General features: G+C 45.3%; 1 protein-coding gene across 2 annotated transcripts; it reads left to right on the plus strand.

Moving 5' to 3' along the window:
• The first annotated feature begins 27,220 nt into the window (after positions 1 to 27,220).
• Positions 27,221 to 54,955, plus strand: LOC120842519. Of its 2 annotated transcripts, none has more exons than XM_040213651.1 (5): positions 27,221 to 27,243; positions 46,457 to 46,525; positions 50,174 to 50,292; positions 50,384 to 50,494; positions 54,920 to 54,955. In XM_040213651.1, the coding sequence occupies exons 2-5, from the start codon at positions 46,474 to 46,476 to the stop codon at positions 54,953 to 54,955; spliced, it is 318 nt and encodes a 105-aa protein (XP_040069585.1). In that variant the 5' UTR covers positions 27,221 to 27,243; positions 46,457 to 46,473. The 2 variants fall into 2 exon arrangements, with proteins under 2 accessions (XP_040069585.1, XP_040069584.1); XM_040213650.1 differs by lacking the exon at positions 27,221 to 27,243 and adding an exon at positions 31,901 to 31,938.
• Positions 54,956 to 72,089: the final 17,134 nt, after the last annotated feature.

The raw sequence follows: 72,089 nt of genomic DNA on the forward strand, positions 1-72,089 counted from the left end.
TCAATAAGGTTCCTTGTCGCGTACGCTTTGCGCAGCGCGGCGGGACGCCGTACCTGGCGGATCTTCGCGATCGCCACCGCCGTCTTCTCAGAACGTCTCTCCGAGGTTTTGCGGAGCGGCGACTTCGTGACCAGCCGGTACACGAGCCAGAGGTGCCCCGCCACCTACGCGCCGCACGTTCCGGTGAGGACGGGCTTTTGCACGCGCGTCCCAAATGTTCGCCTCGCAGACGGTAGCGTCTCGGAGGGCCCTCGTGACATCGGCGCGAAGTTTCCTTAATTTTTAAAGTAGTAGCATTCTTTAGCTACTTCACCCGATTTTCTCGAAACGGCATCTGGCCTCAAATGCACCTTGCATATGCTATTCGTAGATATCACCTGCGAAGATGGGGATTGGAGGATCGCGAAAATGCTTCCTTCACAGCTGTTTTTCAAATAATAGCCTATCGACTCCGCGACGCAAGATTTAACAGGACCTGCTAAGAGGAAAAACGCGTTGTGTATGTAAAGGAAGCACAAGATAAAATCAACTTAGCGGCACAATCGAACGCCGGTCTCGTAGCGACAGGCTCGACCAGCGTTTGGATCGCGAGGCTGGGCAAGCGCCTTCCTTTTGATTATCTTCTTCGTCTTTATGTTCAAACTTTCGAAATGCCTAAGGAGACGACGGATGAATCGTAAGAAGCACTAAGCTGCTTTATTCTTTCAAACTCGACAAGTTGTAACAGGGCAGCCATAAACAAAGACTCACGGTCGCCGCTCCGGCATGGCCGCCATTACCGGCACCGATGTTTGTTTACCCCAAGCTAGGGTGTACCAGATGGGGCGAGTGGGGCCACCGGAGTGATATTTAGGTACCTATGCGCGTCTCCCTGTCCAATAGCTCGGACCGGGAGACGCGCATTCACGCGGTACGGAACAAAGAATAAAAAAAAAAAAAACGGTCGGGAGAAAATGATTTTATGTCTCTTTTCTTCTCAACGCCGAAGAAAAAAAACAAATCTTCAAACACAGGTAGGGGACTGGTGCGCGCTGAAAAAGTCCTGCTCCTAGTATCGATCCAGGGACTTTTTAATTTCCAGTGAAGTGCTCTAACAAGCGAGCGAACCAGAACTTTTTTTTTTCTTTGTTGCATGAGCTAACCAGGAGTTAGACGTCAATAGAACAAACGAGATCTATCAGCTGCCACCAGTTTAATACGAGTAAGGGTGAACCGCCAGCATTTAAAGTTTACATTGTTAATGCAATTAATTTACAGTTGCAGGCTGTCCACCTCGCCTGGAACTTGTCAATATTGCATTAACACGTCACCTGATACATGGCATCAGCTGACACCATGACGTGACATTGTCGTGTCAAGTCTCGTTTCGCAGTGATGTCACGCGGCTTAATGACGTCAGGTGACACCGTGTGTCAAGTGATGTCAAGACGCCACGTGACACTATGACCTCACGTGCCATTCAAGTGTCACGTGACAATACGTCCTTACGTGACATTACTTCGTCACGTGCCATTTTTACGGAACGTAGAAACAAGCATAAGACGGCTGGGCTGGTAATGGAAACAATAAAAACAAAGCGTTTTCGCTAATTCTGCCTGAAAGCTTCTCGGGCGATAAGTGAAATTAGGTGAAGCCACACGTTTTAAACTCTAGAGTGCGATGTTGGAAATGTTATTCAGTGACCACAAGGCGATGTTGATTTGTGTTCAATAACATTGCAGAAGACGTTTAGGCGGCCCCACCAACGACTGGGAGCGGTTCATGCATACATGTGCAGTTTCGTCGTTACCTGGATCTCAAACCAGAATCACGATATTTGTTTTTAATTTTTTTTTATAATCATCTGTACAATGCCATTTTATTATCATTAAATACGGCGCTGCAGACGTTCATGGTATGAGCGTCTCGCCTTTCTGCGGCACCTCGGCTCTCATGAGTTCAAATAAATAAATATCGAAATCAGTATCAAACTTGGGTGCGCGATTTTAAAGTATCCTTCAATTAGCGCAAGGCAGTACTAGTTTGTGTCCAATAAGATTGTTTAACCGGTTCACAAAATGCTCTGTACCTTGCACACTTTCCATTGTTCCAGAACGCAATGGAATTTTCGTCCGCTGTGTTTTACTCGGTTTAATACGAAACGGCTCTGCGAACTTTACGGTACGCGCTCGCACTTTTGCCGTTCATTCAGTCCATCCATTATGCTTACAAGTTATGCTTATCCTATGCTTACAAGTTATTCTTATGCTATGCTTAAAAGCGTTTTGCTTACAATCATGAGCTATGCTTAAAAGCGATAGTAGGTGGAACCACCACACAGACTATATTACCAAAAAAGCATTTACGAAACTGGGATACTTAAGGCGATTTCTTAGAGACCGTCTATCTTTAAAAGACTTCTCACGTTTAAAACGTACGTACAGCCCCTCCTTGAGTACGCGTCAATAGTCTGGGACCCTTAGACTGCAACAGCCAAAGCTAAACTGGAGCGTATTCAGCGAAAGGCAGCACGATTTGTGTACAGTGCGAATAGCTGGTCGATGTCACCAAACGCCATAATGGCAGCTGTCAATCTTAAAAGCCTCAGTCTGAGACGTAAACAGGAACGACTTAAATTTCTTTTCCTACAAGTAAATAACCAGTTAAAAATAAATAAAAGCGGCTACATTTCATTTTTTTCAACCGCGCCTTACAACACGTTCTTACTCGTTTTAATTGAATCAACATTCCAGATATAACGATGTTTTCGCGCAATCATACTTTCCTAGTACAATTCGTGAATGGAACTGCCTCGGCCAAGAATTTGTAGGCAGTAATCCTCTGGCGACCTTCCTATCACAACTTAAAAAAAGAGACTAAGAATAAAAGATTACCATCATATTTATCTCCCCGAGCTGACAATAAACAAATAAGGTTTTTGAAGTGTTGTGTGTTGATGACGTTCGAATTCTTACTTTCTGTCTTTTCTCTTTTTATACATCGATAGGCGATCACATCACCAAGGGCTCAGATAAATATTGCGTTTATACTTATTTATTTTTCCTTTTTGTTAGTATGATGAAAATGCAAATTTTTCAACTTCTGAACGGCGTTTCGAAATGTTTTCTATGAGTGTATCACAGTGACTTGTGCTAACCAGCTTGCTGATCGGGACATAGTTGGCAGCGTGTCTATATACTGTTATCTACTTTTGGTGCATTTTATTGTACCACAGTGTCCACCCTGCTAAAACCTGAATGAGGTTGGAGTATTGAATAAATAAATAAATAAATAAATCATTCTATACTCCGAAATGACACTTTAGCAGCTTCAACTGGCATTGTAATGTTTTCACATTTTTATGTATTCATTGTAAAAGTTTGAGATAGCATACTTGCTCTGCCTTAACCATAATACATTTGGTGAAGAGTGGCTCTGTCAGAGTTCCCACACGCATCCGGGTTAATGCACCAGGGAACGGCAAACAAGCTCGCACAAGAACGGGAAACATAAGGAAAGGCATGTCCTTTAAATGACTCTTCAGTTAACCTTGCCAGATCCTTGATAGTTGACCTTGATGAAGTCACTCAAAAAGCATGTGGAACCCCCCCCCCCCCCCTCCCTTCCATTTCTTGAAGGAATGTGCTTTTACTGACAGTGACATTTAAATACACCCAGCGCCGCATTATACTTTGTCTTCTGCTGCCCCTTTTTTGTTTCGGTCTCCGCGTTTATGCTTGGAAGATTCCCAGCCATCTGGCCAGCACAACCTCTCTTAGAATTCTCAACGCAGCGAAAGAATTATTTCCTAAAACTCTGACGCCCTCGCCGAGGGAGTGGAGAATATTAAATAAATACTTTCAAATCAAAAGCCTATCAAGCTTGTTACGGAGTTCTAGAAGTGGTCCCTCCGCTCGGGTGCCCCTAAGAATAAAGTCTCACCACTGTGCATGCGTCGAATTCTAACTGCTTTTTGGGATAGTGCGGTCCCTAAGGCCACTTTAACATGGCGTCGCCCTGCATCGCTTTCTTAAGAATAAATCCGTCATGATCGCTGCACTAATAAGCAGGTTCATCTGCAATGAACGGTGCAACAGGCTTTCGGCTTGCCTTCCCTCGCTAAAATCACAAAATATGAGTGATCATCTCGCCTGTCTTTTAGATCGTCTCCTCATTCCGCCCACTTTAAATTCTGAAGAGACGCGGTAATTGTTGACATAGAATTGTTTCGCCCATCCCACTGGCTGTCTTGACGAGACTTCGCACACGGACGAAGACACAGAAAAGAAATGCGTAAAGAACGGTCTAGAGTCATTCAATGTTCCCAGAGTATTGAAACTCTCAAGCTTCGCTTCAGAGCCAAGTAAGGGCGCAGTGGTCGCGATCCCCATTATGGCGCTGCCCTATGAGGTCGAAGTGGAGCACGTACAGTGAAGCATTCCCACTCGTGTGAGCTCTTCAATCCACGTTCCTGGCCTGTGGCAACACAGGTTTGTTTTTATTAAAGTTGTTTATTTCGTTCCGAGTAGTGCGTGACTTGTTCCTCGTTGTCTCATATTTCCCTCTCGCCTCGAAACACATCGAAGTCCAGTGTTGTGCTTTAGCCTCTGAGGCGTAGAGTTCAAAACGCAGCACCTGCGCAATAGGAGCGGGCAAACGAGCTGGCATTCTTTTTCGACGAACCACATTAGCGGCTGTTTGAGGTAAAAAATATCTAGAGAAAATCAACGCCCCTTCCGTTTGGTCCTAACTCATCGGTGCCTAGAGCACGCGTTCGTGCCCACCGTAGCTATGGTAACGCGGAAATCGTTCTATATACGTTTTTGTTGTTCGGGGCCAATCCACAAAATGACTGACTGATAACTTCCGTCACAGGCTAAAAACCAGCCAATGAGAACTGGCTTCTGCGGGATCGACTTCAGGTAAGCGGATTGAATGGAATTCGATACTCTGGGGACAATCAGTGGCTCCCCCAGCATGGTCTATACTCTTTTCACCCTTAAGCTGAGACCACAGTCAAAGTTACAAGAGCGAGCTGGCTCGCGCTCCCGGCTTTGAAACGTGCATTTCTAGCACGAGCTCTCGACCTGCAGAAGGACTGTTCAAATCAACGACCCCGAGCTCTTGTGCTTGTGCTTGCGGCATTGGCTGCAAGCTCAGCTTAAGGATGAACGAAGACGTTTTCTGTTTCCTGTTGTTCTCTGTTATGTGCGTTCCGTATCTGGTATGCTGGACAAAAAAATAATGAAAACACATTTCAACCTGGAATATGCGAGAATGTATAAGTGAAGCAAAACAGGAATGTGCGACAATCATGCATTTTTCGTAAAGACTTTCCACCGGTGTGGAGAGATCCAAACTATGTTTTACCCTATACCAGAAGTGAGGACATTCAAGATGGCTGCGCCCTTGAGGAAAAGGTTGTAGCAATTCTTTTAAATGGTCACTTGGAAAAAACTTGACTCGAGCCACGTGCTCGAAAACAGCACGTCTGAATGTCTGTTCATTGTACAACGGGTTCTGTACAAAAAGCGAGCTACAAGAGAGAGGGAGAAAAGGCTCTCGTGAAAAGGATAAAGACGAAATCGAATTGATTTGGTCTTTTATTAATACATTTATTGATTGCTCATCAACGGGTAAATGTGTTTTTAAATTACAAATTATATCTCTGACGCAAGCACAAGTGTTTGTCAAAAGCAAATATAGGTTTATATTTTTCAATTTATTTACTTCGTGTGTTAACCGAATATGCGCTGCAAGCGAGAAAAGCAGGGATGTCATGCTGGGCCGACAGCGCGAGTGTCGCTGAGCTCGTGTCCCCCTATGAATTAGCTGCCCCCAGCGTAGGAGCGAATTCTCTAAAATTACCTATTCTTAAATTTTGTGCTGTTAATTTGCCAACACCTTCTGGTGTTGGCAAATGTGGACGTTTGCTACAACTGCGGTTCCCACAAGCTTCAATATTTTTTCGAACTATCCAAAAGTTCAAAGAATGATCTCCCATCTTCCCATTCCAGTAATAGTTGGGTTAAAAACTTTTCTCTAATATTGAAATGTATGCCGAACAATTATGGAGTGGCTGATGTAGTTTCGTTATCTGCTACAGTTCGGAGCTTTCATCCTTTGGGATTGCGCGCGAGCGACCGACTTTGCCGGAGGGCCCCTATAAATGTGATTTTAAAAGGAATCGCGATGAGATTGCAACTGGAGATAAAAACTCAGCACTTATACAAGGCTACCAGAGAGAATTCTCAAATCAACACATGCAAAATCAGCCTAGAAATTGACAAGTGCTGATTGTTGGGCAAGTTAGTATCGTACGTTAGAAAACATGAGTGCGCTTTGAACACGGGCGCTCTGTGGTGTCTGTCCTTCCTATCTCCCCGTCTTCAAAGCGCAATCATGTTTTCTAGAAATGAATCTGCTAGGCTCCCTCTATAGTGGTCGTTTTGTCTTCCGCTTTGTCACTCATTTAGATTGTTTAGTGTATAGTGTACGAGTATTCCTTTTGTATATTTCTCCCTTGCCACTCTAGCTAAACTAGAGTAAAATAATTTAAAAATAAAATACACCAATTTCAATAGAGATCAAATTTCGATAACTGGTTTAACAGTCTGATTAGCAGTGTGGTGTACTGCGCTAACAACTGTGCAGCTGGGGACGTTTTTATGTTTTATTTTGTATTATAAGGTTTTTTTTGCATTGCTCAGCAAGACTACAATAACAGGCCCGTGCACAATCTTTTAGAACCTTTTGTGTTAGTGTGTTACGAAGCGGTGCTCCTACACTGTTAGCAAAAATAACACGCCCAGACGTGTAAACCGTTGTCCCATAGCGGACACGTCGAAACGTGTTCGTTTTACACGAGGCCATCTGTGTTTTTCGTCTACACATGAGGTGCTGTGTAAACTTGACACGCTACACCGTGTCTGCCTTCCGCAAAACCGTTTCGAGCGTGTTCCTTAGGAAACATGGCGGCCAGCGACCGAGCACAGGCGAGAGACGAGCCCAGCGAGCCGCGCGCCTTTCAGCCGAATTGAAAGCACACAGGGCGCGTTAGTTCTCGTTCGATGTCTTTTATACACAGTAAAGTCTCCAAGCGGCGGACGTAGCTACTTGCAAAGGTACGTACCTGCGTTGTCGGCGGTCGGCGGCGTCGGTAGCTTCAACAAGCCGCTAAACAAAAAAAAAAAAAAAAACAAAAAAAAAAGAAAAAAAACGAATGCCGAACTTACATGGATAAATAACTTGAGCAAACTATTTAAAATCGGGCGGTAACTTGCGCCACCTATCGAGATTTCTAGCAGCCTGTTTAAAAAAAAAGACGTCTGTTAACATTGCGAACGACCACGACTACACAGCAACCCTACATACAACGCAGGCAACACAGCACGCAGCTAGCTACACAGCACCGACATGGACACAAACACAACAACCGACACTACGCCCGACACTTCCTACTCGATATCCATTTCTCCACGCGGCGCATATAAGCTTGACATGTGCGGGTGAGCTCTTTGGTCGCTGACCATTACAGAATTATAGAAGAATACACAAAACACGGCGCAATGGACAGCCGTGTGTTAGAACTGTTTGCATTTAAAAAGTATGGAGGCAAAATCTATAATGTTAGTCCGTTGCAATAAATAACGATATGTTAACAATAAATCTTAACCCGGTCATGAAAAAGTTCAAATTTTTGTTATTTTCTTGCTTGACCAGTGTTATGAGCAGTCCGACTAGCTTGAATCAGATAGGAAAACAAATTATTGGGATTTTGTCATTACGTATGCAATAATAAATGAAAATGATCCTTGCGCAAAGCATTTTTTATATATTTTTGTGAAGGACATCCGGACATCTGCCCAACACTTCACTTCCGCTAGTTGCAGCAGTTGCAGTACGGGAGCAGATGCCTTCACTTTTGGGGCGTTTTGATGCAGTTTGTTGTCGTATGTCGTGTCGGTGTCGAGAAGAGCGGTGTTATTTGTGAACACTGGTGTGGGGCCCTGATGCGTCTTTTTTTTATACTGCCACCACCCCGAACTTTGAAGATACACCGGCCCGTAGCAGTGCATTATGCTGAATCGCGAGTTCCATCTCTGTTGACGTCGCTTTCCTGGTACCACTCGTGGATACTGCAAGCGTTTAAACAGTGTGCACCGTCTCGCCTACATCCCCGGTGACGTACTCGACCTGTTGAAACTTATTACTTCCGTCATTTTAGAGTACGCAAGGCAGTTATCTCGTTGGTCTGGTTCCGGTTATAAAAGCAAGGCAAAACGCTCGTAGTTCCCGCCCTCAGTACACGTTGGACATCTTCCACACTTTGACACCGGATAACTGAATGAACGAGGATTTACATTCACTTTCGAGGTTACTCTCGCCGCTTCCTCACCGTTGAGCAGCAGGATGAGCTGGCGACAAGCCGCGGATGAAAGGCTTGAGCATCAACAGCCCAAGCGCACTCGGTGCCGATGCGGGCGACGCGGGTTTCTGTCAACCGGGAGGCCAGCACAAACCGTGACCGTTCCAGCTCTTCGTCATGACACGGTGTTGCAGAGAGCAGGGTAAAATACAGCTACACGGATCACCGAAGCAAACGACTGCTATCTTAAATCGTGGCTTGTGATTGCGCCTTTGTAGTAGATCATCTTATTCGTTTTGCTGGAGAGACGCAAACGACGGGCATAACAAAATCGCTTGCATATTCCGCATATCTCACAAAAGCATTTACCCTGTCACCTTGCGAAAAGCGCGAAACACGGAGTCCGCACCGTCCTAAGCTCCCCGTTTTTTACCTGCTTCAGAGCAGTCTGTACCTGCTAGTAGTTATTCCTACTGAAACTGAAACAGGGCAGTTCCAGAGAGAGAGAGACAAAGTTGGGAAAGCTTGCTCGCTCTCCAATTTCTCAACTCTCAAGTGATTGTACCATAATAAATGCACCAACGCGTCTTCCAAAATAAAGAAAGAGCACTACGTTCACAACATAAAAAATGGTCTCAGTACATGCATCTGTGGGCAGGTAGGAAACCTTGCCCTAATTTATTCACGCCGCATGATTTGCGCAACAAACTCGTTGCAGGACCGAATCATCTACTCGAGCGGTGTGCGTCGCTATGCAAACGAAGTCCAACACGAAGCATAAAAAACGGCAGATTTAAGACAACAATCCGGAGTACATTATTCAGTTAAAACAACGTAATTTTGTTGAAAACGCCCGCTGCTTCTTACTCACGGTATGTGTCGGGATACTTCCACAGTTTGAAACGGAACGAAGGAAGATTTACTTTTAAAAACGCTCGCTGCGTCCTCCCGGACCAGCTGGACCGGATCAGCTGACGACGACGGTACTGTACCCGTTGAACCTCCGCCACGCAACAAACAATTTGCGCTCCGTGTTAAAAGCGTGGTTCAAACAGACCCGGAATACAAAGCACCGCACCACACACGACGAATGTTTCAGCTCTTTTTCGCATCGCCGGCTTGCACCAAACAGAACGAGACCGCCGAAGTCAACGCCGCGCTGTCGTGAACCTTGGCTTGTGGTTGCGAACTCGTGGACCCCGTGACTTCCTTCGCTTTCAAAGCACACACGGCGATTACGAATGCTACTTTCCGTCTTCCAGGAACATCACAGGGGCACTTCTCCGGTCACGTCTTCACTATGTGCTCGCAAACTCCGAAGCTCTATGCGAAGCTTCTCGCGTCCCGTCAAACCAAAGCAGTAGCGGCGCCATGCGTACTTGCCAGATTTTCTCCGGTCAAACAAAAACAACGAAAGCCAACCGGCGCTTGCTTCCAGCGTACATCGGCGTTGCGCTTGCGCCGTGGCCAGATCGCTTGCAGTTGAAGGTTGAAGCAAAAACGAAACCAACTGCAATGTCACGTGTTCACATCGAGGACACGCTCTTTATATCCATTTTAACTGTTTCATTTCATTTCATTTCATTTATTTACTCTCAAGGCCGAAGCATTACAGAGAGGAGTGGTGAAGCAAAAAAAAAATAATAATACAACATGAACATAAACACAGCAGGGAGATTACAAAAAATGGTTGCAAATGGCGCTTTTGAAACGGTCGCTGTCGGTGATTGAAGCGATGGAGGCGGGGAGGTGGTTCCAGTCTGTGCAGGTTTTGGGAATGAACGAGTGGAAGTGCAAATTGGTGCGGCTGCTTGGGACGCCAACCTTGAACTGATGGTCGCTGCGGGAAGAAATGTACGATGGTGGCAGAAAGAGAGAGTCACTGAGTAGAGAATTGAAATGATAAACCTTGTGAAAGAGACAAAGACGAGATAGTTTACGACGCAATGAAAGATCGGGTAAGTTAAGATTAGATTTCATGGAAGTGACACTGGCAGTTCGAAAGTAATTTGAGAAGATGAAACGCGCGGAACGGTTTTGAATGGCTTCTATTCGAAGAATAATGGAGTTAATATGAGAGTCCCAGATTGATGATGCATATTCAAGCTTTGACCTCACTAAAGTTTTATAAAGTATGAGTTTCAAGTTAGTTGGGGCTAAAGAAAAATTACGCCGTAGATAACCAAGTGCGCGATTAGCATTACTAGTGATGTAGTTGACGTGATCTTGCCATGAAAGGTTAGCAGAAATGATAATGCCAAGATATTTGAAGGACGAAACTTGCGTTAGGCGAACACGGTTAAGTAAGTAGTCACATGGTAGGATGTAATTTGAATGACGTGCAATTCTCATTGACTTACATTTAGCAGGGTTAAGTTTCATTAGCCAGGTGTCACACCAAAATGAAATGTTATCGAGGTCAGACTGAAGAGCATGATGATCAGCAGGTTCCAGAATTTTGCGATAAACAACACAGTCGTCAGCAAAAAGTTTTATAGATGAAGAAATGCAGCTAGGTAAGTCGTTAATATAAATAAGAAAAAGCAAGGGCCCTAGCACTGACCCCTGCGGGACACCGGACGTTACAGGACAGTGAGGGGAGTTATGGTCATTGGCGGTTACATATTGCGTGCGATTAGACAAGAAGCATTCTATCCATTTAAAAATATTAGGGTCCATGTTAAGTTTACTTAATTTATACAGGAGCAGACTATGACAGACACTATCGAATGCTTTAGAGAAGTCGATGAAAATGCAGTCAACAGTGATTAAGTGATCTGCAGCAGAGAATAAGTCGTTTGTAAAGGCGAGGGAACGAATAATTAGACCCATGACTTTATTCGTGGTGTCTAAGAAACTGTTATCAGGACTTCTTAACTAAATACAAACATGGGCGACATGAGGGAAGCCGCATTGCCATCGACCAGAAGATGGCGGCGAGTACGGTAAGGGCGGGTTTCGCCACGAGCGTTTCTACGCAGTAAGGTTGCAACGCCTATTGGCTGAGAGAAAAAAGCAAACACAAGCAAAACAACACAAACCGGAAGTGACGTAAGTTTTTGTTTTGTTTGTTGTTTAATTTTATTTTTTGTGCGCGTACGTATATTTTTGTTTTGTTTTTACTTTTGGTTCCTCCCAGAGGCTTCCTCCAAGTGTTTGTTGGGCGCTTTTCGGAGCGGTCGTGTCGGTTCCAGCGGTCTTTCTAGTTTTATACGTTGGCGTGTTACGTGCCGCGGTATTGCTAAGTGGAGTTGGTTGTGATATTCAATGCTTGGGAACGAGCGTCGGCAGTGAAGTGAAGTCCACAGTGTCCACAGCGCACTCATGCAAGCTAGCGGGCCCCGTCTCGCCACATCGATGCCCGTGGGTGCTTGTTCGGAACGTATAAGGTGAGTGGAATTTACCTACTGGTGCCGGCGTTCGATCGTCGATTCGGCACCGCTGTGGTGGAATTTGATAGAGCTTGGCTACCTCACGTAGCGCCGGAGACAAAGAAGAAGATAAAAGAGATAATCAACGGGAGTGGCATGTGACTCCCGGGTGCCTCCTGCGCCGCATTTGCATTCAGTAATCGCACTTAAAGAAGGACCAAGCGCGTTGGGAATGTCGGCTTTTGACGAGCTCGTGCAGTCACAGAAGCGTTCTGTCGAAAGACAGGATTTACAAACAGATCAGGCTTCGCGAATGGCCCTCCCGGCGCGTCGAATTTGTGGCGGGTAATAATGTTATTGTTCATCCTGGTGGGCCTGCGATAGTGTTTTCTGCACAAATACTGTATTCTGCCTTGTGGTACATTCACACCTGCAGCAGAACTGCTACGCGATTCTGCTACAGGTTAATCGCGAAGAGTTGTGCTCTTCCATAATGTGCATGTTAAAGTGACAACAAATAAGTGCCTCTCTGTTCTACTTCTCCTTTGGTATTCAGCTGGTTGTATTTTCTACTACATTTTGTTCACAAAGCCACTGCGAGACCGGCATTATCGATGTATAGTATCCAAAATAATGCTTGAGCATGAGACGAGGTAACAAAAATACTTCTATATGTGCCTGCTTTTTGTGTTTTTGTAAGACAGGGTAACAGAAATACTTCTTTATGTGCCTGCTTTTTATGTTTTTGCAATTCACCGGCTAGGCCACTCATCTCATGGTCATTGTTTTGTTGGGTGTAAATTTTCCACCCCAGGTGTCCGATGCGTGCGGCTGATGGCTTCTACCTACGTGCATCAAACAGCGGGCCTGCACCTTCACCGAGACAGCAGTCAAACAGTTCTGGGTAACTGCAGCGACTGGGTCACCGATGCCGTTCCACCTCCTGTACTGCACTCAGCGTGGGTCAAAGGGCCAGCGCATGCCTTTTATGGGTTGTCGCCAGCCATAGTGAGTATGGCTTGGAGTTACGTCATGCAAGTGAAATGCTTGTCACCTGAGGGACGTCAGTTGGGGGGGGGGGGGGGGTGAGGGTTGGCCATTGGTGGGGCTATGTCCGGTGGTTTGCGATCACGGACTGCCAAACACCATTGAACTGTTCCTGGATGAACTAGCCGCTCTTGAGGAAGAACAGGGTGCTTTGGGAAGAGATATGGTGTCCGCTTTTTCACTAGCTCCAGCTGTCGCCACAGACATTTTGTCGAAAGGAGCAACATAGACGGCGCTGAATGGCCGCAAGGGGCCTCGCTTCTGACCGAGGGGTTCAAGATAGTCCCGTTTCAACAGAGGTACCTCTTGGGGTATTGTACAACACAGGAAATAAAGGGCCCGAAAGTTTTCTACCTCGACGAGGTGTGGGTTATGGCAGGACCAACTTTCTCAAAGGTTCGAGTAGACACAAATGCGGCTTTGTTCCGTGGACACCTTCATGTGTGGTGGCACGAGGCAGTCATTGCTTAACATTGCTTAAAGATCAACGACTGGACTGGTCAGGGGTGGCGTGCCTCAGAGTGGGACAGTAGACGGCTGTTATATACCAACTTTAGACTTCATTCTTCCCTTAACTGACAGGGCTCTGTAGGCTACATGCTCGGTGAGCCAGCCGATTGTCAGTCTTGCATCACTTATCATGCCCCTTTCTCATACAGATGTGCAGATCGGACATGAGGCAATAAAAGCTTGGCCCACCAACCACATGGCTCATTCCGCCCTGTCAGCGTAGGGGTGAACGGAGCGTAGGTGCGGCAGGGTTGGTGGAGTCTGCTGAGTGCTTCTGGCGTAGCAGCTCGGCAGTGGTGAGTTACTAGAGCACAAAATGCAATACCGCACTTTACTCTGAATGCTGCGAGCCATCGGAGCCAATCCAGTGCCGAAGGTGTGTCACGTGGCCTGTCCGTTGGGCGCAACGGCACGTGGAGCACAGTGTCATCTGGCAGCGACAAAGAGTTGGTTTGGCTCCGGTGGCTCGTATCGTCAGCTGCGGTACAACACAAGGTGAAACGGAGTAGAATGTGATGGCATGTCGCATCACAGAAGGTGAGCAAAGTAAACAGATAAAAGTTTGATTTTTAGAGTGCCTATTTTAGGTTTTTGTTGCCTCTTTCGGTGTCCTTAAGAGCCCAAAGGCCTGCCTATCTCGACATTTGTGGTCCCTATCCTGGGCCCGCCACCAAGTTCACACCCATCCAAAACAGCGTGAAACTGGCAAACAATATTCTAACCCTAAAATTAACTTGGGCTGTTTTTACAGAAGGAGCACGCTTCAGAGAAAGCGTCGTGCGGGCATCCTTTTGTTCCGCAAGGCGTGCCTAGCCTTCAAATTTCTTGCGTTTGCTCTGATCAAGCTTTTGCTCAAACAGTTTTTTTTCCAGTGTATCGTTCAACAAAAAGTTACAGCTGTTTTGTACTGAGCTGGTTACAGGAACTAATGCCATCTGTAGATATCTCTTACAGCCGAGCTGTTTGAAGTCATGAAAAAATATAAACTACACGTTGCAGCGACTCACAATCACATTCCTGCCCGTCATGCCGTACAGCGGAGCGCTAATTTCAGTTTGAGGTCTGCACTCGGTAAGTTAGTTTGAGACCGGTTCTTCATGCTGCACTCTGGGAGATGAGTCGCATAATGCCAGTGCGTTTGAAACGAGCTTGCTATAAGGCCCGTTACTCATAGGATAAGTTTCTCATATAGTTTTTGGGCAGCTGATGTGTTATTCCCCTCTCCACAGCGACACGCATTGCTGGGTTAGGGTACGACTTGAAACCGACGAGCAGCTCCGACAACTCTAAGGTGTTTAAAGCAGCAGGAGCAGTTCAGGGACACAATATTTCCCCGTGACCTCCCTTGCAGTAGTGGTGATGGTGCGTTCAGTAGCGGCTCCCTCAGCTCCGAACGGAGTAACTCGAGTTGGAGTTCTCGGTGCACCTACTGAATGTCAAAACAAGCGCAGCTCTTCAGCCGCTGAGCACGATTGCTTTATTTGACGGCTGTATTGCAGACGTCTTGATAAGGTTGTTAAAGGAAAAGCGAATGTCTGTTGTGGGAGCCACTGGTTTCCCTCCCCCAAGGGGACGTAAGCTGCGGACGTGCAGACATTCCTTCTGGAGTCGTCTGGCTTTAAGCCTGCTCGTTCCGAATCTTGTCAGGGAGAGTATGCCACCCTGCTGGCCTACTCTCGCACTCCTCCGCACGTCTCCCATTTTCGGGGGACCTGCGAGATCGTGTGGGACGGTCTTCTGAATTGATGACCGTCTAGCGATTAGTCCTGGAGTGTGCTACGGGCGACGGGTCAAGTGCGAAGAGATCCTATGAGTGCTGTGCAATTTAGAACACCTTTAAAAAATCCTAAAGAAAGCTGCTTTTTTTGTGTGTGGATGTCATGTCTGTTGGAGTTTTCACTGGCCACTGTTGTTAAACTTCCAGAACTCTATGTGCCAAGAAATTGAGAGAGAGGAGGGGATGAGAGTGCAGGGATGTCAAAACGCAGAGCTCTGTTTGGAACGATTAGTGGGTAGACCTAAAGCTAACTGCCTTTGTCTGTACTGCACATGCAGAACGTCGGTGTCCAGCGTTTCGCATTTGCATTCGAATGCGTTTGACGAGTGCAGTGGAGATAAAGGCAGCCTTTGTTTCTGCTGCGCTCGTCGAACACGTTCGACTGCAGAACGCCGGTGTCCAGTGTTTGGCTTTTGCATTCAGACGTCCTTGACGAGTGCAGTGGAGACAAAGGCACCTGGCTTTAGGTGTACCCACCAATCATTCTAACCAGAGCTCTGGTGTCCTGACGTCCCCGCGTGCTCTCTTCCACTCTTCTCCCTCATTTTCTTGGCACATGCATCATGGGCAGATTTTAAGGTTGGGGGGACTAGGGCCCCTAAGGTTAACTCTTTTCAGTGAAAAATCTACATACGCCACCTTTGTTAGAAAGAAATAATTAGTCGCTTCCATCCATACTCGAGAACCGAACTAAACGCAATAGACTATACTTCCATAAATTCCTGCATTCAACACAGTGGGCATTGCACTCTGGGAACTAGTTAGCCAGGGAGGAGAGTGGCATGGTTTCGGTTTCGATCGACACGTCGACAAGAGAATATACACGGAGTGTGGACTATAAACGGCCGTTATTTCATGTTTTCTGGTCCCGAGAACGCCATTTGTGGTCTTTAAACTAACCTAAGTGGCCAGACCTCGAAGCTTTAGCACAAGCCTGAGACGTATAAATGCTTGTTGCATTTTTGTACTTGCGCCTTTTTGTTAGCGTTTCGAGTTATCTGGAGGAGCCAGTGCTGGGAATCTCGACGCTGCGAAGCTCGGGGATCTTGCTTGTGTATGAATCAACAAGCTGTAGCAACCAATAAGTATGCATACATCGAGCTCGCGCCTTTATATTAGTGTTGTTGATCAGGAAGTTTTTTTTTTGTTTTTCGTGCGTCCATCGATGAAATATAACTTTTTGACATTACTGTCTTTCTTAATACGCCTGAATATGTGAAGTAAAACTCGGACGCGGCATTGAAAAGCTCCATTCTAACACACTTCTCATCTCTTATCTGTACTGCCTTGCAGCACTGCACGAAGTGAAGTCCCCACCCGCTTGCCTTCCACTAATATTCAACATCGCATATGCGCATAAAGTTATCCTGCAATAATATAGGTACATTTACACATACAAAAAGGAAAGCATAAGTCGAGCACTTGTGTGAACAACGTCGCACCGTTCGCCAGAAGTGCACCGGACGGGCATGAACCCTGTGGTGCACCGAACGAACGAAATTATTCAAGCGCATTTGACGGTTGCTAATGGCCATAATATTTGTTATGTGTTTGCTTTCTTCCTGACTGAGTATGCCGAGATCATTTCAGACACACTGTTCAGGCACAGATCTTGGGCGTCAGTAAAAGCTCGTCCAAGACGGCTTAGTGAGGAGTAGGGGACGCTTGTTAGGGCCCCCGTCGTAGCTAGCCGATTTCAGCGTTTGCGAAAACTTAATCTTCCATCAGCATAAAATTTGAGTGTGAGATATGTGATGACATGAGGAAGACATCATAGTAACATTTGTGCAGTAGTGAGGTTGAATTTATTGTGTTTCCTTAAAAGTTAATGCGTCAACGATGGGCTCAACTTTGATACTTCTGTGAGGATGCGGCTTGCTTTTCGCCCAATGAAGTAACAAGAGGCGTACGTTTGGCAAACAAAATATGTGTAGGGCTCAAGGTGACCAAATTTCAGTTGTAGTTCACTGGTACTGGACGGGATTACTGACACTGAGCTCAAAGATGCACTCGTGGGGCGAGGTGACTAAGCCACGTCTTACTACGTTTGCATACGCACGCATTATATCCGGTGTTTCTGGAACCAAGGAAAGTGCCCCGGTCTTCGTTTTGTATCGGTCGAGAATGAGTGTATTGTACATTCGTAAAAAAAATTCAGATAATCGAAAACACAAGCAGCGTATTCGGTTGCGGCGTGATAGCACGAGATGAAGCTGCTCAGTCGAAACGGAAACTGAGTGGCCAACTAGTTCCCAGAGTGCACTGCGTGGTATTTCGCCGCGATGGGCCGCGTCGGTTTTGGAAGAAGTCTATTGCAACGCCGCCATTTATCCCACAGCAGCCACTAAGGAAACTACACGGCTACACTTAGTGGTTCCGTCGAGTCACAGAAGAGCCACCGGCGCTAAAGTTCCTGTATAGGCTCCCTACGGGAGCCAGAGTTGAGTGTTCATCCCCGTACGCCGTCTTTCCTGCACGGCATATGGAGCCTGCTCCCCATCTGACGGAATTCGGCGAATGGCAGCACAGCGCACTCAAAAGCAGGGGAACGTATGCCAGGGTGCGTGCAACGTGTACTTTCGTGCACGGCATTTGAGGCTGCTCCTCACATGATCGGATCTCGGTGAGCAGTGGTGCGGCGGTACGTAGAAAACAGTCATGCAACTATGGCTCCTGTAAAGAGCCTATACAGGAACTCTGCATGGCGCCATCTCGCAGGGCCATTTTGCAGTAGCTAAATAAAACAACCTGCATGTTTTAATTCGTCGCAAAAGGGTGCCGCTGTTATCATATTTAGTTTGGTCTCGGTGGACGCCAGCGGTCCAGGTTCCAAGAGTGAGTTTTCTAACTGAGCGTTTTAGTAACGCTGGTGTTTAGTGACATAACAAATATTAGGTTAACAAAACAGATTTGGGCAACATTTTGCCCATGATATCGTCTCCCTTCCCCCCAGGCTGACCCATAAATTTGCCCCTGCTCTTCATTGCTCTGCATCTTCGGGTCAGATATTGGTTCCTGTTGACCTGATGGACTCCTTTGTTCTCTGCATTCATTATAGGTTACCGTCGTGAATCATAGACCAAGACTGCACTCTTAGACCCACTCCTTTTTGGTGGATCGGGTCTTGCCATCTTCCCCTTTCGTGGCTTCCTGTCGTAATTAAATAAATTGTCATATTTTTTTCTGATGGTGGTGCATACCTCTTGCCACACTTGACAAAAATAGTGTGGTGAATCCATGCCACGGATTACTGTGAAACATGCGAGAAGGTAATTATTTAGAAGATTCAAGCTCCGAAAAGTTTGATGGAAAGACGATAGATATACCCCGTTTAATATTTCTGACCACTATAAGCATGCTATCCCTGAAGTATTTCTGCCAATCATTGCATCGGCTATCAGCAAGGGTGTTCTTCTGTTTGCATTTAATTACTGAAACAAAGGTTATAGACATTACCAAGTGTATTTCGGCACAACTAAATGTTCAAACTTTAGGCTATTTTGTTGCCATGATTTTAAGTTTCTGCTAAGGTGAAAATGTGTTTCTTACATTAATTAAAACAAGAAAACGAAAAAAAAAAAAAACTGATTTTATTTGTCCTCGAAGTTTTTACAGAAGAACCATCGCTATCGCCATCACTATTTTGATTTTTCCAAGATGGCCGTTTTTTTTCGTGAACGTTCTGCTTCTGCGACTTCGGCGATTTACGCGACTCACGAACAGCACTGCCTAATTGGTACGTTAATTTTGGTGGCTATTTATCGTGTAATATCGTGGGTATCTTGTGTTTGTACAGAAAGTAGTATTTCAGGTTCAGATTGTTCTTTGTACAGCGTTAGCTCGGTGGGTCGTCTCCTCTGAACTGCTTGCCTTTTGTCCACGTTTGTTTCCCTCCCAAACCCATCACACTTTCTGGTTAATTTTCCTGTTTTCAATACCTGCTATTTTGCTAGCAAATATCCAGAAACGTAGATACTATGCAGCTCTACCTGCATTATTCTTTTTATGTTGCGCAATTGCAAGAACCGCTTTTGTTTTGAAATATATTATTTAACTTACGGCGTTCTATAATACTGTTAGGCAGCCCAGTTATGTTCGCAAAGAACACGTGGCTAAGCGGTGGCGGATAGCACTTGTGTTGATGAAATGTTTTGCTTCCGCATATCCGGAAAGCACCGGGCAGCTGTCAGCTATCTAGTGACGAGCCGAAGCAAGACGGCAATGTTGGTGGTACAAAACTGAATAGTACCCTCTGTTAAATATTTATTTTGCTTGTCTGCTAGGCAGTGCCACCTGTGCCTGGACAATACCTTGAAAGATAGTGCAAATACGGAGACAAAGCTATACAGTGGTTATACTCTGCATCTGCACTCTGAATAACGTGATGTTTCGGTAACCACGCACGCTTTGTTACAGAGAAGTTTGTTTCGCTACCTGCTAGGCATCACTGAGGTGCTTTAGCTGTGTGCCTTTATTTTACGCTAACAGAATGTGCTGCATGTACAACAAGCAGTTGCAGAGGAGCGCCGTTTAGTGAATCCATTCAATCGTCGTAAGCAAATCTGAAAGACGCTAAAGGCTACCACACGATTCAGTGAGGCTTGTTGACCTCTGCTTTGAGCACCCGCTCTTTGTTAGGCCGTAAACCAGGCAGAACGTAAAATTATTATTATGAAAACAGCAGAGTTGCAACATGCACGGAAACTTGTCTATCATACTCTGAACGTGCTGGCCGCCCAAGCGACTGACTTGCTGACTGACCGGCTCGGCTTTGTCATTGGCGGAACAAGCAAATGCTAGAGCATGCAGCCAAATTCGGTGAATTGTGTATTTTTAAAAAACAATTTGCTAAAAGGTTGTTTGTCGCCATTTTCTCTTAACTGAGTGTCTTCTTGAAAGGATTCAAGAAAAGGGGGGTTTCAAAACCGGTGCTTGGGAAAACAGATGCCTCTGCTCAGGCAGTACACGCCAATGTTCTCAGATCTATCGGTTGACAAACTGCACCGAAGAGCAGCGTTAAAAAAAATGAGACGTTTACAATTCTCTGTAATGCGAACGCAGCACTTGACGAGGAGGGGAGGGTTTACCTCTCCTTTCCCTCCAATTTGGCAGAAAATGTTAGCTAAATTTCCTGCCCAATTTAGCGGGTTAAGTTTCCCTGCTAAATTTGGCGGGGAAATTGACGTCAGGTGACCCAACATAAATTTAGCGGGGAAAATGACGTCGAATGACTAACACCCATGAACAAATTCAGTTTCTCCACTAGACTTAGCGGGAAAATTGACGTCACGTGACCTCAACACCAATTCAATTTCCCGCTAAATTTAGCGAGGTAGTTACATAGACGGCGACACCGCTAAATGCGGAAACAGGTGCCCAAGAGCTATAAGAACCACACTAAAATCACTTTCCACTGCAGGTAATGTGCATCGAACATTCCACCGGATCTGTCCATAGGGCGGGCTGATAGTGTGGCAGGCGCCACTGAGCGGACGCACCGCAAAAAGGCGTTTGGCGTTTTCAGAAGCTTGTTAACTGACCTAGATGTGAGTATGTGTGTACATGTATTGCTGCTACCATTGCCCAGCAGGACCAGATATTGTTGAAGATTTGTGTTTGCTGAAACTTTTGTTACAGTGTTCACACTTTGGTCAATGCAAGCACATCTTTTTTTCACTAATATTGACTAACAGCATTGCAGCAATCAATCCAGTTGACAACAAAATGTTATAAGCAATAAAGAAATTAAAACCAGGCTGTTCTGTGAGTGCAGATTTTATATCTTGTTTTATTGTTAAGGGCGGCACTGATTTGTTTGCCCCCTTATCCAAGCATGCATTTCCTCTCCGAGAAATCATGATCTCCCATTGTGCTGGAAGAGTAACACAAGTAAAGGACGCTGGTGACATGTATAGGGTAGACAGTCATTGCCCTGTTTCCTTACTGTATGCTCGTTTGAAAGTGTCTAGATAGTTATACACAGACATGGGTCTTTTTACTCCAGTTAAAAAGCGGCACTATTCAATGCAATTTTTTTTTTAAGGTTGCTCAGGAAAAACTATTTTATGTGAATTTGAATACACAGCACCATTTGTTTTTGACGGAAGCAAGTTCATATAATTTATTTTGATTTATAACATGCTTTTGATAAGATCAACCACAAATTGGTTTCGTAAGAACCTTTATTGCATGGTGTAGCATTGCCACTTATAAAAGTCGCTCACGAGGTGAGGACGTTCGGAGAAACCTTAGTTCCCTGCCTCCAGCATGAGCCGCCTACCTTCGGCGATGCATAGAGGCCGGACATTTGTAAGACACTCCCAGCCATTCACATTCAGTTAACGACAATATCTCGCATATCGCCCGAATCGTGTACGGGGGTTCAGTAGACCATCACAAGTTTTTGTACCAACTTGGAGTGTGCCTCGAGGACCAAATGTAAGACGAGAATGGCAGGGAGGAGCTTCCTACATTTGGCAATGCTTTGGCATCTTGCAAGCCTCAACAATCCACACAGAGCGAAAGCATGAGAAAAGGCGACAAGTGCTCGCTGAAGGTTGGGCATTAAGAGATGCCCTGCATTTCTCATCTTGTCAGCGACTATTAGCACCGCAATGTTCTGGTGATATCCTTTTTTATTTGCGACATCACGGGCAGTTTGATACTTCAGCCCCATGTTCCAGGTAAGAAAAAGAAAAGCATTTCATGCAAGGCTTGTCAAAATATTAGGTGGCAGAAAATATCTGCCATCTACTCTCAGTCTTTATTAAGAATCCTATGTTCATGTTCTGCGGCCGCATTGAAAAGCACTGCAGAAGAGCCCACATACTCACCTGAACTTGCCACACCAAATACATGCACAATAAGTTCTGTCTGCTATGGTCATCTAATGTCAATAGATGCACATTCCAATGCAGCAACTGAAGCTAGCTACAGCCACACTGTCTTCCAAATGCAGTCTGCTACTAATGCAACAGTAGCTTGGGCTGCAAGCTAGGCTTCCAAACAAGCTGCAGGTCACCCCTCGCTTTGGCGAGGGGGTGACCACGTGGTCAGCTGCTGCAGTTTCCCAAAAAGTTTTCATACCTTCAGTAAATCAAGTAATAATCGAAAGTTGAAAACTATCTGCTATAAGACAGTGACATATAACGAAGCCTTAGCAAATAGTTTCAGCATTGAGGAAATATATTTTTCAGCACATTGGTGGTGCAAATTCTCTATATTGATGAAGTAGAGTGCAGCACAATAGGGCAAGCACTTTGGTACAGTGATTGCATCACGGTGATGGTGAACCCCCGTCTTATCCGAGCTAGTAGAGCAGACCCCTGCCAATGGCTTCATGCCATCCCTTCAATTTATTTCTAAAATTCTAGATCTTTTCACCCTCCGTTGCATAGGGGCTGCCATCTTGGAATCACATGACGCAGCCGCCATAAAGTGGCTTCAAATTGTCGCTCTTCTCTCCCCTCCGCTTCTAGACGAAGGCATATTGTTTTTTTTTTTTGTTTTTTTTGCCGCATTTTATTGCAATTTTTTGTTCTGCTTCAAGAAGTGTCGTCCGACACTTATTTTTACTACCTAACTGCATGCCATATTATGCGCACAACTTGCGCACCTTATTTTATAACAGGTTACAACTATTTGCACTATTGGCATACCGGTGGTCCGAAGAGAGAGCAGGGAAAAAAAGCAGACGATATGCTAGGTTTTTTTCTTCTTGCTTTGCGGCAATGTGATAGAATTGTTCAAATGCTTGCCGACTTTAGGCATACTTTAATTCAATGCCGGCTGTTGGTAATGTTTGCACAAAAAGAAAGCTTAAAAGAAGAAAAGAATTATATGGCAAGTTATGAAGTTTACTACTTTGTATTTCTGAAAGGACAGTATATAATTCTCAATTTGATCAAACCAGTCTCATGTAGCTCTAAGTGGTGGATACATGCTCTACGATCGCATCAGGCAGCTAACTATACTGTGGCTCAGTGAACCTTGGCAAAAGGCGAAAACTTTTTCACGGTTAAGTCCTGCCAAGCAAAGTACCGGCATCCAGCTATTGTCACCACACCACCACCAGCTGGTAGGGCACACTAGTTTTTAGCTCCACACCAGGGTGTAAGATAGGCAGGTGGGGAAACTGCCCATAGAAGCCTACCACAGCGCCGTGACTGGATTGTGCACTCGTCTGCTTGCGGGTACCCCCGATTTGCGACAGATGGCGCTGCGGTGAGAGGAAAAAAATTCGGAATCAGATTTGCATGGAACTTTATGGGAAAGTGCGCAAAATAAACCGAAAGCACGACAGTCCTCTACTGAAAATCCACGAGAAACCATCTCCGTCAGTTTAGCCGTTCGCCCACCTGGAGTGAGAGTTCGCGGTGCTCCACATAGATGGTGCCATAAAAAAAGAGAAAACTGAGGGGTACACAATCCAATCGCTCATTTGGCTCTCGTTTCCCCACGTGTCTATCTTACACCCTGCTCCACACTGTGATAAAGGAGAGTGAAATGAGATGTGTTCTATCTAGAGCACTGCGCAGGCCTACTGTAAACCTTGGTCAAGGTTGAGCTGCTCTACCAAGAGCGATGTGCTATCTGTTTTACTTTCACACATTCTGGCAGGCAGATTGGACAAATGTTATTCAATATGCCTCCCAGCCTTCTAATTGAGTGCAGCCTACGTAAGAAACTCGTTTTCAAAAAATGCTGCCACAACATGGCAGTCGAGCAGCCCGCTAAAGCTGCGATCTTGTTCAAACAAGTGTAAAAGTGGTCTTTGTATGCTGACTAAGCGCACTTTGTTGTCAGGACGAACAGAATGGGTTGCCAGGAGGCCCGGGACTGGCAATCGAGCAGCCCGCTAAAGCTGCAATCTTGTTCAAACAAGTGTAAAAGTGGTCTTTGTATGCTGACTAAGCGCACTTTGTTGTCAGGACAAACAGAACGCGTTGCCAGGAGGCCCGGGACTGGCCTCAAAAAGTAGGCCCACACAGTGCTCTAATGTGCACCACCATGGGACCAAACCCACGCGAGGCTCGGCAGCTCTGCTGGCATTCAGTCTCTGGCAATGGACTTGCGCTTGTCCACGGCCGGTGCTCAGTCTATACAGTACATATCCAGAAAGAGGAGATTGTAATTGAACTTGGCAGCTTACAGAATTGGGTTGTTTCTATTCCTTTCTTTTACCCTCGGAGCCAGGGGCATTACACAGCGCAATTGTAAATGCAACAATAGGAAACAAACATGTTAAACAATGGTGTGAACAAGTTATACAATAGTGGTCAAAATGCAAGACCAAAATATATGAAACTTAAACGACACATTGTAGGAAATCGCATACTGCCGCCGATACGCCAGATCCCACGTGGTCCATCAAACAACCAGAGTCCAGCCTGGTTGTTTAAAGGAGCGGGAATTCCGCTCCCTTTTATTTGTTCCTAAATCACAAAGCTCAAAAACATTCAATCTAAGCTGCAAAGGCGGATGTCTGCTGACATCCCCCTTTCTAAACATCTCGCAATCATTTTGCCTGACCCAAGTAGTACTTAAACCCACTCGGGCCGATGCAACCTTAGATTTATTGTTCACTTCTGTGCCATAATATTTAAAAAAGGTCACGTGTCTTGACAAGATCAGTGACCACGTGGTTGTCCTGATTAACTTCAGTATATCTATAAGAAATGCTCCCTTACAGTCCAAGGAAATTCACGACTTCTCTAAGGCAAACATTGATGGTATAAACAGTGTTTTAGAAACTTTTATTGGCAAATTTAACTGCGATTTCTTTTCTAAGTCAGTAGAAGAGAATTTGCAAAGGATAAAAAATAAGTTTAAAGACATACTTGCTACATTTGTTCCAAAAATTACTATACCTGATGCACCAGGAAAGCCGTCGTTCACGAAATCCCTGGAAAAAATGCTGAACACTAAAAGACGTCTCTTCAAAAAGGCACAATCTCGGGATACTGACGAATTATGGTCTCAGTACGATACTCAGGAAAAGCTGCGCAAACGTGAAACCAAGGTTGCAAAATCCAACTTTTACGGCAATGGTCTAAAAAAACTTGATGCAAAAAAATCCCAAGAAATTTTGGAAAATAATTAGCCCACCTAAAGACACAATTCCTAATTGTTTCTTAGACCAGCATGGAAATGTAATGTTACCAACGGAGTGTGCAAACAAATTTAATGAGTACTTTGGAGATGTTTTTACCGAAGAGACTTACCCGCTGCCCCAGTGTGATTTTGCACACAACCATTCTTTATAATCTAAGATTATAATTGATCCGGATGGTATTAACAGTATAATACAAAACCTGCCCCTCCAGTCTTCTCCTGGTGCCGACGGCATCAGTTCCAAGCTACTAAAACTTACACAGCCATATGCCGGGTTTCTTCTTGGACAGCTTTATCAACAATCCTTAGACCAGAGCATTATACCGCATGACTGGAAACATGCAATCGTCACTCCAGTTTACAAATCTGGTAGTAAATCGTTGTTTTGTAATTATCGACCGATATCTCTCACCAGTGTCCCTTGCAAGATTCTTGAGCATGTTTTGTACACTCATATAATGAACTTTGTTGTAGGCAATGATTTCATTTGCCCTGTCAGTTATGGGGTGAATGAAGCCTAAAGTTGGTATATAACAGCCGTCTACTGTCCCACTCTCAGGCACGCCACCCCTGACCAGTCCAGTCGTTGATCTTTAAGCAAGGTTCAGCAATGACTGCCTCGTGCCACCACACATGAAGGTGTCCACGGAACAAAGCCGCATTTGTGTCTACTCGCACCTTTGAGAAAATAGGTCCTGTCATAACCCACACCTCGTCGAGGTGGAAAACTTTCGGGCCCTTTATTTCCTGTGTTGTACAATACCCCAAGAGGTACCTCTGTTGAAACGGGACTATCTTGACCCCCTCGGTCACAGGCGAGGCCCCTTGCGGCCATTCAGCGCCGTCTATGTTGCTCCTTTCGACAAAATATCTGTGGCGACAGCTGGAGCTAGTGAAAAAGCGAACACCATAGCTCTTCCCAAAGCACCCTGTTCTTCCACAAGAGCGGCTAGTTCATCCAGGAACAGTGCAATGGTGCTTGGCGGTCTGTGATCGCAAACCACCGGACATAGCCCCACCAACGGCCCCCCCTCACCCTCCCCCCCACTGACGTCACTCAGGTGACAAGGATTTCACTTGCATGACGTAACTCCAAGCCATACTCACTATGGCTGGCGACAACCCATAAAAGGCATGCGCTGGCTCTTTGACCCACGCTTAGTGCAGTGCAGGAGGTGGAACGGCACCGGTGACCCAGTCGCTGCAGTTACCCAGAACTGTTTGACTGCTGTCTCGGCGAAGGTGCAGGCCCGCTGATGCACGTCGGTAGAAGCCATCAGCCGCACGCATCGGACACCTGGGGTGGAAAATTTACACCCAACAAAACAATAACCATGAGATGAGTGGCCTAGCCGGTGAATTGCAAAAACATAAAAAGCAGGCACATAAAGAAGTATTTCTGTTACCTTGTCTTGCAAAAACACAAAAAGCAGGCACATATAGAAGTATTTCTGTTACCTCGTCTCATGCTCAAGCATTATTTTGGATAGTCTACATCAATAATGCCTGTCTCGCAGTGGCTTTGTGAACAAAATGTAGTAGGAAATACAACCAGTTGAATACCAAAGGAGAAGTAGAACAGAGAGGCACTTATTTGTTGTCACTTTAACATGCACATTATGGAAGAGCACAACTCTTCGCGATTAACCTGTAGCAGAATCGCGTAGCAGTTCTGCTGCAGGTGTGAATGTACGACGAGGCAGAATACAGTATTTGTGCAGAAAACACCATCGCAGGCCCACCAGGATGAACAATAACATTATTACCCGCCACAAATTCGACGCGCCGGGAGGGTCATTCGCGAAGCCCGATCTGTCTGTAAATCCCGTTTTTCGACAGAACGCTTTTGTGACTGCACGAGCTCGTCAAAAGCCGACATTCCCAACGCGCTTGGTCCTTCTTTAAGTGCGATTACTGAATGCAAATGCGGCGCAGGAGGCACTCGGGAGCCACATGCCACTCCCGTTGATTATCTCTATTATCTTCTTCTTTGTCCCCGACGATACGTGAGGTAGCCAAGCGCTATCAAATTCCACCACAGCGGTGCCGAATCGACGATCGAACGCCGCCACCAGTAGGTAAGTTCCACTCACCTTTTACGTTCCGAACAAGCGTCCCACGGACATCGATGTGGCGAGACGGGGCCCGCTAGCTTGCATGAATGCGCTGTGGACACTGTGGCCTTCACTTCACTGCCGACGCTCGTTCCCAAGCATTGAATATCACAACCAACTCCACTTAGCAATACCGCGGCACATAACACGCCAACGTATAAAACTAGAAAGACCGCTGGAACCGACGCGACCGCTCCGAAAAGCGCCCAACAAACACTTGGAGGAAGCCCGGGAAGCCTCTGGGAGGAACCAAAAGTAAAAACAAAACAAAAATATACGTACGCGCACAAAAAATAAAATTAACAAACAAACAAAACAAAAACTTACGTCACTTCCGGTTTGTGTTGTTTTGCTTGTTTTTGCTTTTTCTGTCAGCCAATAGGCGTTGCAACCTTACTGCGGCGAAACGCTCGTGTTTCGCCAACGTCCTGCGACATGGCGCAATTGCTTTTGGTGCATATCTGTCTCCGAGATATGTTTCTTTCCGCGGCATTTGTCTCGACGGTCCTTTCTAAGTGCGTCCCCGAGCATTCCGGTGCTTCGATAGCCGGCAATGCCCCGGTCGTCGCCGGGGGCGATGCGTGTTATTGAGGTCGGCTACACGGTTATGCGTGTATGACCGAACCAAAACACGTTTTTTACAACCTCGCATGATTTCTGAAAGAATTATCCGTTACTCATCGCGTAAATTTATGGTAATTTGTGTAAATAGCGTGTTTTTCACCCCAAATATTCGCCAAATACACGGGACTTGCTAACAGTGTAGGAAAGTTTCTTTCTACTGATGCCGTTTACTCACCTGACTAAAGATATCACCTATAGCCCAGGAATTCTTAATCAACACTTACATTTTTCCAGGAGTTATCTGAGAGTAAAACAAGACAAAAAAGCACGCCTCGTTCCTGTCTCTTCTTTTAAAAAGTTAGACGTATCTAAATCGGATCTGAAAAAAGAAAAGCTTCTTTCTTTTTACTTCTTTTTTTTTGCGCGAATACTGTTTAAGTGACAATAAAGATTTCATATTGGAATTTGATTTCATAGCGGTAACCTAATCTTTTATATATTTCTAAAAAGAGAAAATAGTTCTACAGAGAGATCGCGCAAGTGGACATAGGCCGTGAATGTTGGGATTGATAGCCCCTCAAAAAAATTATGTTTTATTTTCGAAACCCAAAAAGTCGGGGGAGTTATATTTTCGAGCTAAACGTAGTTCATTATTCAAAACAGATCCCTCGCGTGCATGTGTTTATTCAGCTCTCAAAAATGAAAATTTGATGTTCGGGAGACTAGATATTGCCCCGGCCGTGATACCTTGGAACAGATTGCGAAGTCCGCCTCCGGTAAACTTTAATGTGAATGATATTTACACCTGTATTTCAATTCACATTGTCCCATTGCAGCCAACGCTACTATCCGATGTGGCAATCAGCACCCTGAAGCGCATCACTATAACATCTCTAGTCTCTGCGTTTAAAAAAGAAGCTCAGTCTCACGGCGAATTTTTTATGCGTAATTGTTTTTGCCGGTAAAAGCGCAAAGACGACCATCGCCGCGACGATACACTTCTGGTGCTACTTAATAGGCTTGGGCGTATCAGAGCGTTGAGCGTTGTTTGACGTAATAAGGAACAGAGAATAACTTTAATGCCAGTGGACGCCTAGCTATAGGTGTCATGCTTTTGCTGATCGTCAACTTAAAAAAACGAATTAAATAAACGTTCTTGTTTGTGTCCGATAGTGTATTTTCTTTATTTAGTCTCATGTCACCCTCTTCCTACACGTAATGGTTACTTCACTCCTCCTTTAAATCTCCGAGTACCAATACAATTTTTTCTAAAATTTATTTTAGAAAGACATTTACGCCATAGAGTAATATTTTAATCCTGACCACGCGTGTTTTAAGCACAGACATGACAGAATGACAAACAATGTACGCTCGCACGAGAACGAAAATGAAAAGAAAACAATGCCCTTGCCATGACCGTTCGGTGAATCTTGCCTCACGGCTGCAACAAAATGCGAAATACAATGCGGCGCTCCGTTTTTTGACGTGTTTGTCGACGTAATTCTTGACGTGTATCTTGACGTGCGAACGCCAGCAACAATGCGTTCTTCCAAGAATGGAATGCGCAATGTCATAGGAGCGACGGAGCGAATTCTGAAAACCTCAAACAAAGTACATGTAGTATTTATTTTGTAATTTCTACGCGATAGCTGTTGGACAGATCTTTTTTTGAAATTTTGATGATGATAATGATCGAGGGTTTTGTGGCGCAAAAACCAACTTAGGCCAAAGTGCGCAGCACTACGTAGTATAATATATTATTTCAGTATGTCCTGACCTGGCAGATATGTGTGGTAATAGATCCGGTGTAAATGGCCAGTGCTAGCAATAAAACTAAGCACACGATCAATTCAGACGAGAGGGTTGTTTTCCAGTAAAAGAATAGGGTAAACGAGTATACGAGATAAGAACGGCAGGAAAATAATACCGTCGTTTTTACTCAAGACCAGAGCAAGCCCCTAATTTCTGTAGGATGGACACAAATCGTCCGCAGTCTGCACAGCGTGCTGGTTGTTCCCACCAGAGGAGGCGTTGGTGGGCGATATGCGAACAGCCTATGCGAAGACAACATATTAAGACCTTGTGGAACCATCTCCCGAATGTGGTACTCTCCCAGAATTTAGAAAAGGGCTTCGGGAAGTGAACATTACTATAAAATACTCTGTCCCATTTTCTCAGCCATCCTTTCGAAAATTGAAGGCCTCAAGACTCGTTTGATGTCCTGGTAAGCTATCGAGCAGCTAATAGACCGATTTCACCAGGCGTTCGGCGCAAGCGTGTCGCCGCCATACCTTTCGTTCACAGGAGGCAAACGGCAGTACACGAGAGTGCTCATGCTGTCTTGTGCTCCACACGCGGAGAGCTCCAGCGAAATTCTCCCACGTGCAGAAAGACTAAAGTTCCCTCGATGCATAGCGGCAGCGGTGGCGTAGATAAACTGGCTTGTGAGATAGGTCTATTGCTGAAGATTCCTGGAGGATAAGACGAGCCTTGTTGCCTAATATACTCACGTGGCCTGGAACCCAACAAAATGCAATGTGGCGTCCGTTCTCCAATGTTCTATTATTCTTGACACGCACAAGCGCTATGAGCGTATTTTTGGTGTCTTTCAGGGAGATAATTGCAGTATTATACTCTGCAAGACTACAAATATATTCTACCTTTTCTTTCTCTTCAGTCTAATGCAATCCTCTGCTAACGATACTGTATACAACTCTCCAGTAATGATACTGGCAATTAAATTAATGCGTTCACTATGGAACATTTTTGGGATAGTATGACGCGTCAATGGCAACACGCTGCTGGATTGGCGTTTGAAAAGGCGGAAAAAACTTGGATGTATTATGGAAAAATATATTGGACGATGAAGGTTAGCTAAAACCAATAGAAACTTTCTCGGAGTCCATGAAACATCCGGTAAATTATAGATGCTTAGCACCCCTAATATAAAACTGGAAATTATCAGCATGCTTCACCTTTAGTTTTTTCAAATTCTTGAACGATGACCATAGGAGTGTCAGTGTACTAACTACATTTCGTAAGATATCTGTCGCAACAGACTGATTTTCTCTTCCAGCGAACAAAACAGTGAACTGGCTGAAGTAGTGTCAATTCTTACAAATTTGGTGCCTTTACGCATAAGGTCAAGTGTTTCGATGAGGTTTTGGTTGATTTTACCCGATTTCAAGTTTTATCAATATCAGTTCGCTTTGTTTTGGGTTCCTCGTCGTTTGGTTTTTGCGTCCTTCCTTTTCTAGAGTTCCGGGTTTCGCCAGAAAAGTGTACGTTTTCAGTGATCCTTGAGACACCTTTCTCTTTAGTTGTTTTGGAGGCACTGCCGGTGTAAACTGTGTTGAGAAATGTTTATCTTTTTTGTGCGTTGTATAATAGAGGTCACTGCTTCTCAGTTCTGTTGTAAAGGTTGCTTTGCTGTACTGCTTTTGGCTCCAGATTCCACATTTCCGTCTCTCTCGCCTTCTCTCGTCTCTAGCGATTTGTGTAGGAGTTGATGCCTATATAACCCCTTTCGTTGTCAAATAAATTTCAGCTGTGTTGAAGACCTTGTGTTTGTCCGTCCCATCTCGTCCCAGGCTCGGGGTTTTTGGTCAAATAATTAAATCATAAGCTTGTTTGAGCTCACACATCTTAAAGAGCGCATTATATGGCTCCGAGTTAGTACCCTACATTGGAATAGAGCTACTTCATGTGCGAAATTTAAACTGCTAGAAATATGCACTATAATTATTAGAGCTGAATTCTCCGTGGAAACGCTGAACGAGAACATTGGAAACATCTTTGACAGACCCCAAGGCAAGTTTTATACAGGAATGGTAAAACATTGGTAGTTGCCTGTGATGTTTGCATAGGCAATCCCAAGCCTCTTTAACCGTACGAAAAAATTACTTACAAAGGAAAGATATCAAATCCAAAATGTCTTCTTTGCCAGCTTTCTTCTCTAGGGATCTTGCGCTTTGCGCTTCTTAAAGTTAATCTTGGTGTTCACAGTTGTCTACCACCGGGAAGCTTTCCAGCCTCGATTTTTCTTCTTAGTGGTGGTTGAACAGCCTTCGTGCCACCAGGGCTCGCGTTTCTTTGGTAAGTTACCAGAAGTATGGGGGATAGACTGCACGGCGGCATTAATTATCTGGTGAGTATCACACGTCGTAGCCTCCTCAGGGGACATGATGGCAGATAGTGAAGCCCTGAATGTAGCAACTTGGCTAAAACGTTCCCAGACCCCTTTGTCTAGTTTCGAAGTATGCATACGTTTCTGAACTTAGGGGAGGTCAACAAATCTTTCTAAGATATCTGGGAAGTTGTCACACTCAAATGGATTATCTGGAACCTTCTAATAAAAACAAAGAAGCCATGATGGTGATGAAATGTAAATATTAATGCAGGTGAAAGAGCTGTGTGCAGCACTAAGACATTTCGGGGATTCGTTATTTAATGAAAAATTTCAAAAAAGTAGCGATCGCTCAATAACCCCTCTACGGGAATCAATTCGTGCATTGTCCCACATGGTGTAATCAGCACTAGATTTACCTAATTTTAATAGTAGCTGTCAAAGTTGAGTTAAAATGTTCTGTATGTCATGCACGTGTTTGGGAATGTGTGCTGGGAGACGCAAAAAAAAAAAAAAAAGAAAATCATATTGAGACGGTCAGTATGAATTTTTGTGTAGCCACAGCCTCGAAAGGAATGTCAAGAGGGACTCCGGTACACCCCAGTCCAACCTGCACTACAATTACAACACCGCCAGGTGAACGTAAAGATGGGCGTCCCGTGCGGGGCCGCCCATCTATAATTGCTTGATAGTATAATTGCTTCGGTGTGACTCCTTTTTAGAGGGGGATTAGGTATTTTGGTTTGCTTGGGACTTCAGTGGCTCTGGTGCGCCACCCACCATTCCGCTCCACAAAGGAAGAGGTAACACCTCATAACAAAAAAGCCTTTACTAACAATTCTACTCTACCAGCGCTTGCCCAAACACGATGCCCAAGTGTGGTTCTAAATAAGGAAATTCATACCCACCCAAGTTTGGTCCTGGCCCCAAAGGAAGGTACAAATTGAAAGAAGTGAATAGGAGGAAATTGAAAGACAACAAGGGATATCAGAAGAAAAGCGACTGACTGGATCATCCTGGTCGGGCCTTACCAGAACACCAGTCCGCAAGAAGCGGAGGCCAAGGTGGTGTACTGCGTTGCCGGTTGGGGGGGGGGGGGGGGGGGGGGACGAAGGGTTCAAAGCTTCCTTTTGCCCAGCACAACCATCATGAAGTCATTTTCCCTGTCATGGGCAGGCCACGCAGAGCCAGACAAGGGTGGGTGAACATACAGTCGCTGAATGTTCCCCGAGTACCGAAGCTCCCAAGCTTCACTTCTGGCGCTTGTCCTTGTCCTACCTGTGTCTTTCGTCGGCCTCTTTTAGTTCGCGCCTTTTAACATTTGATATTTGTTTCAGAACCGAGTCTCGACGCAGCCTTCGCGCTCCAACCCATCGCCAATTAGGCGCTGCCATGTGCGGTCGAAGCGTACAGCGTAGCCGTTCGTTCTCGTGCGATCTTTTCAATCGACTTTCCTCGAGTGTAGCGAGACTTTATTTTCTTTCTTTTATTAAGTTATTTCCTTCAAGTCTTGCGCGTGTTGCTCCTTGCTGTCTCGTCTCGTCTCTCTCGTTCTCTCTCTTTATCTCTCCCCTTAAAACACATCGAAGTCAAATCTTAGGCTTAGCGCCTGACGCGTAGAATTTGAAACACAGCACCAGTGCAACCGCAGCGAGCAAACGAGCCGGCAATCTTCTTTGGCAGACCAGGTTAACGGCTACATGTTATAAAGCAGAAAAACCAGAGGAAATCAATGCACCTTCCGTTCGGTTCTAACTCATCGATGCTCAGAGTTCACACTCGTGCTTACCTGTGGTAACACGAAATGTTTACATACGCTTTTTGTTATTTTGGGCAAATCCTCATAATCCCCGACTGATAACTTCCCCCACGGGCTAAACCAGCTAGTCAGAGCTGGATTCTGCAGAATTGACTTCCTGTAAGCGGACTGAATGCAACTGGGTACTCTGGGAACATTCAGTGACTATAGGTGAACCCACGATGCTCGGGGTCCGTAGTGACGACACTCACCAAACACTCACTAAAAAAGGTGCCCCCTGCTGGTTATGATTTTATTTACTTTAATCACGTTGACAAGTTACTGAGAAATTGAACTGTACAAGTACATATCTACAATATTTTTTCTATATTTACATAATTTTGAAGTTGCAAAAAACAGACTATCTTTGACACTTGCGTTTGGAGACAACTTACGAAGTTCTCTTAAAGAGTAACTGCAAAAAAAAAAATATTGTTTTCTTTAACAGCCTACTTGGCTGTTAGACTGGTGGCCGCTGAGAAAACCTGTTTTCTCTACTGATGTCTAACCCCTGGTTAGATCAGTTGGTAGAACGCTCCACTGGATGTGGAGAGGTCCCGGGTTCGAGACCCGGACCAGGCAGGCTTTTTTTGGACGCACACCAGTCACCTAGCTGTGTTTAAAGATTTGTGTTTGTTCTTTGTCCCTCTTGTTCCCCTTCTCCTGGGATTATTTTCGTCATTCTTGTCTAGCTCGTTTGCACCTTTGCATTTAATTGCATTATAAGCACAAAGTAATGGTTCCCGATAAGCGGATTTGGTCTGTTCGTGACTCGAACTTCAATCCAAACGCATTCATTTATCTCAAGGTCAAAACACCGAAAGTACGATAATGATTTCCCTACAGCCGTAAGTACGCCTCCCCCGAGGGTGGAGAGGGACCTGTCGACTCCCGATCACGTCTAAAAACCTGGTAATCGGAACTAAAGTACTCAGAACTAGATATAGAACTGGGTAGCCAAGTTTCAGTGATACATAAAATGTCAAAATTCGAGGCCAAAACCGATGTAAAAAAGATATCAGACTTCGTCCGCAAACCACGCACATTCTCATACTAAATTCGTGTGCTATTCATTGTCTTATGGCGCGTTATCTCAAGTCTCGGAAGATGCAGAATCTACGAGCGGACCTCCAAAAGGCCCAAACAAGCACTCCTCGGGCCACACGCAAGCCTCGTTGATAAGACTAAAGTTATTAACGGTAGTGCCTATATGAAACGAAGCATGCATGTCATATTTGCTATGAAGCTTCTTCCAAGTGAAAGAGCCCAGCTCCAAATTGTAAGACACAAGTATATTGCACTGATTGCAAAGTAAATTTACCTATATCAGGACGATAGCTGTAATTTTATCAAAGCCATGCCGCTTCTATCGAACAATCTTTTAGGATCCAAGAATAGGCCTAATGCATATACCTCGCTTACTTTATTCTTATATTTTACTTACTGTCGAACATACAATTTGCCAATTGTTAAGCAGGAATTTTCATAAACTTCGGCTCTCAAGGCTTCTAAGAATACAAAGAAAAACGACAAAAGAAAAACATTGATCTATGACGGTTGTGAGAGGGCGAGCTCCGCCCACAGGAGAAGGATGCACTTCACTTTTCTCGATGAATGTGCACAATAAAAAGTGCAACAAAGCTTTGGAACATGCAGTTTTTGTGTGCTTGTTTCCGTCACCACTATATAAATCTTGTGAAAAACCTTAAGGCTCATAATCAGTCTAAAACATCTGGCACCTGCAGACCCCAGAGCTTCGAAGATAATATTTTATTGGTAAGTTACTGTGCACTCTATTTCGTTCAAATTTTATGAACTAACCTGGATAGGAAAATGCTTGATTTATCGTTATTTATGCAGTGAAGGTCGGTATACACAGAACGTGTTACAAAAGTCATTGCAGGTTGTGTATGTGTGTGTGTGTGTTTTTGTTTGGTAGCATGTGATTTTAATTTATGCTCTGTTATTATTTTTTTATATGATGATGGGCACGTACTGTGTTTCTTGGTTCTTCTCACAAAACTGTTCGAACGCTAACGCCGAACGCCGTAACGCCTGCGATCGGCGTTGGTATTTGTACAGTTAGTAAAGTACACCGCAGTAAAGACAAGCCGAGCTAGCTTTGCGTCTAGCCGCAAGCGGGTGCGACAGTGAAGGTTAGGATATGTACATGGCACGGTGGTAGAATGTCGAGCTCACAATCGTAAGGTCCTGGTGCGATTCCTGCTAAAGCGCGTTTAAAATTTTGATACTTCTTTCAATTTACCACTTTTTTGTACAGTTTGTCCTTTGAGTAGGATCTTAAACACTTCGTAAATTTTTTCGTGGCTTTCCGTCACACTTTCCTTGAGGATACAAGCCATGGACATAAGAATAAGGCGGCGCGACATACCGGCTCAAGTCAGCCTAGAGAGAAAAATCCAAGTGAAGCCGAAATTAAAGGTTGCGGTCGGCGAACGCCCCCAAGGATTACCAAAACACAACCAAATGAGCTTTGGGCTCCAAGTCAGCTCTCTTTTTTGCCTTATTCGTCCAACAGCACCTTTAGGTTTTGGCGGAGCCGTATATGTAGAGAGTTTGGTCAATGGGAGGCGCGGGCAGAGCCAGGGCGTGCGGCAGACTCGGAAAGAGGGCTTGGCATGCTCTTTTGACCAACCAGAAGCCGAAAAGAATACCCTAGCGGTGGTAGCGAGAAACAGTGCGTAAGAGTGAAGTGCAGTAACTTTTCGAGGTTAAAAATAGGGTGCACGCGTTGTTTTGATCATGATCATGCAGAAAGATATAAGAAACGAATACGGCGCTCAACTCTGTTTTCCGCGGACAGAGTGCGACCGCTCAGACGGCAGATTCCGGGCCCTCGGCTCTTGGCGTACGGATTATGTAGATTGTTCCGCTAGTCGCACTCTTCCACCATCATTTTAGATGAGCGCGATTGAAACGTACGTGTACCATATTTTCAGTCACCAAGAGTTACTTTAATGCAGTTATCAGGTTTGTTTCTCGCGACCACCGCCAGGGTTTTATTTCTGGCTTCTCGTTGGTCACATTCGAATTTCTGAAGACGCCCTGGAACCCGCCCAGCCCGCTTTCGGCCAATGGCGCCTCCTGATTTGTCTCCTATACTTCCCAACGAATGGCCAAACTCGCTACATATACGGCTCTGGGTTTTGGTCCTCGTTGAAGGAGTGTTCCTTCATGCTAAACGTCTCCCCCGGCCAACGTTACTAGAACACTCAGTTGGGAAACTCGTCGTCGAAATCCGGGCCGCCGGCGTCCACCGAGACCGAGCTCAATAGGACAAGAGCGCCACTCTTTATCATTTATCTTTACTATGGTCACTTTAAGATTTTAGAAAGCATCTTTTGCGTAAAAACAAACGGAAATGACTCTTTTTGTATGAATTGTTTTAGAGTTCAGTTCAAAATGAAGGGCGCGTGATATTTTTATAATTTTTAGTTCGCAAGGTTTTGCGGAACAATTAATATTGTTTTTATACAACCATGCCTCAGCGGTCCTTTCAGGTAGCGCGTCCCGACCTAAATGCATTTTAACTTCGGTAGAAATTCGCGGCGCGTCCGCTGGGGAGACAGGGTTGACACCCCTGTAACCTCTTCCACTGTATCTGTTTCGGCGTCAAAATGGCCGATTAAAGCCAAAATAGAAGTAACGTCCACTTCTTCGAGTTGCCGCTGCGGGAGAAATGGCACCAGTACCGAGCCATTAGCTCGGTTCTGGTGGACCGATTGGGGCCACTTTTTCAGAGCAGTCCCTATGGCAGTTTCCCAACTGAGTGGTTCTAGTAACGTACCCCCGGCTTAACCGCTGGTGGCGTTATGTCGCCTACAGAAGCTTCGTACCTCCATAGCCCCAGCACATCCGCCAAGAGCTAACATTTATTTATATATATATATATATATATGGGTGGTTTCATCTCAAATCGTGCAGGCAAAAAAGGTCGAATTTTTAATTTCGATGAAAAAAATATATGTTATGGCGCCGTTTCTAAAACCGCAGTCGACACAAACCGCAAGTTCGTCGGATTTTTTGTTCTCGACTTATGAATTTTTAAAGAGGCCGCGGCGAAAAGCAGTGTTTTTCACACCCGTCGTGGGTCGGATGTTTCGCTTGATCTACCGCCATGGATTTTCAGTCCACATTATATTATCTTTTTTGAAGCACTCTGTGGACATATCTAAAAGGCTCCAATACCATGAAAAAATTTTAGGCCTTTTGCTTTTTTCCTGAAAAAATGTAAAATACGCCTCCTCGGTCAATTGTTGACGAACTTTGACAATTAATTACTGGCGATCTACTTGGGTTACACCGATATTTTTTATGTCCACGGAGAGCCTAAAACACGCTCTTTATATTTATTATAAAATGCCTTGGCTGTATAAAATATCCTTTGCGGTACGTTTACGTTAATATTATGCAAAAACCAAAAAGTACCATTTTTGAAATTGATTTTCTCAAAAAACCCATTTTTTATTTTTTTTATTTTTTGTTCAAATGTAGATATGATAGTTGTCTACACGAAAATCAAGCCTAGAAAGTGTATATTTTGTTTGTATGCTCTACATTTAAGCATCAATATCGTACAAAAACGTGTTTTTACGGCTCGCAGTGGACTTGCGAATTGCGCGTCTTCACAAGCTTGGAAATAGATTTTTTTCTTTTTTTCAACGTTCCCACATAAAAATGAAATACAGTATTTCCACCCTGATATATTTATTGATTATTTAAATTTTATTGTAGGCGGCAAGCTACATCGGAGGAGTTCCAAAAAGAGAAAGCAACACTTTTTAACACACCAGCAGGTGTCGTAAATTTTTAACGTGCAGGAGTCGGCAGACGTCTTATTGATTCGGGGCCCTCATTGGCCTGCATGAACGTCCCGCCCTTTCGGAGCCAGCAGATGACCACAACCTTTCGCGCTCGTTGTGTTAGATGAGATGGCCCTTGACAGTAAAGCGAGCAGAGCACCCTGTGTCACCAAAAGTGAAATGGTACCATTGTGTCGTAAACGCGGCGAACAGTGACAGCCACCCAGGAGGAGTCTGTCAGAGTATTGCACAAGGGAAAGCAAAGGAATCGTTGCCTGAAAGGATGAGGACACCACGGCCTTACAATGTCGACGGTCAACAACTGTTCTGCCAGCCAAAACAACGCCGCGTGCGCGCTAAAACCGGCGGCGCGGGACAGAAATCGCGCAGACGCACACACGAAGATGGGCCGGTTTCGTTAGGGATGTAAGGAAATTTGAAACCAGCCATCCGTGCACGCGTGAAACGATACCGCATGTTTGCCCTAGCTTCGAGCGCCCTATCCTTACCTTGAAACGGCCGTGCTCTCTCTCTCTCCGGGGAGATCCGATAGCACCGAAGGGTTATCTATTAAACTTGAGGAAGAAAACGAGAAGGGAGTGTTTAAGTTTAATTATCCCCACTAACCCGCTCGTTCTGTCCTTATAAAGGGTTATCTCTTTTGGAAACAGCAAAGCCCGGAGACTGACATTAAAACGAGCGTGTTGGTAAGTATACTTGCGTTTGTATTCTGCTTGGAGACTAGTTGGGTCGAAGTCAGCCTCCTTGTCAACTATAACCGTTTGTGAAGAGTGGGCTTCTCCCGAGATGAAACGTTAGCGCCGGCTGACGTGTTCTTTTGAAAAAAGGGAAGGGGAAAGAGAAAGTTTGAGTAACTGCAGAAACTACCTCGAAAGCTCCTCTCCCGATACGAAGCTTGAAGCATAGTCTCGGTTACCTTCTCGCGCATCGCCTGCTCGAATCTATTCTTCACTTTCTTTCGTACAGCCATTGTTCCGCACAGCCGTCGTGGATGTGCGTAATAGAGGGAGGAACAGATTCGAGCATCATCTGGACGCCGTCATCATGCCAGACTTCTATGTCGTGGGACCGACTCATGTGTGTTTCTTCGCCCCGCTGAACTTTGTTTCTCGAATGCGGTTTTTTCTGAACGTTTTTTTTTTTCAATGTTTTCTTACTAACTGTTTGTTAGCACTGTTCAGTTGTTAGGTTTATTTCGTTATGGCATAGCGGCCTGGCGGTGATGTAGAGAGCGTGTTCGCACGCATTTGGTTGCGTCCCGTTTAGGGAATGCGCGGGGGAGTTGGTTTTTGTTCTTGCCATGTGCGGCTGAGTTTTCCCGTCTTTATTAAATTATTATTATTTTTTTTTTGTTTTACCTTTACGTGCCGTCGACTTCTTTTTCTGGCTCTCCACCAGGCGTGGACCTATCGCCTTGCCACCGCTCGAACCTAAATACTTTATTTATTTTTTTTAACGCAATTTTCGTTAAGATCGGAGTTGGGCAATTTAATTCCTATTTATTTATTTTTATTTCCTACCCCTCTCCATGACACACTCTCTGTGTGTTTCGGACCGTTTCTGTGTCACCACTTTTGTGTATTACGGAAGTGAAAGGACATTCCCTGGTGACCTGTGCGATGTGCGGTGAACAAGCCCCAGTGTTTGGTTTCGTAAAGAATTGTGTATAATATATCGACGATGTGGTGACTTTCTTTGTCTTAATAATATGACAGCTAATAGCTAGTCGTACTAGTTTACTTTGAAAGGTTTATAAATCGAAACAATACAACGTCTGAGCCTTTTGGTTATTGAAAGTCTACTAGGCCTGCTGATTTGGTTAGATATGTATCTCATGGTTCCCGCTCTTATCCAAACATACATAAATATTCAATACCACAAAATCCGTTTATAATTGATTACAAAATGCAGAAGAAAATTCAAGAAAACTTTTTCACAATTCATAGAGACGCATGGGTCGCTATGTCTGACTTAGGTCTTGCAAAACAAAGACGTCTTTTTCCCGTTATTGAGGCCTAAATATAAAACATGCAAACAAAATATACACTCTCTAGGCTTGATTTTCGTGTAGACAACTATCATATCTACATTTGAACAAAAAATAAAAAAAATAAAAAATGGGTTTTTTGAGAAAATCAATTTCAAATATGGTACTTTTTGGTTTTTGCATAATATTAACGTAAACGTACCGCAAAGGATATTTTATACAGCCCATGTCATTTTATAATAAATATAAAGACCGTGTTTTGGGCTCTCCGTGGACATCAAAAATATCGGTGTAACCCAAGTAGATCGCCAGTAATTAATTGTCAAATTTCGGCAACAATTGACCGAGGAGGCGTTTTTGACATTTTTTCAGAACAAAAGCAAAAGGCCTAAAATTTTTTCATGGTATTGGAGCCTTTTAAATGTGTCCACAAAGTGCTTCAAAAAAGATAATATAATGTGGACTGAAAATCCATGGCGGTAGATCAAGCGAAACATCCGACCCACGACGGGTGAGAAAAACACTGCTTTTCGCCGCGGCCTCTTTAAAAATTCATAAGTCGAGAACAAAAAATCCGACGAACTTGCGGTTTGTGTCGACTGCGGTTTTAGAAACGGCGCCATAACATATATTTTTTTCATCGAAATTAAAAATTCGACCCTTTTTGCCTGCACGATTTGAGATGAAACCACCCATATATATATATATATATATATATATATATATATATATATATATATATATATATATATATATATATATATATATGATAACTGAATGCAATTAATAAACGTTACAGTGATTAACCTTAGTTTTTTATTAATGTGGTGTTAGTTTTGATATACAAAGTGTTCAGCGGTAAACAAAAACAAACATGCCAAACTTCGGGAGGAGTAGATTGCTTCCGGTTGACCATTGTTTTTGCATATTTTTGAGGACCCGCGACGAGTAGCGGGTACTTTTAAAAATTTCAATGCCGAGGAAACACTTGGCACGTTCACAATTTTACTTACACTGCATTTACACGGCTTCCTGATCCCCTTGATGAAAATAATTACCAATTACTCCTCAAAGAAATAACGAATCTCCCCAGGCATCGTGGGCGCATCTTATTCACCTATTCGAGTCGCCTGGCCCATAAACATGTAAACGACTTAGGACATAAAAGTCGTTCAACTACTTCGTGAACGGAAAGCCTCGTCAATGGGCCCCCAGCGATGAAGATACGCACCAAGCTACCCTACGGGGTTCGACGAGTCGGGTCTTGGCCCTAGCAAACAGTCTAACGAAAGTGTTTATTGCGCTTTCCTTAACGCGACGCGAGTTTCTGTAATGTAATATTTTCTGATGCTTTGACTTGCTTGCTTTAATATTTAAGTTTTATTTCCAAGTGTTTTGTGTTACCTTGCTTTCTACGTGCTCCAATGGCCAGGTTGCCACCTGTTGCTACACGGGGAGATAGTCGGTCGAGTTGCATCAGCCTCTCGTTTCTCACGTAGCGCCGTCTGTCGGTAGCATATCGAAGTGGTCGAGCACCGTCTGCTTAGCTGCGATCATCTAAGCTCGGCGACGCTGGTGGCGTCACTCTTTTCATAGAAATTATAAAACTTCACTTTTAATTCTTTTTTTTTCGCGCTGGTGCGCATCGGCCACTCAAAAGCAAGGTACTGGCATTATTAGAGCGTAGCCCTCAAATATTTACTCGCTAGCGATCCAAAAGCCCTCGAGCAATTATATATTGCGGTCGCATGACTGGTTCTTGTTGGACCAGTCATGCGCCCCTCTTTCGCCACGTCAACACGCTCCCGCCCATACCCACGCGTAGAGAGAGCCGTGGCATGTGACAAAAGGGAGGTTGCTGATTGGTCCGACGGTCACGTAGCTTCCACCGTAGTCTCAGCTTATTGGTGAACAGAGTGTAGGTCAGCCAATGAGTGTGTGCGGCCACCAGTGAGCGATCCCTGCTGTAGCGGGAACATTCGATTATATTTTTAGAGCGCAGCTCTTAGGGGCCCGTTTCCTGCTTGAGCGGCGTCAGCGTCGCCGTCGGCGTAACCAAGGTCACCCCAAGGTCACGTGACTCCCCAAGGTCACGTGACCCCCCAAAGTCACTTCAAGGTCATGTGACCCCGAGGTCACGTGACCCCTCCCAAGGTCACCCCAAGGTCACGTGACCCCCAAATCACGTGACGCCCCTGGTCACGTGACCTCCCAGGTCACGTGACCCCCCGCGGTCACGCGACCCCAAGGTCTCTTGACCCCCAAGGTCACGTGATCCTCCCAAGGACACGCGACCCCCCCAGGTCACGTGACCCCCCGAGATCACGTGGCCCCCCAGGTCACGTGACCCCCCAGGTCACGTGACGCCCCAGGTCTCGTGACCCCCAAGGTCCCTTGACTCCCAAGGTCACGTGATACTCCCAAGGTCACGTGACCCCCAAGGTCTCGTGACCCCCCGAGATCAGGTGGCCCCCCAGGTCACGTGGCCCCTTCTCCTAGGTCACGTGACCCCCCCTCCCCCCCTCCGAGGTCACGTGACCCCCTCCCCCCGAGGTCAGGTGACCCCCCGGAGCGTATTAAAGAATGAGGGGAGGAGGAGGAGAAGGAGGAAGAGGAGGGGTCTACCCTCCACTCAGTGCCCCTCCCTCCTCCTCCTCAAGAGCTGCGCTCCAATTGGGCGTTACAGGGAGTTGTAAACGGCTTTCACTTTAAGAGCGCAGCTCTTAGGGGCCCGTTTCCGGCTTAAGCGGCGTCGGCGTCGCCGTCGGCGTAACCGCGAGGTCAAGTGACCCCCCCGAGGTCACGTGACCCACCCAGGTCACGTGACACCCCTAGGTCACGTGACCCCCTTAGGTCACGTGACCCCCAGAAGGGACGTGACCCCCTGAGGTCACGTGACCCCCAGAAGTCACGTGACCCCCTTGAGGTCACGTGACCCCGTAATGTCACGTGACCCCCTGAAGTCACGTGACTTCTGGGGGTCACGTGACCCACCCAGGTCACGTGACACCTCTAGGTCACGTGACCCCCCGAGGTCACATGACCCCCCGAGGTCACATGACCCCCTGATGTCACGTGACCCCCCCCTAAGGTCATGTGACCCCCGAGGTCACGTGACCCCCAAAGGTCACGTGACCCCCAAAGGTCACGTGACCCCCTGAAGCCACGTGACCCCCTTGAGGTCACGTGACCTCAAGGAGTCGCCTATCCCTCAGTACGCTTCCATCTTCCTCCTCAAGAGCTGGGCTCTAACCGGCGTTGCAGGGAATTGTAAACGGCTTTCATTTTTTATTCAACCGTAATCTTTTTGCATCGCGATTTTGCGTCTAATGATTTACGTTTTACGTCATCCCCCAAAAGTATGTTCTATCCCAAAAATTGTGTTCCACTCCCAAAATTGCGTTCTAAGTTAACAATACGTTAATCGGGTTTCATCACACAATGAAAGTATTAAAAAATAGCGTCGTCGACATTGAGCATGTGCCGAACGCTACGTGCGATTTGGACGTTACGTGTGCTATCTTAGAGTATTCTATTTTTCAGTTATTGCGTGCGAGCTCAGAGTGTTTGCGCTCCTCCAAGAAGGATTCATGATGAAGTTGGCTAAAGACAAGAAAAGCACAGTTAAAAAATGGCCGCTCTGTCCCGACCTCGACTGCGGCCGCTTTGGCGGCGTCGACAGCGGGACATAGGCGGCATCCTCGTGACTGCGCTTTAATGCAGGCGGACATTGCACTATAGGCGAGGTGCACGTCATAGACGGTTCGCAAGACTCAGCAAAGTGAGCAACGATCGCCGGCAAGTTGCTGCTTTCGAAGCGAGAACGTTTCTCGGCGAAGGCGGCGAAAGTCCATACACGAGACATCTCTTTCCGAGGCAACGCAAGCGGACACGATCGGTCGACCGCTCCCGTCGCATTCTTATATTTAAACAAATCTAATACGTTACTCTGAACCAAAAAGCTTGGATTTTTTGAAATAAAATGATTTAGTGTATCTTGGTGGCGTTGCGACCCTGAGACACTTGGGCTTTTGTTTCGCGGCGGAGAAACTGTATTCTAAAACACTCTTGCGAAGCGTGTGCTAACCCAAGCGCTAAAGTTAGCTTTACTCTGCGCTAAAAGTGAGCTCGTTATTCTAAAACTTTCTATTAAACAGTAGTTCCGGACTAAATACTATATTTTAAGAAAAGTGAAGGATAGAGAAAAAGGCAAGGGGAAGGGAGGAGAGGAATGAGGAGAGGGAATTGGTGTGTCACGTGATGTATATTTTGCCACTAAATTTAACAAAAAAACTAAATTTTTCTATGGATTACGTGACATGAGCTCCATTACATCGATTTCCCTCCTAAATCAAAGAGGAAACTGGGTTGGTTTTTAGGTCACGTGACGTCCATTTGTTCGAATTTTTTAGCGGAGAAACTCAACTTAATTTCCGCGCTAAATTTAGCGAGGAAACTAATTGACATATGGGTGACGTGACGTCGAATTCTCCACTTGGAGTATCTTTCACGTTAAGTCACGTGACGTGAATGTTTCCGCTAATTTTAACTACAAATGCACCGATGGACAAACTTTTGGGACTGTGGGGTTTCCGTTAAGAAGTGTTTCGCGCCCTATTCAAATAATATGAAATAAATATAGTGGGTTGACGCGAAGACTAGCTCTATTGGTCTCTACATATTGTCTCCCTCCGATAAGAACAAGCAAGAACGTTGTCTGCACCCTCGCCGGGGGAGAAGAAGTGGTGTCAGGGTCTGGTGTTCGAACGCTGAACCCCGCCGTCGTCTGCTACTCGTAGAAATTGCCGCCTTACCTTGTTTAGAGCTTTCGGAAATCCAACAGTTCTTTTGCGAACAAAAACATAGCTTTGAAGGAAGGGGACAAGGAATACCTCGAAGGGTGCGCTATTATTATTCTTTTTTTTTTTTTTCGTTTGACAACAACCAGACGTGTTCCAAGCACTGGCATCACAAGGGGGGGGGGGGGGGGGGGGAGACTGTCCCGGTTGCAGCACTCAGGGAGGTGTCGCGGCGGGCATCGAGCGCGGGGGAAGGGGGGGGGGGGGGGGGAGGGGTCGCGGTGGGCTACCGCCTCGGGTGCCGCGGACCCTAGTGACGGCACTGTTTCTAAGTTCCAATGAATGAAGAAATCACGGCCCATGCATCGTCCACTTCGCTCCGCAAAACTGCTGCGAGTGCGGAGTTCCTTTGCAAACGGGATTACTCACTCGCAACGCGTTTTTTTCTCCTGTATTTTACTTACACATTGCATAAGACAGTTTCGGCAAAAGCTTCGAACTTGGTGTTGGCGCACCTTGAAACAACGTACTGAGTGCCGCTATCAACGGCTATGAGAAACAAAAATGAGTTGATTTTAATGCGTGCCCGGTTCTGGCATTAACGAGAAAGTTTATTTCGGCCGTAAAGATTTCATTAAAAGTTGAAGTAATTTAAACTGAAATGCTTTCCGGAATGAACCAATATAATTATGCACACATTTGACTGAAGCCAAGTGGAGAGGGCAATATTTTTTTTCTGGATCACGTTTACGCGCCTCTCTATTTTGGGCCAAGAAGACAGAGGAACGAAAAGCGCGAAGACACCTTCGATGTTACCATAAACTGTTCAACGTGAAGCGATTGTACTAGAAACACTGATGCAACAGCCTACCCAATGGTGCTAACTTCGCGATTTGTTACACAGGTTCACGCATAGACACGCACACACACCCACACAAAACAATACCACCTGTACCAATGATACCAATACTTTAAATAGAAATGGTAAATTAATGACGCAATATTTGTTTTTCTATATATTTCCTTACTGACTGTTGATATCGTTTTTTTCCTCTCTAGAACGAGATACAGAGGACATGGCTCGACTCGCTTGCGTATTTCTGGTCTTTGTGCTGGCCTATCAGTGTGGTAAATACTCGATTTTTCCTCCTTTGTTTGGGTGTTCTTGGAAACATGTCAGCGTAGACGAAATTTATCTCGATTTTCACTTCGCACATTCATTCCTTAAACACAAGTACGCGACTCTTCGCTTTTAGGGAGAAATACACTTCGTGTCCCTGTTTAAAAAAAAAATATTTATAGAAATGTGTTCTTATGTTACGAAACGTTGCGTGAAAAATCGTCAAATTATGCATGATGGTATTGGCTCCTCGTGTGCAGTGTTACGCTTAGCCGGGAGGGACGCGACAGTTGAATCTCCTGCCCATAGTCTGAACAGGAACGGCAACACAATGAGTACGTCGGAGGGAAGAGAACGTCGTTTGGCTGAGGATATATAAGGAATCCTTCATAGAGGACAAGCAGTGCTACTGCATTTCGACGTAGTCTAAAGGCCTGTCCAAACGGGACATATCAAATGGCATAAAGCAACACTTCACCGTCATATCAAATGAAAGTTACTGTTCGGCTGTCCGTTTTATAGTACAGCTCTTAGGCACCCGTTTCCTGCTTGAGCGGCGTCGTCGGCGTTGGTGTGGGTGTAACCGCGCGTTGCATTATAGGACGTTTCCAATAATCACGTCACACGTGACATCACGTGTAACGTCACGACGGCTACCCTCATGAGGTTTGCAAGGGTTACCCTCACGAGGGTTACGAGGCTTACCACTGATCTCTATGTCTATATGCTGGATCGCGCTTGACCAGCTCCGCCTCTAGACGGTAATACGGCTTAGGTCGGCCATCTTTTTATAGAGTTATATTATCTCTAGCCATCATAGTAATATGGCGGACAACGCAATGGCGGCTGCGGCAGCAGGCTGCCACAAAATAGCCGTGGATCTAGTACACTGTACCGTGGGGGATATTTCGTGCCTGATTGAAGTTGTTCGACGAAGTAGATTCTTGAAACACGGCGTGAACGGTAGCCTCATCTTTGAGGACCAGGCAAAAGTTCTACGAAAGCGCAGCACCGGGGGAAAGCAGCGCAGCTCGCATCGAAAGCAGACTCCGTACCGGCGTCTGCTTTCGATGCTTCTTTCGATGCGACTTTCGATGCGTGCTGTGCTGCTTTTCCTCGTTGCCGCGATTCTGTAAAACTTTCACCGGGTCCTCGAAAATCGGGCTACCGTTGATGCCGGGTTTCAAAAATATGTTTTCTCAAACAATTTTAATCAAGCACGAAATATCCCCCACGCTATTCTGATATCAGCCTGCCACCACAACTGTCACAACGCTGTATGCCATGGATGAATGATAGTGGCTGCAGCAGCTGTACCTTGGCTAGAGGTAATATAACTTTACCAAAAAGTTGGCCGCCAGTGGCCGCATTCGAGGAGCGGGTGAACGCGATCCAGCAATTCTTATAGAGATCAGCGAGGCTTAACCTCACTAGGGTCACAAGGGTAACGAGGGTTACCCTTACGAGGGTTACGAGGATTACCCTCACGAGGGTCACGAGGGTTACCCTCACGAAAGTCACGTGGGTTACCTTCACGAGGATCACGAGGGTCACCATCGTGACCCTCGTGAGGGTCGCGAAGGTGACGCCAAGACGTTACCATCACGTGTGACGTCACGTGTGACATCATTATAGGAAACGCGTAATGTATGACATCACTTGACGTTACGTGTGACGTCGCATTACGTTACGTGTGATGTTATGCCCAACATTAATATTGCCGCTAAATTCAGCGGGGAAATGTTTTCGCTAATCCTGGCGGAAAATATTTCCGCTAAATTTACCCTTGTGACGTCACGTATGATAACACTTGTGACGTCGCACGCGACCAGGTGCTTGGCGACCTGTGTCCTGTCGAGGAGACTCCCTCTTTTTATTATGTTTCTGTCGTCGCCATAATAGCGTCGGTTGACTGAAAAGTGTCCCACTGTTTACGTTCAGGAGAGTCCCGCGTCGCGAATGTGAGAAACACTTTGTGCGGCTGACGTATCTGTCCGACACCAAACAAGAAGTTCCCACGTAATTTGGGATCGCATGTTTACCTCAGACGCACCAGCCGACGCTGCCGACACTGGCTGGACGTATGGGTATGGAATGTTGCCCACCAGGGATAGGTAGTAACATTGGGGAGTTACCGGGACAGACATCTTCCCCCACTGTACTTGCCCAGAGGAAAATGAGCATGTTTTCACCACTTGTGTAGTTCCGTGTACGTTCTTCACCCTTGTGTCTGGACTGTTTGGGATGTGCACCCATTTCCAAAGGCGTATACAATCGTTTTGAGAAACTGGTTGTGATACTAGTACGCTGAGTCCTGTGGAAGTAAAGATGTAGGGCCAAGATTCGGCGTCGCCGTTTTAGGCAAATGTTCCCAATGCTTCCCACGTTGCGCGAGTAGATAGTGGACTACTGTTAAAGTTAACTGTAGACGCTTAGAGAGCAGGAATTCCTTTAACGATGGCAATATAGGTTTTTCATAGTGAGTAGAGCAGGGTCATACTGCACCCCACAGCCGATTTTAGATAAGCATAATGTAGGGTCTCTCAGTGTGGCCTGCGCGCACTCAATTTGTAACTTTGTAAATAAACTTTTCTTACAGTAATCAAAAGGAAGATTGAGTGCGTTCTGAATGTCGCCGCGACGACACAGTCACGTGCGTTTCCCTTTCAGTTACGAAGAGTCACGAATTTTACTCTGGCGTGCCTAATTAAAATACTTGAATACATCCTTAGCTGGAAATTGTGAGTGGAGGGTGTTTGTCAAGCTCATTATCTCCACTAGGAGAATATTTGTGGTTTGTGGTTGGTCACAAAAGCTGTCAATCATCACGCCCAAGGTCACTGAAACAATTTCAGCCAAAGGCGTGCCCTTATTTTCGCCCCATTCTCACCACATAATGACCAAGCTCTACATAAACGGCTCTGGTTTCGGATTGCGTTAAAAAATATATTCAGACTGCCGGCGAAGACCGTGGTCTACTGAAATGGACATAATCTCTTTGTAATGCACCTTTGATTTTAAAATAAATGGGACCAATGATCCGAAAGCTTCAAGTAACAAAAATAAAACATGGTTGCATAACGACGGCAAACTGGTGTCGACGGATGTCGTCTGCATGTCGTCTGCTTTCTTTAGCTGGTCGGCTGCATCTTACACGCTGCTTTCGACGCATCCACCAATTCGTGCGCCAAACGCACCCCGCCACTCGACTCAGTCGTTTGCGTCGCCGTCCACCGTTGACCCTGGCAAGTTTTTTGGCTCTATCCTTTACAGAGATGATATACGCCCTGTAGTTTTACGAGGTCAAATCCACCTGTGAAATAGGCCTTTGATGAAAGGTCTAAATTGCTACGCGCAGTCGCCGATTTTTACGGCTGTCTTTAGAACGAGGATAGAGTGAGTAGGCAGGTGAGCTGGTTGATGCTACACATTTGTTTTTTTTAAAAACCGGAGACAACGGACGAACAAGTGGATAGCACACAAGACGTCTCGGCGTTTCAACACCCTATATTTCCTACCGTCGTCAAATACAGATGCAGATTGAAAATGTGCTTAGTATACCACTCGATTCAGCCGATAATGTTCTCACTCACTGATTCTGATTGAGGCATAATTCTTATTAACTGCACATGACAGCACTACCATTGTGTTTCCAGCTGACGTGGTAAACGGTGATGTTAAAGAGGGAGACCTTCCAAGCTTCGTGGGGAATAAAGGAGAATTCCTTGGAAGATTGAAGCAGCTTTGTAAAAAGAATTATAACACGATTGATATTGTGAGTATAAAGAACACCAATTTAATAAACACTAATATATCGATTTCATATATTGTGTCCTTTATGAGCTGTAGAACATTTTTCGTTGTAGTTTGCAGTGGACTTATCTGACTGCCGCGTTTCCTGCTCGATGAGGGAATTTGGTGCGGTTTATTCTCAACTACATCTAATAAACAGAGAACCATGCAGCAATGATGGCGGGGTAAGTTAAAAAATCAAACCCTATTTATTTAATGCCCTACCATTAAATTCGGAATTTCAATCACGGCCCTGAAACTTTGCGATTCCATCTGGCCACCCTGAAGCGAAGTTCGTGTTAATGTCTCTATCGTATGCCACGGAAAGTGTAATTTTAATTGAAACGAAAATAAACTCGGCGTCTTCATATCTTAGCTGAGACATGCACCAACACTTATGTCAAGTACTGCACGAAGCATGCCCCTCTTGCAATGGCGCATTTGTCGCTGCATGCAAATGCCTAAATTCCTACTAGAAGCGTATATGCTTGATTTACCTTGAACCTATGGGTGAAGTCGGTATCCGCAGAACTTGTTGGATTTGCTCGCTTCCTCACTGTTCTGCGGCTTTTTCGTAACCTTTCCCTGACATCAAATCACGCCAGACTGTCATGTGATATTGTCACGCGGTTACTCACACTTTTCCAACCCTTGTCGTGCTTCCCTGCGGGATCATTCAGTGCATTTCTATTGTAAATTGCCCTATGCGGTCTGTCCATTGCAATAATAACAAACAACGGATCAAATAGCGCGTGGCAAAGTCGCCAGGCGGGAAGCCACACGCTGAGGAAGACGGAACTGAGCTCCAATGTTCTTTCTGCCCAGCGCGTGAGCCACGAGAAGCCTTTCTTCACGTAGCACCTTTTATGAGTCTATATTGTTGTGGCGACATCAATAAACAAGAAAAAAAGTTGTAGCGACATGACGGATTCGCTTTCAGAAGTCTCTCCCTCGGCGGAATGGTAGAGTGCATATGGTTTGAAATGTTCGTGTTTTAGGTTCGATTCTCGTCAGGGGATGTTCGGGATAGCTTTGTTTCGTATCAACATTTATTGCATCGTTGTTTTAAATTCAGAAGATCTTAATTCAAAAGAAAAAGAGTTGTTTTAATTTCAGGAGAAAAATAATTTTTCCTGAATTTCCTCCCACATTTTTTTGTGGCGGTTTCAATAACTTTAATTCACGCTTTCTACGGAGATCAAAGCCCTTAAACGAACTTCCTTTAGACGTTTTAAAGCATATGCCTAAAAGAGCAATTACTCTCCTGCTGGGTCTGTCAAGCGTTTAGAGTTATAGTTCGTCTTGCAGAGGTTATACCAACATGAATTGCTTATATTCACATCTGTCGGATGTTAGCGAGTGTACCCCCCATGGCATGTTTAAACTTCAACTATAGGTATTTTCGTCAAAACACGATAAAGAGACAAATTATTGACTGCATGGGCCAATCGGAACGCCGGTGGGAAGTACGTAAAAATGCAACGCCCGAGAGCCCTTTTTGCCGTCACATGCCTTTCGACCCTTTACCAAAATAGCTCACGGAGTCATAGCATACGTAAATTTTCAAGTAATGTCGAAAGTTACTATAGAAGTAGAACCAAGGCATGCGATAGAAAGACTGAAAAGTGGGCACGCACATCAGTTATTCAGCCCCACGTTGCGGTTCAAAACATTTTTTTTCTTCAAAATTGCTAGATAAAAACACGTTGTTTTTGTTGTTGTTGTTGTTGTTTGTTTCTTCTTGTGTAAAACTGGTCAAAATATTAGATGCTAGAAAAATCAGCCATCCGCGTTAAGTCATTTTTTTTAAACTATTTTTGTTCACGCTGCGCCCTTGAAAAGCTCGGCGGAAGATTCTGCACGCACCTCACCTCGCCACCCCACTGTGTCCTTCGCATGATTAAGTTCGTCTGCTATGGTCAGCGTCACCATGGCAACGAAGTGTCAGCTGAGTGAATTCACACATTAACATACAGTCTGAAGCCATACACAGCTGACATCATAATCCTGAAGTTAACCTGCTCAAGTTAACCTGGCAACGCTAGTTGAATTTGGACGCGTCGGTGCGGCGGTCGACGCTGGGAGCGGGAAGGGGTCGACTGGATAACCCCTGACGGTTTCGACGAGGCTTGGCGGAAGCTCTAACCTGAGATTAGGTACTTTTAGAAGACTGAATTCTATACTCCGTTCGCAATTAAGCTGAGACTGTAGCCAAAAGTACAAGTGAGAGATAGCCCGCGCTCCTTACTTTGATACATGCATTTATAGCGCGAGCGCTCCTTCTCCGGAAGAAGGCTTCAAAATAGCGACCTCGAGCTCTCGTGGTTGTGGCATTGCCTGACGTCTCAGCTTAGGGGTGTACGGAGTATAGAGGCACTACACTCTTATAGAGCCGTATATGTAGAGAGTTTGGTCATTCGTTGGGAAGTATAGGAGACAAATGAGGAGGCGCCATTGGCTGAAAGCGGGCTGGGCGGGTTCCAGGGCGTCTTCAGAAATTCGAATGTGACCAACCAGAACCCGGAAATAATACCCTGGCGGTGGTCGCAAAAAACAAACTTGATAATTGCATTAGAGTAACTCTCGATGACTGAAAATATGGTGCACGTGATGTTTCAATCACGCTCGTCCAAAATGATGGTGGAAGAGTGCGACTAGCGGAACGATCGACATAATCCGTACGCCAAGCGCCGAGGGGCGGGAATCTGCCGTCCGAGCGGTCACACTCTGTCCGAGCAAAACAGACTTGAGTGGCGCATTCGTTTCTTACATCTCTCTGCATGATCATGATCAAAACAAAACGTGCACCCTATTTTCAACCATAAAGAGTGACTACACTTCACTCTTACGCGCTTATCAAGACCATTTACGAACATTGACCTTTGATCAGAACTGTTTCTTGCTACCACCGCTAGGGGATTCTTTTCGGCTTCTGGTTGGTCAAAAGAGCATGCCAAGCCCTCTTTCCGAATCTGGTGCACGCCTTGGCTCTGCCCGCGCCTCCCATTGACCAAACTCTCTACATATACGGCTCTGCACTCTTATTGCGGGAGCTCACGCCTTTACTTCGAAGCATCCCGCCTTTCCACAGCGTTCGATCTACTAAAACTCTATTTTACGGACTTCTATATTTCGTTCACCCTTAAGTTGACACTAGAAGGTCCGCCTGCAGCGTGAGCTTTACTCCCTTGCTAACGCAAGTTTGAACGCGCAGGCCCGGGCAACCAAAGAACTGCGAAAGCGAGCGAGCTACTGCTGAAGGCGGAGCTTCTTGTCTCAGCTTAAGGGTGAACAAATTATAGTTTATCGAGCGCTAGAGCTCCACTGGACCCGCTCTCGACTGCGTAACATCTGCTAAATCTCTCTAAGTAGAACGTACACGCGGAAAGCGCGCCCAGCGGGCGCGGGCTTAATCCATGCTATGAAGTGACGGTGACGAGCTTCTTCTAGCAAAGCGGAGCTCTAGAATACGGTCTCCTAAAGGCTCTGTTATACTCCGACGTTGAGCGTAGCAAACACTGGGTAGCGCAGAGCACACAGCTACTGATTGGTCACAGATATCGAGTTCCAGCTCGCCGGCCAATCAAAGATCACGTTCTGCGCTACGATGCGTTCGCTGCGCTTAACGTAGGAGAATGACAGAGCCTGAAATTCCATAATTTTAAATTTTTTTTTTTTTTGCGGAGTGGAGCGAAACGAAACGTGTGGTGAACGTGCGTAAGGTGGTCTGCTTGGAGGTCTAGTTTGAGACCCCAGGCTTTGCTTGAGCATCTGTTTACAGGGCAACGGTCGGAACTTCATAGTATCGTTATACCAGGAATACAGCCGGATAGGTATTTTAATGGAGATACAAAATAGAGGTGGGCGCATGGTACCGCGATGCAGAAATACAAATATAAAACGTAGTGGAAAAATACTCTCGCAATAGATACGTATCAGGAAACTGTCCAACCCTAAATTGACGAGTTGCTAGTCCGCAAAAATTAGGAAACGACGGCATATGCTACGGATTTGGTGACATGACGCAGATCTTCACTTCGCCCGCAATGAAATAAATTTAGCATTAAAAATCTGCATGCGCATCATGGGTAAGCAATTAACCTATGGGCGACTGCTCGAATTAACACATCAGAGCTTCTTTTATAAACATTGTATGCTGAGAACGGTTCAAGCCATAACACGATAATTGCCAAAAAGGAATTAGGATTTTCTGGAAGAACGACGGTAGGTTCGACTGATAGGAAGACTTGGCCGATGGTAATAGTAGGAGAAAATTAAACTTAAGAAATTCAGCGGATATTTCGGCAGGAAAAGAATTTGGACCACGCAATTGGCGTAAAAGTAACGATGCCCGCGGTGTCAAAGTATGCCAAAAAGCATCAATATTATATTAAAGGTGTGCTTGTTCTGCATCGAATAATTCAGCAAAAATTGAACATGAAATGCAAAGATCGAACCCCCCAGAGAGGATATAAATTATACACAAACAAAAAAAGTAAGAAGCTAACCATTATCTTTGACTACCCTTCTAAGAATTAAAGCCTGTCATTGTGAATATGGATGTCAATAAATAAGTTGTGCAAGATAAATCGATGCAATTTTTTTTTCAGATATGCGTCCAAGGAATATGCGCCTACACGTCATGAAACGGTCAACTATCCAGGCCGATGCCAAAGGCTTCAATGAAAAGCTGGGTTTTTAGTAATATGATTTAAAAAAAGAGAGAACTGCAGTCAATAAAGATGTTGTGACAATTTCTTACAAAACGTGGTTATACTTATCATGCCATGCACCCTTTTTAATGCGATAGAATTCTTTAGCTACGTCATCCGGTGTTTGCGATACGTTCTTTGATCTTGAAAGCGCCGTGCCTATAAGCGGCGCGCGTATGCGCCTCCCATATGCGGAGGCGCCTCGTGGCGGCGCAGCTCCTCCGCATAGGCAGCACATCCGTATTCGCAGGCGCTGCGCGTCGTTCTACAGGTCATCCTCGAGGTCGTCCTCGAGGTCGTCCTTGAGATCGGCCCAGAGGTCATCCTAGAGGTCGTTCCAGACGTCGTATTTGAGATCGCCCGAAAGGTTGTCCTAGAGGTCGTACTAGACGTCGTCCTTGACGTCGTGCTAGACGTCGTCCTGGATGTCGTCCTAGACGGCGTGCTTCAGGTCGTCTTGGAGGTCGCCCTTGAGATCGCCCTAGAGGTTCTCCACGACGCCGTCCTGGATGTCGTTCTACTGGACAACGTCGAGGACGACAAGCATACACGAGGCGGCAGTACGCACAAATTTACATTTTCACCCAAGCTGAGGCAATTATCGGTTTGAGTTGAGCTATAGTTGGTGCATGATCAACGATGGTGGTGAAACAGCTTAAACTAGAGCCACTAAATGAGCTGCGCTTAGAGTATCGGCGTTGCGTTGCCCAACCACTCTACCCCGACATAAATGTTGCCGCCACCATCTGGGTGCTTGTGCAGAGCAGACGCAACTGCCGATTTTCTTGATTGAAAAGTGCGGCTTCCTTAGCATTCGATTCGGTGTTAGGAAGCTTATGTAATATTGCTTTGCTCTGGCACGAGCTGTTGTTGTGTCGGCAACATCTTCATTTTGTATATAGAGCATTCACATGGCGATAAAGATAAGATTTTCGGGTTCGAAGCTCGCGGCGAACGCATCTCTTTTTGTGGTCGCTATGCCGGCGACCAGGGCTGCAACATAATATTGGCGACGAGGAGAGGACCTTAAAAAGCCACCATGAACTTCGGGCTTACGCCGACGCTGCCATTTCTGCGAACGCCCGGCCAGCCTCCGGTTCCATGGCCGCAATGAGAGCAAACGTTCCTCAGGTTTCTTGACTCTTCCGGCGTGGACGAGTTCAAGGAGTCGCGGCGTGCAGCCATCCTGCTGCACTGTCTTGGAGGGGAGGGACAACGGCAATATAACGTCGTGGCCACGTCGACACCACCTGAGCAGCAGCCGACCACAGATTCGGAAGGCCAGTCAGCGACTGCGGGTGCGACCGAAGAAAGCATGCCTGCTAGAGGAGATAACACGGACGAGTTCGCTGAAGCTCGTAAGGAGGATTTTTGCACCCAGAACTAACGTACTCGTTGAGCGACATCGATTCAAGCAGAGATTACAGCAGCCAGCGAGCCGATGGAAGGATATATCACGAGCTTGCCCGAGATAGCCGCCAAATGCGACTACGGTAGCACCACCGACGTGATGATTCGGGACCAGCTCGTTTCAGGCAATTCATCTGGCAGACTTCGGGAACGTCTCCTGTCTGAAGGGGCACTGCTGACACTAGAAAAGGCGTATCAATGGCAACGCATTACGAGGACACCCAGCGCAACCTGAAAGAATCTGCAGCTGAGGGGGCGGTGCATCGCGTTACTGAAAATATTGATAAAAGTGAAGAGGAGGTGACGGAGCGTCGTTGTTACCGTTGTGGGTCGGCAAGTCACGTGGCAAGTTCAGTGAGCTGCAAAGCGCGACGAGCTCTGTGCCGGAAATGCACAAAAACCGGGCACTATTAGAAGGTTTGTAAAAGCTCCACGACGCAGGGCCTGGACGTGAAAGAAATCAGCGAGACTAGGAATTGTGACGTCGTACTTCTTCAGGTGAATACGGACAGCGGACAACGTGGCATCTACGCCGATCTGGAAGTAGAGACAGTGAGTCTGCGCTTTCTGGCAGACACAGACTCTTCAGTGTCAATCATCACAGATGACATTTATCGGCAATGGTTCCGCGAGCGACTGGCTTTGGCACCGCCGTCTGTCAACCTGCTGGACTATTCGGGCTGCAAGATCGAAGTAAAGGGACGATTCTTCGCCAACGTTCGCTACAAAAAGCGTTCGACTTGACTATTTTACGTGGTGTCGAAGGGACAACACTCATCGGACTAGATGCAATCTGCAATTTACAACTTCTGTTTGAAGGAGGAACCTTGTAATGGGGGGGGGGGGGGGGGGGTCTGTACGCGCGAATTGATGCGAACCCGCTACCTGCTGACATTAAGAAACAATTATCACACTTATTCACCGACAAGCTGGGTCTAGTGGAGGGCTTCGCTCAGCAGGTCAAGAGGCGGGAACCAGTTAAGCCCGTGGCGGCAAAGCTGCCGCGGCTGCTTTTAGCTTTGCGGGACGCCGTGTCCATGGAACTGCGCCGATTGGAGCAGGTTGGAAACATTGAACGGGTCGAAGCCTCTGAATGAATATCTCCAATTGTGGTCGTAAAGAAAAAGGACGGCACGATCAGGCTGTGCGTAGATTTGCGCGAGCTAAACGAGGCCATTTTAGTGGATGAATTTCCACTCCCACATACAGAGGAGCCCCTTCCCCAACTTGCAGGTTAGACTCACTTCTCGAAGCTAGATTTGGCCTCGACCTATCACCAAGTTGAACTGTCACCAGACAGCCGGGAGCTGACGACATTCGTCACTCACTACGAACTTTTTCGTTTTCGAAGAGTATGCTTTGGGTTGGCTTCCGCTCCGGCGGCGTTTCAGAGAATGATGACCACGATCCTAGATGGCTGTAAGGGGTGCTATGTTACATTGACGACTTTATCGTATTCGGCAAAGTCCGCAGCAGAGCACAGGGGAATTTCGCAGGAAGTTCTACCTCGCATTTCTACTGCTGAACTTCAGCTTAACCAGAAATGCGAGTTCAACGTGCAAGCGCTCGACTTCCTGGGACACACCGTGAGTGCCCAGAAGGACTAACCCCTCTTCACTCCAAAGTAGAAGCGGTGGCTGAAGCTCCAGTACCAAAAGATGCAGCTGCTTTGTGGTCGTTCTTGGGACTTGTCGGATACTACGCAAGATTTTTGCCGAAATATGCAGAAGTAGTAGAGCCTCTAAGAAAGCTATTGCGTCAAGAAGTCCGATTTATATGTAGCAAAGGAGCAGAACATAATTTCGAGCAAGTCAAAACATCACTCTCTACATGCGGCGCTATTAAGATGTTTGACCCCGTACTACCGGTAGTTGTTACTGACGATGCATCCATGCATGGGCTCGGTGCTGTGCTTCAGCAGGGTGTTGGCAATGACTTGAGAACAGTGGCGTCTGCATCACGAACACTCTCGCCGGCTGAACGGAAGCACCGCGTAGGAGAGAAAGAGCCCCTTGCCTGCGTGCGGGCGTGCCAGCATAGGCACGTGTTTTTCTGGGGACGGCGGTTCAAGCTGCGCACGGATCATCAAGCGCTTGTAACTCTCCTATCCTCTCAAGGGAATGGCCGAAGGCCACTGAGGATCTCAAGGTGGTCATTTTGCCTTTTTTATTACAACTTTGAAGTTGCATATCACTGAGGAAGCGACAACAAAGTAGCAGACGCTCTGTCAAGGTTGCCATTACCTACCGGTAATGAAGAAGAGGAAGAAATTGTATCATTCGTGTCGTTTTGCATCACAAAGCATGAACTACAAGGGGCTGTACAGAAGGATGAGACATTACAACACATCATGAAGTAGATTTCAACCAGGTGGCCAGAAAAGAAAAGCTTGGCTTCCAAGTTGCTTCCATTGTTCCGAGTGAGAGACAAGTTGGTAGTAGTGGACAACGTGTTGCTGCGAGGAGAACGACTGGTCATCCCAGCGTCGCTGATGGCCACCATGATTGAGCTGGCACACGAGACCCATCCTGGCATTGTCAGGACCAAGCAAAGGTTGCGCGAGCGATATTTGTGGCCGGGTCTCGACCAGCAGGTGGAGCAAGTCATCAGGAACTGTTGTGAATGCCAGTCTGCAGACAAGTCTGCCAAACACGTCAGAGTATTACTTCAGCCAATTCCGCTTCCAGAACGGGCCTGGCAGAAGCTGGCTGTGGATATTGTTGGGCCATTCACCAAAACTGGGAGTTGATTCGAGTATGCCATTACCTTGGTAGACTTTTACTCAAAGTGGCCAGAGGTATGCTTCGCATCAGTTGTGGCAACACAGACGGTGATTAAGTTTTTATCTGCTACGTTTAGCAGAGAAGGCTACCCAGATGAAATTCTGACGGAACATGGTTTGCAGTTCAAGTCGGCAGCCTTTGAAGACTTTCTGAAAGAACGGGGAATTTGTCACCGCTGCTCGTCGGTTTATTACCCACAGTGCAACGGGCAGGTGGAGCGGTTTAACAAGGTCTTCAAGGGGTTCGCCCAGGCGGCAGCGCCGGAGTACCGGCCTCTTGAAGTGGCCGTCCTGGAATACCTGGGCGTTTACAGGTGTATACCTCGTGCCACAACGGGGGTACCGCCTGCTCTGCTCCTGCATGGTCGAGTTCCTCGGTCGAGGCTGGACATTGTGGGGTTTCCGTCATCAAAGTTCTTTGTGAAACCCTAGCTCTGAATTAGCTGACCTCAGAGCGCGAGTACAGCAGCGGCAGGCTTACAGCAAGCACAACACGGGCTCCAAGAGGGGAGCAAGGGCGCCAACCTTCAATTTGGGCGATTTCGTCAGGGTCCGCAAGCCAAGCATACCAAAGAAAGGTACATCGCACTATACGCGCCCAATGCTTATCACCGGTACCATGGACCAAGTTCTTACATGCTCAGCGACAACCGGACCTAGAATGCGTCGAAGCTTTCCGGTTGTGGAGGAGCGGGGAAGCGCCTGTTGACAGCATCACAGCAAGCGGCGTCAACGCTGGAGTCGGCTGATGCGGCTGTAACCGAGATCCCAGAGACTCGTCTCGTGGCTTCTTCGGCGACAACCGAGACCGCAAAGATGGATTCCGTGTCGGTTTCAGCGGTACCGACGGTACCCGAGACCTCAGTGGCTTGTTCGGAGTCAGAGGCAGCTTTGGCCCAGGTAAATACAAGGGCAACGACGAGAGCACCTGTGCTGAGGAGAAAGATTGCCTGGCAGAGAGACTTTGTAATGAACTAGCTATATTACTGTTTTTTTTTACTATCAGTTACACTGTTCCTTTTTTATTTCTTGTATTTAGTTTCTTGAGTTGTTGTTTTTAGGGAGGGAATATGTTGTGTCGTCACTATTGTCATTTTGTATATAGAGCATACACAGCGCGATAAAGATCAGATTTTCGGGTTCGGAGCTCGCGGCGTACGCATCTCTTCTTCGTGGTCGCTATGCCGGCGACCAGGGCTACAATATAATATCTGTTAAAACATTTGTGGGCAGAAAAACATTTCCTGGGATTTCAGACAAAGCTTCAGAGAATTGGCAACCATGATTTTAAGCCACAATATGGCCAAGTGTCGTTACTCTGAAGTGTAGTTTTTGTAGTGGCGTTAGATTGAACATTAAACGACTACAGATAGACAGGACAACAAAGACACACGAGGTTGCAATGATGATGGGCAAACAGCTTGAACATTAAACGATTGCACAGAGACGGAAGCTTAAACCTTTACACAAAGACAAAGCAATCGCTCAATTTCCAAGTGGCGCACTGCAGTCACGCTGCGGTTTTGTCAAAATTTAGTGCAATTTGCCAATTGTCGCACCAATCGGGTATTTTTTTTAGTGGTTCGTTTAGTTGAATTTGGTCAGCTTGGCTTGTTATCTCGCGATAAATAATACAGTCGTCGGCAAAAAGTTTTATATTTGCATAGGTACCATTAACAATGTCATTTATATAGATGAGGAAAAAGAGTGATGTCAAAACAGTGCCTTGCGGGACACCAGACAGTACTTTAACTGGTCGAGACACGTGTCCTTCATAACATACAAACTGAAACCGATTGTTTAGGTAATCTTAAGTTTTTTTTAAGAAGTATGGCGTGTGAAACACGGTCAAACGCTTTTCATAGGTCTAAAAATATTACATCAATCGGGCTTCTATTATTTATACCCGTCGCCAAGTCACGGATAGTCTCGACCAGTTTCGTAAAAGTTGACAGTCCACTCCTAAAGCCGTGCTACTGCGCGCATAAAATATTGTGTTTATCAATAAATACCGTCATCAATTTAAGGATGATGTGTTCAGAAGTTTACAGCACGTGCATGTAAGAGATATAGGTGTATAGTTTGAGGCCAATAAGTATACGCCGGATTAGTGAATAGTACAACTTTTGCCATTTTCCACCCGGTTGGCACAAAAGAACACCTGAGGGACCTGTTAAAAACTAGTGCGAAATATTTACTAATCCACTCGGCATACCGTTTTAGGAACATTATTGGAATTTCGTCACGACCGTCACTGTTTTGTGTCCAGTTCAAGCAATAATGCTTGAACTGGAGTGTTAGGCTTCCTAGGCCTTCAGAGTCATTATTTGGAGTTAGAAAGGAAACTTTGTTGGCCCGTTGTCAGTCGTATAAACGAACTCAAAGTAGCTGCTGAATTCATCAGCCGTTCTCTGTTTCTCTGAGGGTCTCAGACTAGCGGTTTTTGACTTTTTGGGGTTTATGTGGTTCGAAAATTTTTGGGGGGATGATTGCAAAAAGTCGCGAAGGATTACGTTGTTGTACTCTTGTTTATCTTCTTTAATTTTTAATTTAAGCACATTCTATTGTCTTGAAAGCTTTGTTTTCTAATATGTTGTTCTGGAGTCTGTAGCGGGATACTTTTTAGATGACTTTCTGAGGCGTTTGATTCGACGTTTCAGGTAGATAAACTCACGGGTTATCCATGGGTTATGTTTCCTTATCACTTTACGATTTTTTGGGACGAACTTGAGAATGCAATGATTTACATTTGCTTTGAACCTGTACCATAGATTATATATGGTAAAAGAGCTACAATTACACATTTCACGAAAGTCAAAGAATTCATGCGCAAGGTAATTTAGGACAAATGCCTCATCAGAATTGTTAAAATCAAGGACATATGTAGTACAATTATGAGAGGGCACTGAAGCGCGTACAGGTATTGTACATACAATTGTTTTATGGTCGGATATGACGTCTACTACATCTACATCTGTTTGGGCTTGTGGAAAATGGTCGCTAAGAAATACCAGGTTTAGTAAGCTACAAGACGACCCCTGCACGGGGGTTGGCTCCCTGACGATTTGTGTAAGGTTGTGTTAACATGATATCAAGAAATCATCTAAATTAGACGTGCCTGGGTGCAGCAAATCCCAGTTTATCTCTGGTACATTAAAATGTCCCATCATGATGATTCTTTCGCCCTTGATATTTTGGTGCAGGTAGTCGAACAAGCTCTACAGATATTTTAGATCTTAGTGGGGTGGCAAGTAAACCCCACCAACAAAGACAGAATAATTTGCCAGGGACACTTTACACTTTACGCCTCCCCCCTTTCTAGATGTTCGGTCTCTCCTTAACATAACGTAGTTTGAAGGTACAATTTCGCTACCGAGTATTTGAGGATTTAACCATGTCTCAGTTATTGTAGCCATGTGAGGTGCAAATTCTAGGAACATAGATTCTACTGCCTCTACTTTATTTAAAAGGCTTATTGCATTCATATTAATGATTTATTTTAGCCGCTGTTTCATAGTCGTCTGCTAGTCTCGATCTGCTAGTATTGGTCCGTTACCGCGTCCTTTTCAGCCATGGGAACTTTATCATTTTTTTCCTTGTCCCACACATGCACTTGTCAGTTTATTTAAACCTTATCATAAGTAAGAAAGACGTTATGTTTGCTATCTCGGTTTGCTTTGGTAATGTTTCACAGTTTTTTTTTTTTTTTATTTCCTCTTTTTGGGCGAGAAACATCCTCGCTTATAGAAAGGTTTGTACCCTTTAGTTTCACGCAGTTATTTAGTATCACTGTTTTATTCCTGCTATCCAGTAGTTTAAAGATAATCGGCCGAGTCTGTTGCCAATCCTTGTTCCAAATCGGTGAATTCTTTCAATACCTGACATCTGTACGTGCAACATTTCTTTCAGGACGTTATCCACGACCATCTTTTCAAGAATTTCGCTTTTTTCGTTATCCTGTTCTTTGATGCCGTATACTAAAAGGTTAGACCGTCGGCTTCGGTTTTCCAGGTCATTGAGCTTTTTTTGTAATAGTTCTAACATTCGCTTCGAGCTCTGTTATTTTGCCTTGACATGCAGTGATATTGTTCTGGAGAGTAGCAATGCCATCTAACTTTAGCTGGATGACCGAAAGTCTCTCATTTGTTGTGACCTTTTCACTCTTAATATATTGTATGTCCTTAGCAATAGGTCTTAGTTGCTGCAGAATAGCTGCAGTATCTGGGCGGGGGTTGGACTCGACGTCCCCACTTAGCAAAAGGAGCATTCGCAGGAAGGCAATCACATTACACATTACACAGGGGGCTTGACACGGCAGTGGAAGCCATGACGCGTTTTCGCTGGTACATTCAGGTGCTGCTCTTTTCGGCCATCGTCCCGCCGAAGCTCTTCGTGGCTTTCCCAACTGACGCACGTGGTCCCAGTGATGACGCTGAACAATCCCTGGAGCATGACTCGACAACAGTGAGGTTTTTGCTCGCCCCGCCGTGCCTGGACACTTCCATCTACCCCACCTGGCAACCAGGAACATCTTCGGAGGGCTGTCTACAAAAGCAGCTTCTACTCGCCAATTAGTTGGGGCTCGATACCGCAGCGGAAGCCATGACGCGTTTTCGCTTGTACATTCAGGTGCTGCTCTTTTCGGTCATCGTCCCGTCGAAGCTCTTCGTGGCTTTCCCGACTGACGCCCGTGCTCCCAGTGATGACGCTGAACATTCCCTGGAGCATGACTCGACAAAGTGTCGTTTTTGCTCGCCCCGCCGTGCCTGGACACTTCCATCTACCCCGCTTGGCAACCAGGAACATCATCGGAGGCAACGAGGTAGAGGGGCTTAGAGTGATAATCCGAAAGTTCGGAAGTGGCACCCCCCGGTCGCCGCCATGTTTTACGCAAATGTGACCACTCGTCACGTGACCTCCCAAGAGCCATCACGTCACAGGTAAGATGGTAGCGCCCAGAACTGGCGGATGCAAGTTTGTTCGGTGCGCGGCATCCGTGATGTGAAGCTGCTTTCCGACGATTTCGGGCTTTTTCGTGCTCGCTGACGCAGGTAGAATGTGAAAATATGAAGGAATGATACTTTATACTCTTTTTGCGCAAGATTACTCTGGATCCTCTGGATATTAACACCTGTGAGACAGCATCAGCCGTATCGCCGTACCGGTGCTCGGATTCGGGATGTGTTCGAAGATCAATAGAACTTTGAGTGGTTTTAGCATAAAATTTTCGGATTCTCTTACCTTTGTTTGAACGTTGGAATGCCTGAGAATCGACGCGAAAGGTATACGTCGCGATAGGGTGTAGGAGAAGTTGTTTCAGCCCTGCGTCACCGAATAACCATAGCAACTTTTAGCGAGGAAGCTCCTGCGATCTTTGATCCTTTGTGCTAATCGACGATTCTACATTCGAACGCTTTTCTTTCTTTTTTGGTGAGTGCGAAGTGCACACTTATTTTCAGCTACGAGGATGACGTTTTATTGAGTGTGGGGATGAATAAATCGTTGCAGGCACCTGCTTCAAAGCTATTAGACTTGCAATAAGAACAACTTTTTTCGTGTATGCATAGATTACCTGCACATTTTTCTCTTTCGTAGAATTTATGGCAGCAATACCTTTTTCATCAAGAGTGCATTGTATTAGTCGGTCAATTATTTACTTTTTCTAATTACCTTGATAAGATGATTCATATTTGTGTTCATCTCTTGCCTGAAGAGGAGTCTTGTTGAAAAATGTTGACCATTAATTTCGGTCTCTTAAATAGACTTTCTTGAAAAGTGTGGGCTGCCTATACTTCGTATCATTGTAACTTGGAAAAGGAAAACCGCCACAGCCCCCTCGAGCCAATCAGAGACAGAGCGAAGGTGTGTGGCAAATCTGTGCAGACGAGCACTCTGAATGACATGTTGTCATGTGCATCTCTCCAGTGTGCATATTGCCTCACCATTTGCCAAATTGTGATGAAACAGATTACAGTAGCTACTACTCTAATTACCCCAGGCTTTCATACTTTGGTCATTTGTTCGAGAAGAATGGTATGTCCGCCATCACTGTGAACTCGGCTCAGCGTCTATTAATCTCGAATGCTGCATTAGCATTCGACGTGAACTGGGGCCCATTTGTGTGCTTTACGCCGAAAAAAATGGTTACGGTTGTGTTGCTTGATGGAGTTTTGCAAAGGGTTTATTGTGCCATACGTAGAGGAAGTGTCCTGCTATATAACAATGCATCAACACATACTATTAAAGTATATGCTCAGAGGGGTGCTTGTTTTTGCAATTAACAAGTTACAGCAGTGTGCTTTAATGTTTTTATCATGTGTGATGTTTTTACTCTTTGCAATGCCTACGAAGGCCCCTAGAGGGAATAAATTAATAAATAATATTTTCACATCACTGGAGTTGGCTTTCGGATGTGCCACATGTTCAGGAGAGGTGAAATGAGTGCAGTCTGATGCAACAAGTCTGCTAGTCTGGTATGTCCCATTAATTAATATTGAAGGGTCAGCGAGGCGAGTGTCCTCAAAAGGACCTGTGCGTGCGGTGAACACAATTCTTGGTGTATAGACTCTCAAGGCATAAGGGCAAGCGGAAATATGTTTATCTGGTTAGCGTATCAAATATGTTTATTTCCACTGGATTACATAATTATTGATTCTGAGTTAATGGTTGCAGAACGAGTTCTTTCTTCGACAGTCTCCTGTCAGGCGTTCATTCGTAATACCTATGGACCTTGTGGGATGACGCTGCTGGCCCGTCGGTGTTCAGTTTGGTCGAGTAGCAACTTTAACCGACTGATGCCGTCTTGTCATTATACGTCATGTGCAGCCACTGATATCTGATGCACTGAAGCTGCAGGGCTGGCTTCTTATCCGCAATATTTTTCTGGTAGTTTTCTGCATCAATGCAGCAAGCTCGGGCGTGTATTGGTTATGTGGCTGTGCCTTTTGCTGTACCGCTGACTTGATAGCTGGCAAAAATGTTTGTTTGCTATCCAAGCCATTTCACTTCCATTTCGTAACGGAGATTTATTCTGCATCCCACGACCACTGCAACTTGCGTAAGCCTTTTGTGGCAAAGTGAAGTCTTGTGATGCTTGCAGTCGACTTTTGAGAGCAACCAACCATTCTATTTCTTTAAGTTGCTGAGCGGCATTCTCCCTCAAAGTTGTAAATTGTGTGCTTCGTGGCATGGACACGAATAATTAGTGTCAGCAAATTATTAGGTATTGTCCTTGGAGGAAACCGACACCAAATCAACTCTCCTTGCATTGCCGCTCACCTGCTTTGTCGTGCTACCTCCCGTCCAGATCAAGTAGATCACGAGCTTCGGGGTAATGTCAGCACCAGGGACAAAGACCGCCGAAGATGATCCTCAATCTTCCGCGGACGCTCGTCGAGACGTGGTCGAGGGTCGTTCGGCACGAACCCTTGCAGGCCAATTCATTGGTACGGGCACCTCCAGTAGACATGGTCGCCCTCATGCAGTGATAACAGAGTGGTTTTCGGTCGGCCATTCGTAGTACCTCCGTTTTTCTCGGCGTACTTTGTTCAGCGAGGACCCACACTGGTTCTTCCCGATGTCGGGAATGCTTCGGCATTGGGGTGTCTCGTTAAATTGGCGTTGAATAATAACAGGTAGCCGGTGGTGGTCGTTGCGACTTTGTGGCATAAGTCGCCCTCGGTTCATCAGATACCGCTTCGCTCGAAGAAGTCTCCAGTGTAAATGCCTGTCGAACTTCTTATGAAACAATCTCGGCGATCAAAATAAAAGCCGGGCAACTGATGGCAGGAACTAGCTTCCTCATCTCCTCTCGGACACCGTTGCGGATGATGTCGCGGATGCCTAGGGGACTGGCGTCGAAGTTGCAGCTGGACGACTGGAGTGTCGAGACGCTGGGGAGTGGTTGATAGTTACAGGCTCGAGCCTGCAGTGTACATTCAATGTTGGAAGCCTCATTGATATGAACCTTTCGTCTGTTCAGTATATACAGCGCCAAAAAACAAAAAGACAAAGACGAGAGTAAACAAAACGAGGTGCACTCGCAACCAAAGTTTATTTAGGAAAAGACACATAATATATAGGCCGTTAAAAACGCCTATTCGTCCCATCAATCCAGAAGACCTCTTGATAAAATCACTCTTTCCCTGAGAGGGCAAGGGAAGGCTCGCTAACGCATTCATCTCTCTTTGCTCTAATCTCAAACGCCTCGTGCACTTCTTGGCATATTTTATCTTTACATTTCGCCAGAACCTTCACATCATGCAAAACTGGTGAGCACGGGCAGCGACTACAATGAACAGCTAGATTACCAGACGGGCTTGCTCTCATAGCTGCCGCATGCTCCCGTGCACGATCATTGACACATCTGCCAGTCTGGCCGATGTACACGGAGCCGCAAGTCAGCGGAATTTCGTAAACCACTCCGACGGCACACTCAGCATATTTGGTTTTGTGCTTTGTGCCGCACTGCTCTATGTCTGTCTGGGGATTATTGATTCTACGGGACAAGCGTGCCATCTTTTCCGGAGCTGAAAATACTACGGGTACTCTAAACCGCTGTGCAACTTTCTTTAAATTATGGGACATGGCATGCAAGTACGGAATAATTACCTGTCTCGTTTTTGGCTTCTCTCTTGCCCGATTAGTTGCCCCTTTGAATTTTTTTAACAATCCTCCCGCAACCTTAGTCAGGCATCCTTGTGGGAAACCTGCCTTCTGCAGGTGTGCCTGACTGAGGTTGCGATAAACCACGACTTCTGTCAAGGCACTTTAGCAAAGCGCAGCAAACTGTGGTCTCGTTCTGGGGAGTTTAAAGCTCGAGGTCATAAAGTGTCTCTTGATTACGATAAGCTGCGAGTGAACGATGATGTGTATGAATGGGACGAGGAGAATGATTGTCTAAAATGTATTCGCTCTCAAGTACAACGAAGCAGAGATGACTGACTTGATAGCAAACAATTGCGCGTTGTTCTCATAAATGCCAGAAGCATTGTCAATAAAGTTCACGAGCTTGAAGAAATCATATTTACATATGATCCACAAATCATAGCGATTACAGAGACCTGGTTATCAGCAGACATATCAGATTCCGAAGTAGTTCCCCCAACGCACAAACTGGTTAGACGTGATCGAGGCTCCCGAGGAGGGGGAGTTGCTTTAGTAGTCAAAAAGGAAATTATTTCCGTTACTATGGACGAAATAGACGACAATGAAAGTGTGTGGTGTCAAATGGATTATCTTGTGTTCTCGGCTCTTGTAGGTGTGATCTATCGGCCCCCCGCCTCGCCGGAGTTGTTTTTGGAAAAAATTGAGTCTTACATGGAGCAAAAATGCAAACCTAATCAAAAGGTCATATTAGCCGGGGACTTTAACCTACCGACAATTGATTGGCACACTTTACACCCCGGTACGACGGACGTAAAGAACTGCAACTTGTTACTTGAATTGATGCTAAACTTTAATCTCATTCAGCTTGTTAAAGAGGGTACAAGAGTCACTCAAAGCACGGATAACGTACTAGACCTTATATTTGTTGGAAATTTCCCAGAGGACACTACTGTGAGTGTTTGCGATGGTATTTCTGACCACAAGCTTGTTTTACTTACCTCAAATTTTTGTCCTGTCAAAAAGAATCACACGAGTAAACGTGTCTTTAACTTTTCCGCTGCCGATGATGAAGCTGTTATAGATTCACTTGACCTTTGCTTCAGTGACTTTGAGGCGGGAGGTGACGCATCGACTTTGTGGAATACCTTTAAAAACATTTCTGCATCATGTCTTGATAAATTCGTACCAAAATTTCAGAAAAAGAAACAGCACAACCCCTGGATAACAAGGGACATAATACATTTGAAAAGAGCTATATCTCGAAAACGCAAATCAGCTCGTAAAGATAATAGTGTCATATCTTCCCTTTCAATAACACTGAAGCAAAAAATACGGAGCGCTCGAGATTCTTTTTTTGGAACGACACTTGTAAACTTCATGAAAAACGCGCCGCAAAAGTTTTGGGGATATCTATCTGGCAACAATAGGACTGTCGACCAACTTCACATTGATGGTTGTGGGGTTACTGACCCTTACCGAATTGTCAATGAGCTTAACAGCACATTTCATAGTGTTTTTGGTCGTCGGGGCACGACCGAAAATACAATCGAACATTTTTCTCTTTCATCTAATGTAATGCAAGACATAAATTTAAACGTAAATGGGATTCGTCTTCTCTTTTTAAGACTTGATGTAAAAAAGTCTTCTGGCCCTGACGGTATTCCCAACGCCTTTCTGAAGCGTTATATGGACATGATTTCGCAGTATTTCTATGTTTTGTTCAATGCATCCTTGGATCAGAGATGCCTGCCTCCTGATTGGCTGTGTGGGAAAGTTGTGCCGGTGCACAAGGACGGGAGCAAACTGCTGGCTGCAAACTACAGGCCGATATCATTAATCAGCAATTGCTGCAAACTGCTCGAACACATAATTTCCAGCCACATAACTTCGTTTTTAGAATCCAATAACATATTAGCCAGCTTTCAGCATGGGTTCAGAAAAAAGCTATCAACCACGACTCAACTCGTATCAGTTGTACATGACTTCGCCAATGCTATCAACAAAGGGAAACAAATTGATGCGATATTTTTGGATCTGTCAAAAGATTTTGATAGGGTACCGCACTATCTACTACTAAAAAAACTGCAGCGTGTAGGAATTTCTCCCCGCCTTGTGAACTGGATTTCTGCGTATCTGACGAACAGAACGCAGTTTGTAGAAATTAACGGTTGTCAATCGCAAAATCTTGATGTCCTGTCAGGTGTTCCCCAAGGGTCTGTCTTGGGACCCCTTTTGTTCCTGATATATGTCAATGACACAGTTGACGACCTTGACTCGGGTGTGACTGTGAAAATGTTTGCAGACGACTGTGTGATTTATACTACTGTCATTAACACCTCGGACCAATTATTGCTTAACGATAACTTGTGTAAAATTGCTGACTGGTGTGAGAGGTGGCAGATGGTTATAAACTACTTGAAAACATGCGGTCTTACAATAACACACAAGAAATATCCTCTCGAATATACGTATCATGTCCGCGATAAACTCATTGAATCAGTGAATGACGTAAAATACTTAGGTCTAACTATTAACACAAAACTTAGCTGGGACACCCACATAGACAATACTTGCGCCAAGGCCTACAAAAAACTGTGTTTTTTAAGAAGGAAATTGGGAGCGTGCAATTGGACTGTAAAACTTTCAGCCTATAAAGCCCTAGTTCGCCCAGTTATAGAATATGCGTCAATCGTGTGGGACCCATATTTAACGAAAGATATAGAAAAAGTGGAGACGATTCAGCGACTAAGTGCGCGATTTATTTTTCTGATTTTAGGCGCCTCTCCGCGGTTTTTGAAATGATGAATAGATGTGGGCTAGAATCTCTCGAAGCCAGGCGGAAATTTGCAAGATTAAGTTTTTTTTATAAAATTTATCATAACGAAACTGGCTTAAGTAAAGACTTGTATATTCAGCCACCTCCTCAGCGCTCAGCAAGGCTAGACCACTAAAAAAATGTTAGACAATATGCTCCTAGAAATAATCTATTTAAGTACTCATTTTTTGTACGAACCGTTGAAGACTGGAACTCACCGCCGTCAGACTGCGTGAACGCTTCAACATCCAATAGTTTTGATTCCTTTCTTATACACATGTTGTAACCCTCTCCTGCTAGGATGGTGGAAAACCATCCGCAGTATTTCCTAAATAAATAAATAAATAACAAGGCCGACTATGAATCAATAAACAGTGAGCTGACCACTTCAATGCGAATTTTTATCGTAGGTCAGTGGAAGAAAATTGGGTGTAATTTACATCTAAAATAAATAATCTTGTAAATACTTTTGTTCCGACTGTTCGTATACGCACCGACTCAGCTAAACCAAATACCGTTGAGAATAATACAGGAAACTCCGGGCTAAAGTGGGAGACGGAAGTAGAAAGCGATCCTGGCGGTGTGGAGTGGACAACTCGCCACTTTCCCCGGAAATGAATCAAGTGGTTCTGACTCACTAGAGAAATTGATAGTCTATGAAATATTCCCATTTTTTGATGGACCATAGGGAGCACAAGCTCCTGATATTGGACCTCTTGGTATTTTGATATCAAAATGCAGTGTTGTATAGACCAGTCAGGGTTTGTATAGTGATTTTGTACAATCTAAAAGATTATTAACCGCTTCTGAGCTTGTTGATTTATTTGTTTTATTCCTACCGAAATATATGCCCTTGGCTCCAAGTGACCATAATTGGCAATAGGCATCAATTGTTTATGAGACCGACTTGAAATGACTCCAAGTGACTAGAAGTGATTCTTATTTATAATTATGTGGTTTTTCGGTTTGCTTACTCTTATGAACCTTTTCAGGTAACTTTTGTTGGCTATTAGCATCATTGACCATATTGACCTTAAATGGCTGCCAATGGCTATTGATGAGATAATTGACCATTATCTTTTTCGGCATTGGTGAATGCATATGGTTTCAACTGGCTATTATTGGATATCAGCCTCCACTTTTATATATATTTGATAGCTATGGCTACAAATATTAATGAGTCATGAAAACTGAGCTATTTCTGTTTATAAACTGGAATTACTTCTGGTGGCTATTGTGGACTATTAGAATATATTTCTGTCCAGATAGGCTCAATGGCTACTAACGGCTGTTAGTCAGTATAATATCAATTATCTGCTGTCTGAGTGTTTATGAATGAGAATGGCATCAAGTGGCTATTATTGGCTATAAGCACCTATTTTGGAATAGATTGGCTGCAAATGGCTACAAACCGCAATTAGTAGATAACTATTGCTTGAGCTAATTTTATATTT

The sequence above is a fragment of the Ixodes scapularis genome, unplaced genomic scaffold (genome assembly GCF_016920785.2).
Source record: "Ixodes scapularis isolate PalLabHiFi unplaced genomic scaffold, ASM1692078v2 PGA_scaffold8__174_contigs__length_109621045, whole genome shotgun sequence".
NCBI lineage: Eukaryota > Metazoa > Arthropoda > Arachnida > Ixodida > Ixodidae > Ixodes > Ixodes scapularis.

Coding starts and splice junctions, on each gene's coding strand:
- LOC120842519 (XM_040213651.1), top strand. CDS start 46,474: ATGGCTCGACTCGCTTGCGTATTTCTGGTCTTTGTGCTGGCCTATCAG. Junction 46,526..50,173: donor TGTGCTGGCCTATCAGTGTG/GTAAATACTCGA, acceptor TTGTGTTTCCAG/CTGACGTGGTAAACGGTGAT. Junction 50,293..50,383: donor ATTATAACACGATTGATATT/GTGAGTATAAAG, acceptor TTTTCGTTGTAG/TTTGCAGTGGACTTATCTGA.